Source organism: Platichthys flesus, chromosome 9, assembly GCF_949316205.1.
Source record: "Platichthys flesus chromosome 9, fPlaFle2.1, whole genome shotgun sequence".
Taxonomy (NCBI): domain Eukaryota; kingdom Metazoa; phylum Chordata; class Actinopteri; order Pleuronectiformes; family Pleuronectidae; genus Platichthys; species Platichthys flesus.
Window position 1 is genome coordinate 1,622,564 of NC_084953.1, and position 63,562 is coordinate 1,686,125.

General features: G+C 45.3%; 2 protein-coding genes across 2 annotated transcripts; one reads left to right on the plus strand and one right to left on the minus strand.

Annotated features, from left to right (window-relative positions):
* Positions 1 to 682: 682 nt before the first annotated feature.
* On the minus strand, positions 683 to 47,591 carry zc3h3 (zinc finger CCCH-type containing 3). Its single transcript, XM_062395946.1, has 12 exons — positions 47,516 to 47,591; positions 44,973 to 46,338; positions 44,552 to 44,724; positions 21,130 to 21,280; positions 13,919 to 14,082; positions 11,924 to 11,999; positions 10,815 to 10,970; positions 9,670 to 9,739; positions 7,173 to 7,304; positions 2,736 to 2,893; positions 2,470 to 2,627; positions 683 to 910 (listed from the first exon to the last, which is right to left on the minus strand). Exons 1-12 carry the CDS (start codon positions 47,559 to 47,561, stop codon positions 879 to 881), a joined length of 2,682 nt encoding a protein of 893 aa, XP_062251930.1. The 5' UTR covers positions 47,562 to 47,591; the 3' UTR covers positions 683 to 878.
* A 311-nt stretch (positions 47,592 to 47,902) lies between these two features.
* On the plus strand, positions 47,903 to 55,382 carry cyldl (cylindromatosis (turban tumor syndrome), like). Its single transcript, XM_062395603.1, has 15 exons — positions 47,903 to 48,187; positions 49,306 to 49,766; positions 49,898 to 50,170; positions 50,418 to 50,496; positions 50,576 to 50,754; positions 51,181 to 51,346; positions 51,653 to 51,800; positions 51,958 to 52,068; positions 52,683 to 52,774; positions 52,842 to 52,905; positions 52,995 to 53,127; positions 53,545 to 53,653; positions 53,745 to 53,863; positions 54,124 to 54,337; positions 54,412 to 55,382. The coding sequence occupies exons 2-15, from the start codon at positions 49,344 to 49,346 to the stop codon at positions 54,594 to 54,596; spliced, it is 2,295 nt and encodes a 764-aa protein (XP_062251587.1). The 5' UTR covers positions 47,903 to 48,187; positions 49,306 to 49,343; the 3' UTR covers positions 54,597 to 55,382.
* Positions 55,383 to 63,562: the final 8,180 nt, after the last annotated feature.

Consider the following 63,562-nt stretch of genomic DNA (forward strand, 5'->3'; position numbering starts at 1 on the left):
AGTGATTTTAATCCTCTACAGTGAGTCTCTGGGTAATTTACAGGAAATAAATCCAAATCTAGATTTAAACTCTTCTTCTTTTTCTTGCTTTACTTATACATATCATGTCTGTTAAATATGATTTTATGTGAAAATTCAGGAAGTTTTCTTTTACTTAAAATGACAGAAACCATCTGTCAGAAAAAATATTGTTTCAAGTAAATGTTTAGTTTTTTGTTTGTTCCATGTCGTCCATCTTTATTTACAGTCTACTTATTCAATATTTCCTCTGTGGCAGCAGATCATGTTACAGCTCAGACTCACTGTAGACGGACATGAGAACAATCACTAACCTGCCTACATATTAAAGATACACATTACCCATAATGCAACAGTGTTAAAGAACGTATTACACTGCTGCATCTTGTTGTAATGACTGTGGTAATAAAGTCATTGTTCAGTCCTGAAACATAAAACAAATGTATTTCTCATTCTCAGGATCAGAGCTGGTTGGTTTCTCTCAGAGTGTTTCACTGTGGTTTAATCTGTGCTCAGGGGAACTTGGTGAGGACGTCACTGTCCACTTGTGTGTCTCGTCTCCAGGACTCCGGACACATGACGACTCACACCCGACAGAAACACACACAACGAAAACACACAGCCCACAAACACTCACACGTGAAAAAGAGTCAGTGACACAACAAACGGTAAAATTCAAACTTTATTTGTCTTTTTCTTGGACTTACAAAACCTGATGTGAGATCCTGTTGTAAACATTCAACGTGATGTGTAAACCTGAAGTGATAAAAACTCTGCGGCCCTGAGGTAAAACGGTTCAGAGGGAAGGGACACAACCAGCAGGACAAACCTGGAGCTCAGACGTCTCGGTCGTCTTCGTGTCACAGCCGAGGTTTGATCTGCAGCTTTTTCTCTGACGGGGGGGACGAAGAGAAGAGAAGAGGAACAGAAAGGGTTAGAAGAAGACGAGGTGTGTGTGTGTGTGTGTGTTTTCTCCTGTGTGACTGACTCTGATCTGCTATGTGTTGAATTCTGCTGAAACGCTGACTGATGACATCTCAGCTGATGAGTAAATGAGGAAGAGAGCAGGGATGGATGAAGGTGTGTGTGTCTGTGTGTGTGTGTAAGTGTGTGTGGCAGTGATACATTACATAACAGCTAATTTATGCAAAGTGAGAGGAGCTTGTTTGGCTGAGTTCCACCTTTAATGAGGCTCTGGGCGGAGTCGAGTGTTAGCGAGGGACCAGAGCGTCATTAGTAAAACTTAAGAACACAAACCAACCTGTGCTCAGAAATCAAAAACTTCCATCCACACACAATTCACACACACACAGAAACTACTGACTATGGGCTGAAAAGGTCTCTGGTTCGACTCCACGGAGAGACAACAAAAGACAAACCTGGATTGATCTGTCCAAAAATCCAAGAGTCTCCCTACCCTGTCTAGTGCCCCTGAGCAAGGCACCTACCACCACGGGGGTGCTGCTCACAAAACCTAAATATTATTACCTCTGAACATTATCGCTCCTCCCCTGAGCATCATCACGCTCAGTCTGCAGTTCAGCTCCCATCATTAGGACCCCCGAGCCCCCCCTGAGATTCTACAGCACATCAAACAGAGACACCTTCTTTATCTTTGTACAGCCTGGGTCTAAGTTATGTAGTTTTGGCGTCAGCCTCGTCAGTAGATGAGAAATCAGGAGATTCCAGCTGTAACCATTACTGATGCTGCTTTGAGGGTCTCAGGGCAGCTGGAGCTGATCCCAGCTGACAGGAGAGGGCAGAGAGGTGGGATATATCTGGGTCTGGATCCTTTCTGGAGTTTGTGTTTCTCCTGTGAAGCAGCAGCAGCAGCAGATAGTTCCAGGTCCGACTCAGGAACAACAGGAACAGGAACATGTGGGGAACATTCAGGCGAGGGGCGGAGCCTAAGTAGAGCTTCTACGTGCACCGCTCCTCTTCTTCATCCTGAGATATTTATAATTATCATTATCACCTCCACTCACTCGCTGTGAATGTTCCACACATCTGCCTGCTGTGTTGTCACATGGACTCTTACATTCTCCAGACATTTAACTAGGAGGCTGTAAGAAAAGTTACAGAACATGTTCTGACTCGGATGTTTGGGTTCTGACATACAGAACCTCCAGAACGTCTCAGCACAACGTCCGGACCTCAGGGTTCATCTGAAAGCAGCTAGAGACAAACACTCTTTCACACTCACATCCGCACCTACAGACCATTAATGGTCTTCAAATCACTCAAACAGTGGGAAGAGGTCGGAGCACATGGAGAGAACCCAGACACCGGCCCTGGTCAGTCATCAGGTTCAGACCCAGAACCCTCTGGCTGTGCTCCACGGTGCCACCAGACCATCGCCTGGTGCCTGGCTGCAGATCTTTGATCTTCAGTTTCATGCCACACACAGAGGTGTTTAGCTGCTGGTCACTGAGGCGCTGTGGGTTTTGTTACCTTTAACCTGGGAGGTCTTGTCCGGCAGCGTGTCCGGGGTGTCCGGCTCCTCCGGGGAGCTGGACAGGGAGATGAAGGACGGCAGAGCCAGAGGACCTCTGGTGGGCGTCACTGGAGCTGTCTGCAGAGTGTGGGGCATGACCACAGACAGACGAGGCCTGGGGGAGACACACAGCACACGATTACCAAGGATCAAAGTTGAACTCCATTACAAAGATGATGGTCTGTGTCAGTGATGATTAAACTCAACAATCTGCTGCTCTCACCTCTTGCTGGGATCCTTGGTGCGCCCTCTCCTCGGCGGGATGCCGGTGCCGGTGCCTTGTTTGGCTCGTTGACGGTGCTGCAGCTTACAGCGTTTTCCTCGGGGGCAGGAGCCGGACTTTGAGAAGTCGGGACACACCAGAGTGTGTTTCTTCTTACACTGGTGGTGAGAGACAAGCAGAGCGTCAGGTTTCAAGTTCAAAAACAATTTAGACAGTTTGAATTCAGAGTGGTCGATAGCCCTGCGTGTCTTTGGCCTGTGGAGGGAAACCTGAGCAGCTGCAGGAAACCAGGCAGGTGTGAGGGGAACACAACGTCTCCAGTTAGTCAGCAGGAGGATCTGTGGAGAACTCCGAGGAAACCACTGCACCACTGAGAAGAGAGCTCCTCACATTCAAACATGATGTCTCGATAAAACTACACCTTGATGAATTCCAGTCTCTTCTTCAATCTTTAATCATAACAAAATCTGAGGATCTGTGGTTCAATGATCTCACTGCGCACGTCAGGAATTCTCCGACATGACTCCTGAGGGGAAAAGAGCCAAGGTCCTGATTCGCTGCATCCTCTTTTTTTAATTTCCCAAGAATAAGAGTCTCCAGTTTCTCCTTCAATGTGCAAGTTGAGCAAGTGGGTCACAGTGAGCGTCATTCTGAGGAGCATTGTGCATGAGAGCTCCAGCTTTCACATTCATGTTTGCAACTGAGTGTGTGTGACAGTGTAATATGGGTGTAAATTGGAAGCCTCATTCTCCACGAGATCCGATCCCTCCCACCTGTCAGAGAAGCTAATTATATGCACTCTGGGGTGCAGGCTGCAAGGAGTGTGTGTGTCTGTGTGTGGAGGGGTGACGAGTGTGGGACTTTGAAGCAGATTGGTCTAGGAATAGTGTATTGGTGTGTGTGTGTGTGTGTGTGTGTGTGTGTGTGTGTGTGTGTGGGTGCGGGTCTAGAGATCAATTTTCCAGGAACGCTCTGGACTCTTGGTCAACTCTCCCTGGAGCACACGGCCCTGACTCGCTGCCACCAGAGCCCGGCTCAGCGCCCTCACGCCCGTGTTCCTGAACCCCCGGTGCCAGGGCAGCCCGGGATCAGCTCGCTGTCAAATGTTTCTCTGGATCATCTTATAGGGCTGCGGTTTGACACACATTTCCCTCAACAAATCAGACCTGCCACTGCTGTGGATGACGCCCGAGGGTTTATATTGGGTGGTTGACATCACTTGCTGACCCCATCAGATCCGGTTATATCGTGAATCCTCAGATGTGATTTTACGGCGGCGACAGACTCATTAAACCTGAAAATGATTATGAATATGATCACTCCCGTTGCATCTGGTGAGGATTAAAGTGCTGACCACCAGACCTGAGTGGAACCTATGGACTGCTCTCTATCAGCAGGTAAACTGCCAATCACAGATTTGTTTTCAAGTACTCAAATGAACTGTTATTTGATTCCCACCGTGTGTCCGAGCCAGGAGCTTCTTTACTGCACAGCAACCTGCGAGTGGCCCTGCATCTTCAGCCTGAGGCCACGGTTCCTTAATGGAGCTGCCGAAGTGCTCTTTTATTTATCAAAGTTTTTCTCCATTTGAGTGGAAGAAAATCATTTGAACATTGGTGTCAAATATGAATGAAAATATTTATGTTTAGTGAGTCACAGTAACTTTGATCTTTGACTTTCAGCTTTAAGTTCTAGTAAATGTTTGTGTAATTGAGAGACCAGGTGTGTCTGAGAAACATATCAACTGATTTTTAAATACCATCATTTCAAATGTGATGTACAACAGTTACACAAAATCATAAGCAACTTGTCTACGTATTTGATTCAACATAAGATGTTTTTTTTTTTTGTGTCACTGCTGAAAAATTTAAACAACTTCTAGAAAAACAGGCTCCTCACGTGGGGACAGGGAGCGATGGGACAACAAGAGTTAAAGCCGAAGCACTTCAGCAGATTGAGGAACAAAAAAGTGTCGGAGAAATTGAGTGTAAAAGCTGCGTCCGCTCCCCACACCTCCATTCATCCTCATTTTCATAAGAAGGCAGAGAGACACACTGAGAAACAGAGAGAGAGAGAGAGAGAGAGATGGGAAATAGGAGGAAAAAGCTAAAGTGGACAGAACATCTTTATCCCGCCACCAAGTTAACAATTTTCCACTTGATTTAAGGAATGCTGGGACATCTCTGGGGCCCATTAGAAAGCTCTCTGCAGGGCCCGAACCACCGGGAGTCAGCACATTCACAGAGAGACAAGTGGCACGAGAAGTAAGAAAGATAGGGAGCGGAGGGGGGGGGGGGGGGGGGGGGCGAGATGGAAAAGACAGTCAAATAAAAAAAAGAGCTGAGGAGAGGGGGGGGCATTACATGAATTTACATCTTGGCTACAAAGCCGACACTCGTCTAGAGCAACTTTCAGAGAGGGGAATAGTAAACGAGGAGAGAAACGGGGGTTCACAGAGTCAAAGACTTCAGGCTGCGATCAGATCGATATCAGCACTGCATTCAAACTACAGCTTCTCCATTCATCCCCTGTGTTGATGCAGGGAGCTCCAGGGACAGAAGACACAGGGACACCCAGTCCAAAAGTGAAAACAGGTTCCACTCCTTTGCTGATCACTTTCCACGTGGAGCCGACGTCACGTTTGATGAACTGTTCATTTAGCATCAAACGTGACGTGGCCACTTTCCCCCTTGTGCACTCAGAGAGAGACAAGAAGCAGAAACAAGTCTCCGTCCATTCGCACGGTTTCTTCATACACTTTGAGTTCAAATTGATAACATGTCTTTGATAATTTAAATCAGCGCTGGAATATTTAAATTCCCACTGACTCTTATCTTTTCTTGCGGAAAAAAAAGAAAAGTCAGAGTTGAAGAATACGGAGAAACGGCAATAAAAAGGATTAGTTCACAGATTCATTACACTAAACAGCCAATCAGATATCTCCGTTACCCACTGGCACGGGCGTATAGCTCCAACATGCTGAATCGGCTGAAAGCCCATTAATAAGAGCCAATAAAAGTTAACTATAGCCAACCTTCCACAAACTACACAGAGGAAAGTTGGCAACAGACACTCAGCGCTGCCGGGTGAACAACCGACCGCTTAATGTGTCAGAAACCAGAGAGAAGACGACTGAATGATTATAAACTGATAGACAAGGAGGCTCTGGATGGAAAAGGAATCAAGAGGGACAATTAGGAAAAACACAAACAGATCCTGTGAGGTGGACGAGGAGACAAAGCCGGGTGAGGCAGAAGTCTGTGAAGGAGGAGGAGGATGGAGGGAGGATGGAAGAGGAGGAGGATAGAGGGAGGATGGAAGAGGAGGAGGATGGAGGGAGGATGGAAGAGGAGGAGGAGGAGGATAGAGGGAGGATGGAAGAGGAGGAGGAGGAGGACGAGGATGTGAGGATGGAGGCGAGGAGCAGACTTAACCCCTGAGCTGCTGAAGTGTCTGCCTGCCTGGCCCATAGTGCCGTCCTCAGCAGTTTTCCCATCTATAATTACTGCCTGCTATCCATCATAGAGCCACCAGAGCCTCACAGTGCAGCGCTCCATAAACACACACGCACAAACACACACAAACACACACAAACACACACACACACGGGGAAAATCACAGACCTAAGCACTTCAGCTAATAGAATAAATATTAATATCCCTTTTGTTTTCTATATCCTCATTTCCCCATGCACTATTTAAATGAGGTCTGACAGTGTGAAAAAGCATCTGTTTCACACCCGACGCCCAGAAACCAGCCGAGAGGGGGGGGGGCAAGACAGAGGAGGGGAGAGGAGGAGAGTGTGTGTGAGGTGGACATGTGGACAGTGTTTGTGTGTGTGTGAGTGTGTGTGTGTGTGAGTGTGTGTGTCTCCAGTCATCTGGAGGTGGCTCTCCGTTACCCATCAGGCCCTCAATGTGTCACTCAGACATTACAGTTATGCCATTATGGACCACCACCCCCTGCAGCTGTCCCTGCCTGTGTGTCACTGTGTACAAGTGCGTGTGCGTGTGTGTGTGTGTGTGTGTGTGTGTGTGTGTGTGTGTGTGTGTGTGTGTGGGGGGGGGGTTATTGGTTACCTAACTACTTGTTTACCTAGGCCTCAGTTGAACTTCAGTGGAACTTTATGTTATACAACATGATTTAACGTTCCCCAGCAGAAAGACAGTAACTCTGTGAAGGACGATCCGACGGAGGTGAAGGAACTGACGGAGGTGAGGGAACTGACGGAGGTGAGGGAACTGACGGAGGTGAGGGAACTGACGGAGGTGAGGGAACTGACGGAGGTGAGGGAACTGACGGAGGTGAGGGAACTGACGGTGTCTCAAGAGAAGCTTGACTAAGCTGAGCAGGTGTTTTTACTTCATGTTAAACAGGCCGATGTTTTAAGGATGGATATTAGACCGGTCATGCTGAGAGGTGAATGTGTGTCTGTACCTTCTCTCCCTCTGGACAGTAGCCTTTGACGAAGTCCTCACAGACCTCAGCCTTGCGGGACACGTAGACGTGGCTGTAGGGACAGTCGCTGTTGTTACAGGTTCCCTTCAGGAAGTAAGAGCACACCGGCATCTGGAGAGGAAAAGGTGTCCCATCAGAAACACTGATCACTTTGATTATCATCATCACAACAAACAGTTCTGTCCCTGGTCTGTCTCCACTTTGTCCGTCCTCCTGTCCTCTCTCACAGCGTGCAGCAGCAGGGGATCATGGGAGATGATGAAAACCTATTTGATGTGACTAAGGCACAAATGTTGTTCACTGATGAGGTTATGTATTTAAGTTTTATTCATCGTTCCTGTTACCTTGAATAAAAGTGGAGATTATTCACTTTCTCAGGTTGTTGGAAACAAGTTGAGAAAATACACAACATGCCAAATAATTTAAGAAAGGATTTTTTACATATTATATAGAGTTAAAGAGAAGGTGTTTCTATCAAATGTTAGGTTTGTTGAAATTTGATGCAAAACAAATAAAATGTAATTTAATTAAATTCTTGACATTAAGTTTCCTGGTTGAAACTCCTGGTTAAGACGAGTGTGAGACAAAGAGCCGACGTGATGAGACCACGAGATCAAACCAGATTCTACAGTTTGTTAACAAACTTGTGGTTTGAGCAAGACGCCGGCGCCGTGCACAGAAAGACGTGCGCTAAACGATCTGTCACACTGAGCAGCTAAATGACCTTAATTGCAGATGACAGCGGCAGAGTGAGAGTGAATGTGTGTCTTGACAGCCTGTGTGTGTGTGTGTGTGTGTGTGTGTTTTAGTGTGTGTGTGCAGGGAGATCTGCTGTTTGGCGTGCGGGGGCAAGCCTGGTGGAGGCCGCTCTAAATATACCTCAGTGAGGGGTCCAGCGAGGGAAAGGTTGGGGGTGGCGGCGTGGGGGGGGGGGGAGACTCCACCTCAATGGGGTGGGATCAGTTCTACCTAATTAACTGCTGCAGAAATATTTATCCAGGCTGCAGCTCGTCCAGCTCTCATGATGTGTTTATGTGCACTGTATGTGTGCACAGACTGGGCCAGGGAGGGGGGGGGCGGAGGGGTTCTCTGGTGTGTGGTGTCCGTTTTCGAGGTATTTGTGGTAGTAGGGGCACCAGAGGGTGGGGGGGGGCGAAGGAATCAGGATTCTGACTGGTCTTTACGTACGAAGTCCAGATCAGGTTTGGAGAGCTGCTGCTGGGTGTAACCCCCCCACTGTCCCGTTTAAGGGGTCCACATGAAATTAGAGCGGGCCAATGGTTGTGGGGGGGGGGGGGGGGGATGATGATGGGGGGGCTGGTGGCTGTTTGAGAGGTGGCATTACAAACAGACAGCTGGGCTCTCAGCACTTGGAGGGAGCAGTGTGACAACCCACACAGGTGCAGGGCATTGTGTGTCTGTGTCTGTGAGTGTGTGTCCGTGCGTAAAGACACATGTTGTTTGTCTCTGTAGAGATATTCTGTTTTCCCTTTTTGGCTTCACTTTCCCACAGAGACTCGCTCTCAGGGTTCAGCTGGATGCTCTGGAGGTGACACACTGATTTGACCAAATTATCCATTTAGCTTCGGTTTAATAAAAACAGGAACGATTCCAGAATCAGAGAAAGACTGAGGCTGAGAGGCCTCCTCTTCTTCTTCTATTGTTTAATGCTGTCTAAATATCCAACATCATAGAGAGAAACTCAACAGTTCCCTCAATGAACAAACACTTAGTGACAGTGAAGAGAAAAAACCTCCCTTCACTCTCAGTTTATACAAATTTACTGAAAACATTGATATCTTTGAGATTCATGTCAGTAATTCAATTCATTAATAGTTTCCTGGAGATTTCTCACAGTAAAGAGTTTCATCCCGACAGGAACCAGGTGAAGTGAATTGACCACCTGATGATTTACAAACACCTGGTTTGAATATCGATATAAAAACAAATCGTATTGTTCAATTGGACATTTCTCCTCCTCGATAGATTAATGGATTATTCAGTGGAGGAAAAAGTAAATACATTTTCCAGAACTCAAGTGGAGCTTAGCATTCAACGTTTAAAATCATTAAGACTTTCTGCTCATCTACGAATCCTTATGATATTAATTTCAGCCCTAACACACAGACTGTGGCTGCTGGTCATGAGCAGGATCAGAATCACAGATCCAAAGTGAAGATCTTGTTCCTTTTAGCTGTGCGTGCAGACCAGAATGAGACACCGGTCCTTAACTCACATTTAGAGAGAATCTACCAAGACAAATGTCATCATGATGTATGTTGACGTCAAACCGACAGGTGATCTTCAGGTCACGAGTTCGACTCCCCATCGGGTCAAGTGTTCCTCACCCTTTCCTGTATCATGGAGACAGGAGCCGAGCCAAGAGCACAAATACGATACACGATGGCCGTACCCCATACTGTCATCGTATATCTGCACCCAGCTCTGGCCTTTGCGGTGAACACGTGTCTCTTACCTTCTCCTTCGCAACCTTATGGGAGAAGGGACACGTCCCATCCGCCTGCTTGCACGTCCCTCGCAGAAACCTGCAAACAAACAAACAAGACCGAGCCTGAAATATCACAAGACAGAGATGTTCAAGGATCTTCCTGCTGACACCAGAGCTGCGGAGTCTTCTAAGGTCAAGACGCTGTGAGCATCTTCTTCAATAAACTGTCTGTATTCCCCAAGAAGCTCAGCTGGTGATCGTGGCCTGTGCAGAGATATTAGAAGTTCTTCAGCCATTTCCTTGGTTTTAGCTGCATTGATCAGCAGCAGGCTGGAGCAGCACCACGTCTCCAGGGCCTTGGTGTTACGTGCTGTGGGCCACGTCTTGATTCAGCAGGAGACCCATTAGTTCCACGTCATCAGCATATTTATCAAGTTTCAAATGTGCATCATTTGTCATAAAAGTGTTCTAAAAAGAGAAAGTAGAACAAGTGAGAGAACACCTGAGTTCACAGTGCACATGACCGAGATGTTTCCACCAACACTGACCCTCTGGATGCTGGAGGGTGGAGGCCTTTATTAACATCTAGATGATTTAGCCTTCTGAAAGAATATGCATCTTCATAGAAGTTGAGCTAAATCAACAAATAGAATTCTGGTGTTTCTTTTGGGATGCACAAGCTGTTTGGGGACAGCAGTGATCAGAGTCAGCTTCGTCTGCACCTCGGTGGACTTCAGGCGTTCGGCCAGAACTCTCTCCAATGTTTAGCAAATGAATGAGGTCATTGCAATAGGCCGGAAAATCATTTAGTAATTTTGCCCCCCGAAAATCTGCCTTTTTTAACGCAGGTCTGATTATTGAAACTTTCCAGGACTTTGGAACTGTGCACGTGTCACTGGAATCATTTTGCAGGAAGATTTGATGGTTTGTTTCATATTCTCTTTAGAAGCTGCAGCTGACTTCTCTCTTTCTATTTTTGTACCTGGGATTCAATTTATCAAAGAACCAGATTCTCTAGAGCAGTTGTTCATCTTCACACTTGATGTCCATCAAAGCTCGAATCGGGGACCTGAAATAATTCACTATCACATGTAGAAGTTTTCTAAATCAATAATTGCTCTCCGGTTGCTCATGCCCCGCCCCCTTCTTGTGACATGTTGTGTTACTGTTACCTTGTGCAGACGGCCACCTTGTCGGGGTCGTGTATGTAGGGACAGCTGTCTCCGCGGTTGCACTTGCCAAAGCGGTTGTAGTACATGCAGTACTGCTTCTGCTGCTTCTTCTGGCGAGCATGTCGGATTATGGCGAGGCTCCGCTGAACTGCGCGACTGGGATCAGAGGACACAGACAAACCACAAGTATCCACAGATCAATAAGCAGCCGGTTGCAACTAAAGAGGACAAACTATGCCAGGATTAGTTTCAACTCACAGCCCAATGAGGGGCTCACGGGAAGCAGGATCCTCCCTATGCTAATTTTAATTTTCAGATTACTTCTGGCTTTACAGCCTTTAGTTGACAGTGATGAAAGGCCGTTAATATTGGAGGGGAGGGAGAGGGAGAGGAGGGGGGAGGGGGGGGATCAGATGCTATAGCCTTGGCTGGATTTGATTTCAAGATGGCATCGCTGTATGAAGCCAGCCAACACGATGGCCCAGATATAAATGTCGTTAAAGTGCCCAAATTATGCTTTTGAGGTTTTTCTTTCCTTTAGTGCTTCACAGCTTTTTTTATACATTTCAAAATGTCTGTTAAGTAATTAGGGCTAAAGTTTAAAGGGACTCTCTGATACTGATGAGGCTCAAATGCTTGATTTACATTTTACATCCCTGGATTGTTTTCCACGAAGCTGTTTTCAGAACTGCACTAAAGACCCAACATGTCCGGCCTCGTGCTGCTCTACAGGCTCCGCCCCTCGCCTGGATGTTCCCCACATGTTCCTGTTGTTGTGAACGAGTCGGACGATCTCCTGCTCTGTGGGCGGCCGGCCAAGAGCTTCACCGGTGTGTTTAAGACAGAGAGTAAAAAGAGGCGCCGCAGCCGTGAGCGGCCCGAGACAAATAATGTGTATTTTGAAAATTACAGCTCGTAAACCTCTTCTCGTAGAGCCTCAAATTAAAATCATGAACCTGTAAATGTCCATTAATACGGGCACTTTAATTAAGAAGTTGAAAAGTTGAATATGTATGCAGAAATGTTCACACTACTTGTACTAGAGTGCTTCTGGTGAGAGGAGATGAAACGGGCAGAGTTAGAGCCGTAAATTACAAAAATAACCCTACCTGGCTAAGTGACGAGTGCTGGAGGTTCGGTTCCAAGCAGGACTCAAGGAGGAGCCGGGGGGGCTGGAGAACCGTCCTACATGTGGAGAACAGAGACCAACGGTTAATAAGCACGTCCAATCAGATTCAGTTCAGAACAGGAGGCAACATTTCTTCACCAGAACTAACGGCCCTGGAAGCTAGTAGATCTAAAAACCTCCCTGAGGATGACACCTTCCTCCAATTTACCTTTTTGTGATGAGTTATGAAAATCCACAATACTTGAAATGTCAGTTCCTACTCCAGACATGTTCTGGTGCACGGATGATGATAGAATAAACCTTGTAGGATGGTTTATTTGTTTGGTTTTGTTATTGATGCTGATGCACTATATCTACCTCCAACAGTAAAAGTAAAACAAACAACGCGAAGCACCTCCATTTTAAATTGTATAATCTTGCTTTAACTCAAGTTAAATCATCTCATCTTCTGTAAATGACATAAAGATAATAATATTTTAACTATTTTTATCAGGGCAGACAGAACCTGAGGTGTCTGAGTGTGTGGTTTGGTTTTGCAGCCAGAGGCAATAACAACCTAATATGTGAGTGGTTATTAATACTGTGCTGGTTTGACGCATAGGTGCCAAATCCAAACGTGACGTCCAGCCCCGTCTGAGAACATCATAAACACCATGTACCCGCTGCACTCCACAAACAGCGGAGGGAGAGGTGTGTGTCTGTGTGTGTGTGTGTGTGAAGGGTTGGTGGAGGCCATGAATAGGAGTGGAGAAGAGGACACGGAGGTGAGGAGGTTGGGGTTACACATGGCGGTCGATCTAATTCGGACCGGACGGCTAACGTCTTATCGAGTGTGAGCTGGGTGTGATTACGAGCTCTGCACCATGAACGAATGTGCGTCTCAACCCGGTGGACGATATGAAATCACAACTCCTGCTGAGAGGACACCTGAGGCAAGTTTCACCAGGAGGCAGGAGAGTACGTGTTGGGATGCCGGTCACGAGTTCAACAGAGTGGAGCTCTTCAATTTCCCCTGCAGGTGTAGCAGCTCCAGAATGTGTGTGAAGGAGAAGTGTGAAGGGGGTTAGAGGCAGATCCGGACTTTAATCTGCACCATCCAGTCCTCCGGACCCTCCCCCTCGCTGCTCTGACAGATGACAAGTTTATTATTTCAGATGGCAAATCCAGCCGGCTGCACTAAGTCCATTAGAGAGCATGTGGACAGAGCTGCCGCCACAAACATGAATAAACACCTTGTATCACCTCAGGGAGCAGATCTACTGCTCTGGGACACGGGCCTCGTCCTGAACACCGGCTCGAGGCTCAGGAGCTTTTTACCACTGACTGAAATTAGCTTGATCACTATTAAAAACTATTAAATATCAAAGGCGACTGTTACACATTTAAATGAAACCTATGTCTTCTTCTTGAATTTAAGCTCATATACTGGCCAATTCAAATTCAAACACAAACCACTGAGGATGATTGTCATTAATGATCAGGTCAGAATTACACAGTGAATCAGATTAAGTCAACTAACTAAACTTCTGAGGGTTAAAAATATAAACACAACCTCCTGTTTGGACTCCAATGATCTGGATAACAAGGAAGTTGTGTTTCCACCCCCGTCTGTCTGTTTGTTTGTCTGAAGGATTACACAAAACCTACAGATACACATGAAACTTGGTGGAAGGTTGGGACACGGGGGCCAAAAAGGAAATCACTACATTTTGGTGTGGACGAGGAAATTCTCACTGATTTCCCAGGAAATGATTCATGGGACTGGTGTGTTTCTGTTTGGTGCAGATAAAAAGGTATAATCTGAATAGTGCAGATTAAAAGTGCCTTCAGTGGTAGACTGTATAGGGGACAGAATATAATACGTTTTTAATGTTCTGCTTTAAATGGAACAATCACGACAAGTCACCTGTGGAACAACACACTTTGTTACCATGTTTGACGATGAGGACGACTGGTGGGACGAAGGTCAGTTTACCTGTTCGGCTGATGGACATGTTGGACGCCACCGTGCGGGACAGCTTATTGGCCGACACCCGGTACAGGGATCCACCAATCCAGCACATGCTGCTTCCTCTCCAGCTGGGGGCGTGTGACGGGTGTCTGTCGTGGGGGGAGCGAAGACGGTTCTGGAGGAAACTCCTGCCAGGAAGATGAAAGGAGGAGGAAGAGAGGAAGAATATTAAAGTCATATATTCAGACAGTTAATTAAGAGATAATTCCACTTTATTAAATGATTATAACTGTTAATTGAGCTCAGTTTACAAACTTCAGGGTAATGTTGTCACTGTGTCGTCTCATCTCTCCCTCACCTCCACCTAAATGTTCCCATCGTCCCTCCAGTTCTTCCACTACATCTCCCCTCCTCACTTCATGTTTCCCCTCCTCCCCTCCTCCCTCCTCTCTCTCTCTCCCTCTCCCTCTCTCATGTCACAGCACTCTGTTAAATTGCTCCTCTAATGGAAAGGACGGCAGTGTGGAAATGGAGAGAATTGAAAAGAGGAGAGGAGGAAATCAATGAGATAATAGGTAGGGCAGGGGGCCAGAGCAGCGAGGTTGGCCCCTACACTGGAGTGTTGAGACCACACACACACACACACACAGTATCACAACACACTTCTGCTATAGTACAGTACACACAATCACAGGCGTCTCACACACACCCCCACACACATAGTCTACTGAGTGACTCCTGGATGGTGAACATATGTGTGTGTGTGCGTGTGTGTGCAGTGGCTGTAGGTGCAAGTCTGAAGTGTGTGTAGGGAAGCGGGGTGGTGGTGGTGGTGGAGGGGGGGTGCAGGGGTTATGGCGATAAATTGCGCTGTCCTGTCACTTCTATTTGGGGTGTATTGGGCCGGTGTGCAGGGCGCCACTGGAGGTAATTTGCTGCCGTATTTCAGATGGGCTGGAAATGGGTTTGGAGCGAGAGTTCATGCCTCCCATTACAGAGAGAAGAGAGGGTTACCCCAAACACACGCCACGCACAAAACAACCGACACGGACGCTGAGCACGCTGCAGCGCACGTCCAGCTGCTGCACTGCTGCAAATAGGTACGGAAACGAGGAGAGCAAATGTCTGCCATCGGCTGCGTTCACGTCCGCCGTCTACCCGACTGCGTGCCATAACTCAGAGGCACAGACACTCAGCTCCACTGATCACCGGCTGCCCTGCACAGGGCAACTGCAGCCAGGGGAGCCGTAATGGAGGCTAATGTTGAGGCGCTGACTGCCACCCAGGGAGGTTTAAACAAGGACCGGGTGGCCTGGGGAGCCACAGTGGAGGTTAATGGGGATATGACATGAACAGTTAACAGAGATGGCAGTTAACCCTGACACAGGGCCGCAGTCAGGGGGGGTGAACAGGGGTACGAGGCCCAGTCTGCTTTCACACTGGGCTCATGATCGTCCTGGTTATTGCTCTCATTTCAATCAGACACGCGTTTCCATGTTTGAGGGCGAAAAGTGCAAATTCATTACTGTTCAATATTTTAATGTTTATAGATCAGAAAATACACAGAGAGAAAACATGAGGAGAGAGAGGGGTCACATGACACCGGTCACCAACAAGCAGGAAGTCTACTTCACATCTATGACCTGATTGAAATGTCCTTCAAAGACCCTTTGAAGTTGATATTTAAGTTTTTCATTTTGTAAATTATGGCTTTTTTTTGTCAAATAGACTGTAAAGCACCTTATGCTTTAGGGCGTGAATATTATATGATTGACAGCTAGTACCATCCAATGGGTGCAGGTGTATGTGGGTGTGTAGTGTCCTCGAGCTCTGAGTCAGGCTTCACCCGCCCCTCTCATTTAAAAATGGAGGCAAAGATGGCTCTGGACAAAATGCACAAAATCAAGGCTTCAAACCACAGCATCTTATTTCTCTTCATTCACTCAGCTGTTAGCATTCGGTGGATTTTTTAATTTGAAAACCTAATTTGTCCAGACACACACTAACCCATACAAAGTCTAAGAGGTGATGTGTGTTTCTTGCCTACATACACACACTCCAGACGTACAGCCATGTGAGTGTGTTTCAGCCTCGGGTCTGACACCATTAGTGCAAACTGCCTCTGTGGGAGCAGTTACCTACGCAGTAAGGTAATCTGCCTGTAATGAATGGAGGACAGGAGAGAAGTACAGACACAAACAATGGAGAACACACAAATTAAAACACTTGACAGAGGTGGCGTGTTCCTCTCTGCCTCCAGACTCTCCTTGGCCTGTCCCCCGTGATGCCCTTGACCTCCAGAGGGATATCTGTTATCAGAGCGTCTCCAGGCCCGTCTGACGCACAAATCCTCCCCTGCTGGACAGCTAAGTTGTTTCAGGGGCGAGCCCTTTCAAATGCCATCCACTGGGAATATGTAGGACTGCCCCCCCCTTCGTCTTCAAGGCCTGAGGGACACTTCAGCCCACTCGTTAGCCAAACCGTCAAACTGCTTAAAGCTCCACTAATCAATAGGTTCTGTTAATGATTAGTGATGAAGTCACATGGAATTATGACCCACATTTACTTACTGGTTCATTTCCAGTGAGACAAACGCTGTTTCCTCTTTAGAATCACAGCAGGAGACGTTGAACAAATCCAATGTTCACTGTCGACCGAGGCCCCATTTTCTGGACTTTTTCAAGATATTCCCACAGCAGGAGATTTCTCGATCACAGCCACAGGAACATGGGTTCAGTCCTTACATCCAGTGGTTCCATCAAGTTAAGTGGAAATAAGTTCAGTAGTTATATCATAACCTTGCTGATAAACAAACAAACAAACCAACGGAAAGTGGCATACAGTCTTTAAGCATATGAAAAAATAAATTGTACCTGAATCCCAGAAGTTCAGCTTTAAATGTCTAGATTTGAATGATGCGTCAGTCAAAATCCAATTTATATTGAAATACCAGTGATTTCCAAACTGACATCAGAAAACCCTCACATCTGATGATCTTTACATGCGTTAACTAATCAATTCATTGTTTCAGGTCCTAAAATACACTTTATGTACCGGAGGCGTGTTGCACAGACAGAACAACAAGGGCTGGAGGTCACAGGAGAAGAACAAGAACAAAAAGTCAACAAAAAAAAAAGAAAAATGTAAAAAACAGAGGACAAGGGCACAAAGAAACTCCCCTGAGATTTGTCTGCATGCATATGTGCTGTTTTTGTGTGTGTGTGTGTGTGTGTGTGTGTTTGTGTGTGGACCATGCGATGCACAGATAAAGGAGAGCGCGATTCAGCACTACGGGAGCCGTTGATGAATGATCCGACTTTTGTTTTAGTGACAGGGAAGAATTTGGAGGGTCGCGCGACTGCTCAGAATAATGCTGCCCTCGTCCATTTGTCTGCAACCCAAGCATTAGCGGCCTCATATTGGGAAACAGTTACCCTTGAAACAGAGCACAGCAGAAACAGTCATCTGGCTAATTCCAGCACTGCTGCTCTTCTTCGGGCACTTAAAGGAAAAACCAGAGCAGTGTGGTCACACATCACGATCCCATCAAATCCACCTGAAACAGACAGAATCCTCCCCTCACAGAGCAGGTGTGCAGGACACAGTGAGAACAGCAGCAGAAGACACACTCAGACACACAACTACAGGGGACAAGTAGACTAATGTGATGAGTAACGAGGAAGTGAATGAATCGGGATATAAAAAGGTGAATGAATGGGAGAGTGAATGCAGGAAGGAGGAGAGAAGCGAAGAAGAGGGAGCACTGCTTCACTTTATTGCCCAGTCTCTTACATCCTGTGCTGATCGATACTGAAGCACTAAAAGAGATGAGCGCTTGGAACCAGTGTGTGAGTGTGCACGAGTGTAGACGCATACACAAAGATTCTGTACTTATTTGGGGTTGGGGTATCTTGCCGTGTTGGTGTAAATTGGAGGACAAAACAGCAGCAAGTGGAAGAGAGGAAATAATGTGTGTCGCATGTAGGATGAGACAGAGAAGACTTGTTGGATTTGATATGAAAAGCAAGAGAGAGAGAGAGAGAGAGAGAGAGAGAGAGAGAGAGAGAGAGAGAGAGAGAGAGAGAGAGAGAGTTAGAAAAGGGACAGGGGGAGATAAATGGGGGAGGGGGGGGACAGGAGATGAAGGGGGGATTAGGCTGTAATTTATCCTGCAGTGTGCATGCTTTACGGCTTTCTTATTTCAACTCCTGCTACTATTAATGGAGTTAATGTTGAGATTATATGTGTTTCCTGGTGGCGGGCGGGGGGGGGGGGGGGGGCTAAAATACTGCAGCAGAATCCTGCTCCTCTTCAAACTGCTGCCCGGCGCTAAATCACCCACTGCGCTCGCCACGGCTGATACCGAGCGCAGAGCAGAGCATGCTGGGTAAGCAGAAGCTCACTTCCTGTGCGTCTGAGAGCAGGTAGTGCCAACAACTAACAGCTGAACTGGGTCTGGATTAGATGTGTAGAAATGATTGTGGTATTTTAGGGATAAACAAACTACTTTCAATATGATCGGTTTTGTTTCATCTTCTGTTTGGCAACACCAAAATATAGAAAAGTCAGTTACTGAATGAGAGTAGCAGCATCTTGCATATATTCCATATAGAACAATCTCAAGACCCAGTTTATGTTTTCTGCTATAATTACATTCCTCCTTCATATGAATCATGATTCTCTGTAAAATGCAAAACGCAGTTACTCTGCTTTTTATTGTCCCGAAAGAGAGAATGAAACAAGTGAAATGTCGTTGGGCTTAAGACTCTAAAGAGTCCCGTCCGTTTTAAATGGTAACAGGTTAAGATTGATTTCTATTTTTAACCTCTTAAAAGAAGGTTATGTTTCTATTGGCATCTTATTTCTGCTTTTGTTTATTTGAAGGATTTAAAAAAAAAAACTACTCAACGGATTATCATTAAATCTGAAGTGTCAGTTTGTGGATGGATCCAAAAAAGAACCCATTTTTATTCAGATTGTCTTTCGGTGCATTTTACACTTTTTATCATGGTGTCATTCATAATATTAATTCATTAATTTATCTTGACTCTCAGGTGCGATTCCAGATGATTGATCTTTACTGTGCAGCACCAGTTGTTCTGATCAGAGAGATATTGAGATTCGGCTGATTGGAGGACAGTTAACATGCGATTGGTTTAGTAAAATTTGGATTCTGCAGTTTCTCTGAGGAAACAACTTGGCTTCACTATTGGGAGAAATTGGGATTAACACTGTCGGTTCATGTACAAGTAGTTTGGATTGGCTGTTTAGTGTTGAAAGAAAAGAAAAAAGATTTAAACCTTCCTAAAGTAAAGATCTGAAAGATTTTAATAAAATAAAAAAATGGTATGGGAAGGTTTTGTCTGTTTCTCGTATGTATACAGATGATCCTCTGGGTTAGGGTGTGGAATCATTTTCTCAGTTTGGCTGCTTGGCACAGAGTCGGAGACAGAGCGGTGAACACGAGGACAGGGATCAGTGGGTGTGAGAGGCCGGAGATGAAGAGCAGCACTCAGTAGTAAAGAACAGAGAATATGAGCTCATGCTCCACTCAATAGCCTCAACCTGATAAAAGTGGAGGGTCGTTGGACTTAAACAGATAGATAAGCATGAGAAAGGACTGGGGGGGTGGGTGAGGAGGGGGGCTGGGGTGATCCACCATCCCCGGGGACCCGAACTGTCCCCCCCCCCCTCCCTATCTCTTTCCTCTCTTCTACACACTTGGTGATATTTCACAAGATGTCACGGGGCTCAAATTGAAAATCCCTTGATGAATCAATATTTACTGCAGCAGCTAAATGAATAGTAATAAGTCACCAGAGGCTGCGTCCAGCCAGAGTCCAGGGCCTGTGTCTCACCAAATCTGGATTACACAAATGAACCCCCATCCCCACCACCATCACTAACACACACACACACAAAACCACAGGACGCTTTAATTATTAACGACTACACAAACAATAACTTAGAAGGATCCGTTAATTCAAATTACGCGGATGACATATTTTACCACTTGTGTTCATGTCACCGTATGGATTGTTGGATCTACATCCAAACAAAAAACAAGAAGGGAGTCTCGGAATGAAATCTGTTTACAGTCTGGATGATGAACAATAACTTGGAGGGGCAAGTTTAAAATCTGGATATCTTGAAACCGTGGGACATTATAATGGAGCAAGAGAGAAAATGTGTGTTTTACCCTTTGAAAACAACTCAAACTGCAGGATATAATATATATTCATAACTTCACTTTCCTCACACTGTCTATTACTGCAGCTGTGGCTTCCTGTCCAGGTCAACCCCACCTCTTCCACAATGTGGGCTGGGACCGGCTCCAGGCCTCAAGCTGCAACCCTCAGTGAATCAGAGGTCCAGCTGATGGATGGATGAAGATTTAAACGTGTCACTTTGCAGTGTGAGAGCTTGTTTACAATAGTTTTCCCTGTTTTGTATTTTTTGCGTTAGCTGTAAGTCTTCCATTAATACAAAGCTACACTCATGCTGTTCAGTGTGTGTGTGTGTGTGTGTTTTTGTGTGTGTCTGTGTGTAGAGACAGTGTAGCAGCAGCCAGTTTCCGTGGAGAGCAAACCGCTAATTCTCTGCACATTAACAGATCATGAAGCAACATGACCTCATCACCTCCTCGTGACCAAAGTTTAAACCATCTCTGTTCGCTGCAGCAGCAGGAGAAGAAAAACTACACAGATTATTAAAAAACATTTGAGACGTTAAGCTTTAATAAATACATATTAACTACGGGCCTGTTAAAGATTATTAACTGTGAAACCAGCTCATCACTGGTTTATATCTTGAGTGTGAAAGAGGAGTGCAGAGACAGAGGGGATTAAAGTTAGATAAATGAAGGTAAAAGAAAGAGATGGGGGGGGGGGCTGTAATGACATTACAGAGCACCCCCACCCATCATTCCTTTAGTCTGTATCTGTCCCGGGTGAGACGCTCTCCCTGCCGCTGTGAATTAATGTGAGGGGCACGTTGGTGTAAATGGTTTATTCTCTGGGTTATCTACTGTGTAAAAATGAGCGCCATAAATTCCCGACCTCTTCCACTCATGCTCCACATGACGGTGACATAAAAGACAGGGCACGGCTCTGCACTGAGAAATATCCACCACGGAGACCCGTTAGACACAGAGCTGCAGGAGGGGTGTGTGTCTGTGTGTGTGTCTGTGTGTGTGTCTGTGTGTGTGTCTGTGTGTGTGTCTGTGTGCACTCTACCTGGCCGACTGGATCCTCTTGGTTCTCCAGGACAGGGCGGGGTTGTAATGGTGGCTGTGTGCAGAGCTGGGGCCCGGACGGGTCACCATCTTGTAGCGTGTCCTGAACACCCGCTGGGAGGCGGGGCCACAGTTGGAGGGGGAGGCGGGACCTGAGGACAGCAACGTTGACGGACCGTTATGAATAAAGAAAATCTAAATCATGTACAAAACACAAGCAACAGTTACACATCCAGTCAATGTGTGTGAGCATATGCAGGTATACACATCAGTTTGAATACACAAAACTGAGTACACACACACAGACACACACTTCTGTCCGACTCTGGCAGGTGTGCTCTTTAATAAGCTTCACATATAAAAATGAGAGGGAATAACAAAGGCAGAATTTTTATGAGCCTAATAAATCATTTCCTCTGTCTCTTTCCTCGCTGCCTTCATCGCTCCTGCTCGCCTCTCATTCGTTATATCATTTTACAGATCCATCAGAAGAAGTGTTTAGAGTACAGAGATCCGAATAGGGGAAAAAAGAGGAGTAAGTATTTTTATTTATTTATTTATTTGGCTGTGTATCCATCATGTTGTTTTATGATGGCCTGCGCTGGCTGACGGACTCAAACAAAGAATGGAATTTGCATTGTGGATCATCCAAGTCCCTGTTCACTAAGATTAAAGACTTCACGAGTCACCAGGCGTTCTGCTGGAGGCTGAACAAAGGGTTAGTGGGATCAGATGAGGAGGATTCTGTTCTATCACAGATCCAGTTCTATTTCCTTAGTTCTCTGCATCATTTCAGTTATATTAAAATATGATCTAAGTAAAATGATACGATATGAAAGTGGATCTGCAGATATCACGTTCAAGAAAAACAAACCACTGAGAAATTGACCAAAACCTTCAGCTGCCGAAATCAAATCAATTAGCCCTCGAGTACAAGTGAATGTTTGTGCTCAATGTGAAATGCTTTCCTCCAGACATTCTGGGGATATGAAGTTCCCAAGGAAAAATAAAACGTGCTTTGTGAGGCCAACAAGACCTTTGAACCAAAATGTTAATTGGAAGAAATTCTCTCAAGGTGAACTTGACATATAATGTTCACGAGAACGGGACAGACGTACGTACGTATGGACAGAAACTCAAAAACATAATGTCGCCAGAGTAGAAGCATTCAGATGAAGGGACCACAAAGTGAATGAAGCTTAAGACAATTAAGACCAACCTAAATGTATTTAAGACCAATTAGGGGAGAGCTCCACCTGAAAGCTTTGTGTAGAACTGTATTCGTAAAAAGCCTTGTATGAATTAATTCCCCACAAGCTGCATCATATTTCCTGAAAAGATTTTAAAAACCTCCTCGGCTACAGCATGAAAAAAAACAGTTGTTCAACATCTTCATTTAAATAAAAAATGTCATTATCTGCGGTACCTTTGTCCCCTTCTACCAATCATTCACCACAATGGTCATGTGACAGCACTCTGTCTCCCTAATGAGTAAGGAGACGACAGGGTGAGGAGACGTGTGAGGGGAGATAACAGATGAGTTTATACACCGGGTAAGGAGCTCATTTCCAATAGTCGCTCTCACAAGACTTTAATTGCCAATTATCAGGATTGTTGCCATTTTAATTAGCGTCCAATAACAAACCATGACCACGAGGGCTGCGGTGACAAATAATAAAATGATTCGATTTCCACTTCTACACATTACACCCTCTCTCTCTCTCTCTCTCCCCCTCCCACCCGCCCCTCCACTCCTCCCCTTCGTTCTCACTCCCCCTCAGGCGCTGGTTTCATTTGTCGGCCGGGATGCAGGGCCTGGATCAGCTGGAATTCATCTCAGACAAACATGAACAAATCCCAGCGAGCTGAGGGCGCTGATGCAACCCTGGCTGCATGTTTGGGACACACACAAGTGCACAAAAGCAGTGTGCCTTGCCCATGTGCACTCAGGAAGACACACAAGGCATGAACGATAGGTTCTAGGGTTAGAATTCTGTGTTACACTGCATCTCGAATCGTGACAGGACAGTTAAGAGTGCTGCATGTTAAATTAGCAGATGATGACTTTCTCAGAACCTGACTTAAGGCTAAGTTACTACAAACACACGTTAAAACTATGATTTGAATCATGGAGCAAAGCTTCTCTGTTTGTCAATAAGAATAAAAAGCTCAGGGAAATAATGAACCCACTGAATTTTATGAACGTTTGATCAGATTCAGTCGAGAGGTGCTGTGGAGTCCAGGGGCCACAGCTGAGCCCAATCACTAAAAGAGTTTTCTATTATCCCGAGGCCCTTAACAATGTGTTTAAAGACAACAATAATGATGATAATAATAATTATCACTCGCAACAATAGGTTCTGTATCAGCAGGAACCTTTTTGGGGAACATTCAGGTGAGCGGGGGCATCTGGGTTTAGAGAGAGCCTGTGTTTTTGTTTACAGCACATTGAAGCCAGAGAAGCTGCCGAGTCAGCAGTTCTGTGTATTTCCTTGTGTTGACATTACAATGTTGTGTCACCATCTGATCTGTTTGACTGACGTGTGTTCCAACGTCTCAGTAAATTCTATAGAATCACCATTATCCTTTCATAAGGTGAAGAAGCTCGGGAGGAAAAACTAACAAATCAAATCTGACGGTTGATAAAGTCTTTCTAAAGTGAAGTGTGTGTGTGTGTGTGTGTGTGTGCAGTTAGTTACACAGAGAGAGAGTGTGGGGGGGGGGGGGGGGTTCTGTACAGGATTAGTTGCCAGGCCTGAAGTCACTTTTTCCCCCACAGTCCATCTGTATTGCAGTCAGAGCTGCTTGGGCGTCCTGGCAGATGACAAATAGGTCTTGTCAAAGGTGCCGCCGTGATCCCCCCCCCCCTCCCCCAACAGCCTCCTGCACCCCCACCCCACCCCTGTATCTCTAACCTGCACCTCAATCTGACTCTAAACCCTTGTTCCAGACATCATGACACCTGCCGTCCCACTGCTTCTCCACCGAGACGATTGTTTAATGGCATCTACCGCTGCCCTCTCGGTGTGTGTGTGTGTGTGTGTGTGTGTGTGTGTGTGTGTGTGTGTGTGTGTGTGTGTGTGTGTGTCCTTCTATGCTTGTGTGGACACATTTTCATTTAAAAGCTACCAAGCATTTCATCAACGTGTGTGTCGACTGCAGGTCTGCAGTAAGAACCTCTTGTGTGCCACATGTTGACATCATGTGCAGGTTGAACACAAACCAGAATCACAAATAAGTGAAGGATACGTCAACGCATGTTGAGGAGACATTGATAATGTGACCTGACGTCAGGTCAACTTTCATTTTGCCAATTTATTTCAAAATTGAAAATGAGTGGTGGGTATTGTGAGGAGATTTTGAACAACCTTAAAATTAGTTTTAGGGTTTTTAAGATGGTCTGTGTAGGAATGACCTGAAACAAGTCTAGTTTTTACTATTGTTGTTTTAAAGTTATTTAATTAGCCTATTTTTTATTGATGATATTTTTGCTGTTTTTTGTATATAAAATGCATTACTTCTATTATTAATATTATTATGACTTAATGGGTTAGATATAGGGGAGGTTAAGGTTAGGGTAAGGGGCAAGCGAATGCATTATATCACCGGGTGTCCTCACAACCGATGTAAAACGTTTGTGTGTGTGTGTGTGTGTGTGTGTGTGTGTGTGTGTGTGTGTGTGTGTGTGTGTGTGTGTGTCAGCAGCGATGGATGGACGCTGCGGCTCTGATTGTAAACCACTGCAGGTTGTGTTGGTTGAGTGGCTCTGGGAGCAATGGGGTCTCAATCTTCCACTATAGGACCGTGACCAATGAGCATGTGAACACACGCACTCACACACAAACGCACACTTACTCACACGTACACACCTGGGGTCTCAATCTTCCCTTAATAGACCTTTGACAGTGGCCTGCCTTGCAGAGTGTGTGTGTGTGTGGGGGGGGGGGGGGGGAGCGTTTGCAGACGCACGCAGCTCACACATCGTTCATCCATCTCTCGCTGACTCGCTGCCGTGAATCCACAGATAATCTACTCCAGTCGCTCCGGCTGCGCTCATCGCTCCTCGTGCAAGCAGCCTGCCGTCTGGAGCCAGAGCCACAGCACAGGGCCGCTTCACCACATTGTCCTCACACCCATAGAATCTATTCAGGCCGAGAGTTTTCGTTTTATTCTTCCAAGGTTTTGAGGTCACATTTCATTGATTAATCTGCCGTACATTAAAATCTCAGAAAACCCCATCATTGCTTCTAAGGGATCAAGGTGGCCTCTTCAAATTGTTTGTATTTTTTTTTTTCAAAGTGTCAAACCATAAACGCACTAAACTTGGAGAAAGGATGTGATTTGGGTCGGGGGAAGAACACAAAACCTTTCAGTCTGGCTCCATTAATTATTTTCCTACTTTCTTTAACATTTTAACATTATAAGTGTTAATGGATCTTAATGACAGAAACCGGACATGTTAAGAGGACCAATATTCTTAAGCGTCTGCAATTTGGATACAAATCCTGATCTAGTGAATTTCAAAGTGGATTCATTAGAGGACTGTAGAGCCTTGGTGGACGTCTGCACTTCACTCAACTGCCCTCATGTCAACTTAATTGCTTCATAGCTGCGCATTCATTCATTAATTCAGCTCGCCCTGATTCTGCAGGCTCTCTTCCTCTGTTTGACACAACACAACAGTGTCATCATACACACGTGTAAACTCACACTGGGTCAGAACAACTGAAATTTGTGAACTTAGACAATGCAAAGCATGACTGTAAAAAAACAACCGTTATAAAATAATTCAAACATGTATGAAAAGACTCCAAATTAACACTGTAAGTGAACTTCTTCATCACTGGATTATTATTAAACAGCATTTGAAGAGGAGAACAATTCTTTCCCAAGCTTTGTGATCGTATAAACGTTTGCTCACTATGTGTGTGATTACTATATCCAGTATTCACTATATTTGAACTGTATTAAAACAGTAATTATGTTTCAAATGTCGTTTTCCAAACAAAATTCCACTCGTCTCCAATGTAAAGAAGTTGAGGCAGAAATCTGACACATGTCAAAATGTTGGCAAAGACCTCAGTAAAAGAAATGTGGCTGAACCAACCCCTATAAGCAAAATCAAAATTTTATCTCTTCCCTCGTTTATCCTCCTTCAAACCGGTCTGATCCTCTCCTGTTGGTCCAAAAGAGGAATCCACTCAACCCCGGTGACACATCAGGGATGTCGACGCGGCTCTGTCAACATTAAGCAGCAGATGCAGCATCACAGAGCGGATCTGGGAGAGTTGCACTCGACTCACGTCCCTAAGACGACTGAGCCTCGTCTCAGCGGCACGGACTCGACTTTGGGTAAAGTTGTCTTCCACCTCGGAGGTTTGATACCGCCGTGCTCTCTGTTCCCAGCCCTCTGACTGGGGCTAGTGACAGGCCACTGTACTGCACCCCCCCTCCACCATCCTCTTAGGGATCCCCCCCCCCAGGGCACTCTCCCCCTCAGTACCTGACGGCTAATTCCAGGGAACAGCGGTCTCAGTCTGCCCCCTCCCTGGGACGACCCAATGGATAATAAATCTTGTTATTGACAGCGCCTGTTCCCCCTGACATCCCATGCTCCTGTCCCCTGGGGCTCATCTTCTGACTCCCACTGCTCTGCCGCGCTCACAGCCGACAGCGCTGCCATGCTAACATCAGACTTAACAAGGGAGTTACCACAATTTAATAACCCGCTGTAAGCCAGAGCAGTTATGATAATACGATCTGTGCATGTTTGACAACCAGAGATACTTCCTGACAGACTATACCCAGAGATGTCATCAGAGTCTGATGCCCCACCCTGCCAACAGAGATCTGCATTCCAGGGTCTTAAAATGACTGCGTCCTGTAACTCATCGGAGGAGATCAAGTGCTCCTCGAGTACGACTAGAATGTGAACGTTGCGTGTGAATGAGTTTAACACCGTGTTTCATGAGAATTCAGGTCAGATGAACGTTCTTCTCCATCACACATCCTCCTGTTCCCGGCTCTCATGGACCCTGCATGTGGCATCTGATGCAAAGTAAAATTACTCTAGATGCTTTTCTGTCCTTTAATACTCATGTCTTCCACAAACCGCCCTCTAGGAAACATTTTGCCATTTTATACGATCAATAACCCATTATCACTGGTGTGTCTCATCTCCCTTATGTTGATTTCAATAAAATAAACTGTTGCTCAAAGCTAGAGCCAGCTCTGTCTGTAGATTCTCAGAGTTCACCTGATTCTCTCGGGACAACCCAGGATCAGTGGGTTCGCTGCTGCAGGACGTCGAGTGCGTCCAGTTGTTATCACGTTTTGATCCTGTTGACTACAAACTGGTGAATAAATATGTGTTTTGAATATTTGTCAATATGTTTACCTTCGAGCTCATCATTGTAAACTGATGCTGGTCCAAATAAAAGTGTCATCTGTGCATCCAACAGCCATTCAAAAAAAAAATTATATTTCCAGATCCTTAAATTATCAAATTTTTGATTTTTCTGTTGCTTCAACGCTACCAGTGACATCTAGAGTATAAATTCCTATTAATCATATATAATTTTAAGATTGAACTTAAGAACAGGTGGAGCTTTAGGGATCCATGTGTTTGTGTGCTCATTGCTTTAAGATCGACATATGACCTTAATTCAGTCCTGCAGACTAAAAACAGATCTGCCTTCAGAGAACCTGGTGATACTGGAAGTGTGATGACAGATGTCCCCACATTAATCAATCGCTCTTCAGTTATATATGTCGTTACCGAATCAACACCGGAGAATAAACAGTATTATGTTTGAGGAGGTATCTCTGCAGGATGGACCGGCCTTTTTACGGGAATACTCAGCGGCTCCATTGGAGTGAATGTGGATGAAGAGCTGGGCTGACACAAAGTGACAGGCTGATGGCTGCGTGGGGCCCCCCCTGACACGGGAGGCCCCTGGTGCATGCCATCAGCAGATGCTGTCAGCCAGCATGGTGGTGATGTCACCACAGAGAGGCGTGTTCAGGGGGGAGAGTGTGTTTTGGGTGGGAGGGTGGTGGTGGTGGTGGTGTTTAAGGGGGAAAGGGGGGGAGGTTACTGGCTTGTGGCCTCGTCCATCATCGCAGTGGGGCCATCAGCTGTAACATATACCAGCTGAGCGGGGGGGGGGGGGGGGATTCTTCCCCTATGGCAAATGCAAACACATATGTGTGCTGGGAAGTTGTAGCTGTAGACATGCTATTAGAAGTATAGGTTTGATTAAGTGTTTAAAATCACAAATAACACAAACATTTTTTTTTATTTTAACTCATTGTAATACCACAACTAACCCAAAAAGGTTGTTCGTTTTTTTTTGACCAAACTAAATACAATATACTTATGAATTGGTGTTTCATGGGCTCGTAGGGGTCGTGTTGTACTTCAGGACGTGGTCTAAATGTTGCCCTCTTCTTTCAGTCTTTACACTAAGATTAGCTGATCACCTCCTTGTTTCAGCTTCATACTGAAGACACACGCGAGGAGAGCTGACCTTCTCATCTTCCTCCCGGAAAGGAAGTGAAAATGTGTAAAATGTGTTTCCAAAAATACATAGATGAGCATAATTTGAAAGAAATAATAAATAAAGACGCATTTACAAAGGAAGTCAAATGTTGTATTGAAGAACACGTTGCAGATTTCAATCAGACTATGAATAGATCACATGATCGTTGCCAAGTCTCTTAAGCGTGACAATGAGCCGCGCTCTCTGCAACAAGCACATTTTAGTATCAAGGTTTGACTCAGTTCAAGGTGGGGGGGTGGGGGTGCTGGCTAACTTCAGTGAGCGATTTAGCCCAGGGCCACCCATGACCTTTGAACATGATTGATTTGTAATCAGAATTAAAGTTATCTCTCTACATTATGATCTTTACTTTCATAAGCTTAATCATCTTAAAAGTTGAAACATGCATGATGGCCACACTGTTGAGAACACAATGCAAGTCTAAGTAATTTTCCAGTGTTGAACGATACGTGAGGAGACCTGACAACATCCTTGATGAATAATTGAATGTTAATAGCCTCTATATGTGCTTTTGCAGCGTAGACATTTGCTCCCATAGACATGAAGAACATCGATAACTTGAATAAGACATGACGAAAACACGCATTTCCAACAAACTTAACCTTGACCCTGACCCCGACCCCGGGAGCTGACAAAACCTTTAGCTGTGATTGGGGACCTGGCGAGATTGTTATCCACCACAAACATTTCATGTGTCCAGTGACATGTGTGTCAGACACGAACCGCGTCATGTTGGATTGAATGGATGACTGTAGCTGTCAATCAGAAGATCCCATTAGACACCTCAAGAGGAAGAGCCCGGGGCTTTGTCCACTAAAGGTCTGCGATCATTACATATACGTGTGTGCGTCTGTTTGTGAGCACGGAGAGGGGAGGAAGGGGTTTGTGTGCTTGTGGGAGAGAGTGAAAAGCTTGGGGGTAAGTGTGTGTGTCATAAAAACCTTTTCCAAGTGTGACTGGGGCACTTGAAGGTTAAGTGAGTGCATCACTAAAGGGCAACACTGGATTCCACATGGGATGGGAGACTCTGCCCTGAACGATTCACATCAAAACCCAGAGGGAGAAGCAGCTCTGAGTCGTAGGGACGTGCAGGAAGAGGGCGTGAGGCCCGTTTCTCTTGTCTTTGTTGTTTTGATGCTGTGTTGACAACAAGATCTCATAGAAGATGGAGGCTACATCTCCATCTGCTCCCACTAACCAGGAATGAAGCCAAACAAAACGATTGGCGAAGGCTCCATTTGGACCAAAAGTTTGTGATCATAGAGTGGGGCAGAGTTTTTTAAAGCCCATCATTAAATAACTAATTAAATGCAAACTTATCAGAAACCATCTTCGGGTAAAATGTATTTTGATATTTTCTGTTAATGATCTATACTGCAGCCAGCCACCAGGGGGCGTACCTGATGCTTTGTCTTCACTGGTTCGAGAATCGTCAGTGACGCTGACCTCAAAACTCTTTTGCTGATTTATTACCAGTTTAAAGTTTTCCATCTGTTCACATCTACTTAACATTCTTTCTCCACAGTATTCCTATTTATACATTTGATCCCGTCTTTCACTTAACTTAATTTATCACACATCAATTCAGCATGTATGACAGATGCCAAACAACAAACTGATTTAAAATCAGCATATCCATTAAATGATATGTCAAAGAGACACTGACAACTTCATTTTTCAAATATACAATGTCCTCCTCAGTACACACGTAGTCACAGGTTTTATGTGACTGTAATGACAACGTGAAATTAACATAATATAAAGTATGGAAAGGACGAGCTCTTACTGATGAACCTAAAGTGAATTCTCACCTTAAAATGAAAATCCCGTAAACTTTAAAGAGTTTGAAAGTGAGATTCAAAGTTAATTTAAGCTTGTTGTTTATCAGTCTGGCTGCTTCTTTACTGTTCTGCTTCATTCTCACATTCGTCTTTGTCTACCAACAGGCAACTGGTTTTGTTACCAGTTCATGCACCAGATTTTGACATTAGTAGGCTGCCAGATCATTCAGTGGGAAAAGGTGAACAGTGCAGACTGTGTATTAAGAAGAAAATCATGGCAGCTTCCAAAAGTGAGACCTAAGCATCTTGATCGAAAATGCACATGGAATTTTTTTAGTTTACTCCATGTCCCATCTGCAAACATGGAGGAGATGGGGTTTATGACTTATACTGCTGCCAGCCACCAGGGGTCGATCAAGACACTTTGGCCCTGATCTGATCTATTATGGTTTTTTAATACTCAGAGTATAAATATAATGTGTCGTGGATGTGTTGCCTGACAACACTCACCCTGGAATAAAGTCATGTTGAGAAAGAAGAGCTGCTGTGTGGACCCACACCATGTTGCTTTGACTTTGTTTGCTGCCACTGAGTGACGGGATGCAGACACATGCAGGGCCCTGTGGTCCTGTACGTCAGTCAACCCGCACACGCACATTAACACACACAGAGGTGGCTCACTAGTGTAGATTTAGACCAGGACCGAGGTTCTGGTTGCAGATGCCATCGTGGTGTACATCCATCATGCTGCTTATTCTTTTGGTCCAATGAGTGATGGGCCCTGGGCAGCCGGCCCTCCAACTTCTGTTTCAGCCACTGACTGAGAGACAAGGAGGTGATGTACACGCCCGTTGGGAGACACACAAGCATCATGAATGTGTCAAAGTGTAAAGAGAGAAGGGGGAGTGTCGGAGGGAGAGCGCCACACAGGCGAGAGGATGAGGCTGCTCGTCCGGAGTATTTAAGCCCTCTTTACACTGGAGTGTAAGCAGAGAAGCATCCTTCAGAGGTCAGAGCTCAGATACAGCTGCACTGCCTCAAGGTCAGCCAATCACAACACCGGAAACCGGTGGTCACTCACTGTAGCTGTTACGACATCATGTCCCTTTCATCACGACTTTCTCTTTTTATCTAGAGTTCAAACAATTCATTCATTTTTAGGTGAATGATCACGTTGACAAATCTGTGTAATTTCTTGATGTCTAGTAGCCTCTACACAAAGTGTTTTTGTTGTGATTCAAGAGATGAATCTTAATGGACTAATTTACTGCTAGAGAGTCGATTGTTAATTTAAAAGTAAAGCACCGAATTTGTTTTAACCTGCAATGTTTGCTGCCTCCTTTTTGAATCATGCTTTTTTCTCTTGTGCCTCGCTATCCTTTGGTCATTGCCTCCGGAGAGGAGGTTAGGTTTTCGTCTGCATTTGTATACGTCTGTTATTTTGCAGGATAATGCAAAAACTATTGGACTGACACCACAACACCAACACATCCAGGGATGAATAAATGTTGGTGCAGATCTGCATCAGGGGGGGATCCAGAATTAATAACTTTCTTTAACATTTCACAGTTTTCCCAAGAATAATTGATGGATCTAGTTTCAGTCACTGATATGTAATCTGCAGTTTAAGGGAAGAGGCTGGTTCTCTACTGAGGGATGTTCCAGTTCGTGTCTTTAATGCCGTTTGATTGATTTAGTTTTTTGTCAGCTGGTTGTTCTGCTGTCAGTGTTAATGTTAAGAATAATTTCCCCCACTGCGTGTCCAATAATACGGAGTGTAGATTTTCACCTGACCCTTGTCAGTGACAGTGACATTTGACCTTTGTGTCCTGATGTAAGTAAGAGGGCCGGCTGAAATAACTACACAACTCCTGGTTCGCTCTGGCCCCAGGCCATGGTCAGCTCAGTAACAGCTCTGGACATGGCAGTGAGGGTTCAGGACTGAAAAGTGAGGGTTCAGGAGCTAAAGGTCAGCCAAGAAAAAGAGGGACAACGGTGTGATGAGGGCCGCTCAAGTCTCCTGTCGACTCGGGTGCTAATTTGGTGAAGGAAGGGGGCCAAGGAGCTTCCACTCATTCGATCTTCCCGACGACCAGCAGGTGCTTTGAAGAAGTCAGGATCCAAGTAAACGCTGTGACTTCCTTCCACCTCTTTCTTCTTCATTAGCTCTTTCTGGTAATTGGTCACTTTCTGCTGGCATCAAACTTTCTGCTGTCTAGTCTATACTGTGGACCTGATGGTAATAACTCAGTGTTGTGACTCTCCACGTCTATATGTGCGTCCTGAGCTCTATCTGCCCTTCTCTCGTGCAGCATCCTCACCCACCCACAGCCCCCTCATTCCGTGGTGGCACTCATGGTGCAGCTGGCAGGGCCTAATTGGTCCCTTTGGGCCGAGGAAGAGCGGGCAGCAGCCCCTAAAATGCTGATCGCAACCAGGAGGAGCGGGCATCTGCTTGGAGCAGTCACCGCTGCTGAACCACTGGCATAGTCGGCTCACAAGCTCATACACAGAGGTACTAATGAAGGTTCTTCAAAGTCACAGCAGACCTTCACATAACAGCTGAAGGGCCTCGGCTAAACAAAGTTAAGATTAGATTGTGGGTCGTCCACTAATCCAAAGGTCAGTGGTTCGATCTCCAGCTCCAGTCCATTCGTTTAGGATGTGACTGAAGCCTGATCCGCCAAGATGTCCCATCTCCGTATGGGTTATGTGAATGTGACCTAAAGTGTGAAGTGCTTTGAGTGGACATTAGGACGAGACAAGCATAATAATAAATGGTTTATTAATTTACTGTGTTGTCACTCGACGGCTGTAGATCATGTAACCAACAATGATATCAAAGATTAGTGAAGAAGAGATATTAGGATATATAAAAACATAACCTGAACTAGACGCAGCCCATGAAGGAGCTGACAGCAGGACGTGCGTGTGTCAAACTAAATTCTCTGGTGCGCTCCCTAAATTACAACGTGAAACCAGAACCAGATCAACCGTTAACAACTGGAACAACATGGAAAAATATAAACTTGGTTAGGACGATCAGGTTTTAATATGGGCTTAAAAAAACTAATGACAAAAATAGAAGCAACCAAAACTGTAACATCAGAAGAATCTCTTTTAGTCGGAGTCCGTGCATCATTCACACGAGCCCCATCAGAGAAGTAATTAAACACACAACTCCAAACTGGTTGTTAATATGTACAAACTCATTAAAGCAAGAATGCAGTGAAAGACAAGCCTTGCTCTGAACCAGATAAGTGAGGAAATAGAAGCATGGTAATCCTCTCCAAAATAAACCAGAGGTCATGAACCTCCAGTACACAAGCTAAACTGTAAGACAGCAGATATGCTATAGAGTATCACATGTGTGCATGAGACGTATACGGCTGCAGTAAACAGGAGCGGTTAGCATACTGATGTATGCTTCTTTAGAGTAAAGGTAACCAGATGACCTGGCCTTTCAACTTGATAATAGTAGAATTCAATGGTACTAGTGTAGTGCTGATACAAAATACTTTTACCTTAGTCAAACTAATCGTGTGTGATTCTAAGGGATATAATATGTTGCTGTAATTTACATGTATGTGTTTCTTTTTGTTTGTCTTTGTGCCTAATGTCTCAGATTCTGCTATTTAGAGCTCAGGAATGTTCAGAACCTGGATATCATGTGTTAAATGCATCTGCACATGGGGGAACAACACAACACATCAACCATGATTACTAGAAAATATTGACTTGTTCCCTTTTTCTCTCTAACTATCTTTAACCACTTTTCATGTAAGAGTTTGAAATGTTAATGATGGTTATTTGCCAATCAGTCCGGCATTACTGTCATCGAACAAGACGATCAATGATATCAGTGTGTGTGTCTCCACAGAGAGAGTGAGGTATTTAACAGATAAGCCCCCCAAAGACAGGACACAAATTAACCACACACACACACACACACAGACACACACAGCGAGAGGGAAGACCCCTGGACAGGAGACAAATTAACCACTTCCAACAGAGCAATTCACAAGGGAGCAGGGGACAGTAAACGGCAAGTGATCAATACCGCCTTCCTCAGGGAAGCCCACACAATATTAGTCGCACATGTACATACAACACAGGAGCATGTTCACACACACGTTTCCAGGGGACGGCACATCAATCCTGTTCATACACAGTGTTTTAGACTCGACTGATCCGGACGCTTCTCTATGAACCTCTTGTCAGACAACAGGCTTTCTTCTTCTTCCCCCACCTCTTTTTTTTTTACTCCTCTTTAACTGTGAAGCTACAATGACAGGAGACAAACTAGCTATTTCCCCCAGAGCAACTCACCAGGGACAGCAGAAAATGAACTGCCCCGGATCAATACTGTACTCTCTCTCCCAGTCACTCTGCCCTCCTCCACACTGGGGTCTGCCGGGAGGGAGAGGAGGACACTTACAGTTTGTGTTTGATTTCACACGTGGAGATAAGAATTTAAAGTGAGTTTGATGGTTTAGTAAGTTTAAATTATAGGAACACAAAAATTCCAACTGCAAAAATTCAGCATTTACATAGTTTGTTCCTTGTTTATAGTCTTCGTGAAAATGTGCCACTGGATCCTAAAGCCCCCTGACGAGGTTCACAGTGGATTGAGACTCCGACACAAGAAACTTCAGTTTAAATGTTGTGTTAAAGTGACAGGTTGTTGCCACGTAGTGAGCAGACGCTGGAGCGCCACCTGTTGCTCAGGTTGCTGAGCCAGCAGCGAACATGTGCAGAGCCCCCTCTGCAGTTCACTGGCAGCAATGCAGCGAGATCTGCGGTTCATATGCAAGGCCGCGCACGTGTTTGTATGTGTGCGTGTGTGTGTGTGTACATGTGCCTATCCTGGCTGTACACCCTGACCAGCCCTCAGGTGAGTATTAATAGTAATGAATCTCGATTCTGGGTTTTCCTGCCAAGTCTCTGCTGGTCCAAGGAGACATGAAGGAATCCAGACCCCGATCAGTTCTGTCTCTGGTCTGCCAACGTGGGATCAGAGTCAAACCTGCAACGCTGTCAACAGGCTCTCAGACCACTGCTGCCAACCCACCAGCAGCCAGGCTTTAAATTAACAACAGACCACCCAAATAATCAAGACCTCACACAGCTGAACCATTAAATTCACTGATTGTCTCATTTTCTTCAGTGATGCAGAGACTTTTATAATCACCGGCTGACGGCCAAACAGCCGACAACCCAGCTACTTGATTACTGTATTTCTGTACTGTATATATTTCTAACTCCATGTGTTAGATAAGATAAGATGAGGCCTTGTCCCAGTGTATGGAACGGCTAAAAGAAGAACTTCTTGAATAATATAACGTTTTATGTCTCCAGTTCCTAAATTGTGAGGTTATGCTGCTTTTTCGATTTTATATCATTGAATATTTAATATCTTTTTGGATGTTGGAGGAACAAAAAACAGTAATTTGAAGATGTCAACATTGATATCCGATAATTTTAAGGTAAAGTATTTACTTTGAATAATTTTCCCTTGTTGCTGTGCTGAACTGAAAACATCAGGGTCTCAAAGTCCCAATGCCGCCTGGTGAAACATTTGGTTTCAGGTCATGCCAGCAGGATGCAGAGTCAAAGCGTTGAGCCTCAATTACAGCACCAAAGACGACCAACAAATCCTCCCTTATTGTTTTGGCCTGCGTAGTGATGGTTATTAATATCACAACCGCAGCTCATAGTACGAGCGCTCCCTCCATCTAGGCTAACGGCCCTTTGCCCTCCACCACAACCCCGCTGGCACCGACCACAGCCACAGCTTCCAGCGCCGGAGGTGCCATACCGAAAAGGTTACGCTTCATTACCGCCGATGCCAAGTCAAGGGCCGTCACATCGTGCAGCTGTAAATCACACAAGCTGATTTCACTGAGAGCAGAGGAGGAAGGAGGAAGTGAGCCACCTGATGCTGCAATCTCAGTGTGTGAGCCTGATGCACCAAGTCACAGAGAAGAGCAACACACTTCCCCCAACCACACACCGGGTTGAGGACTCAATTACTCTGCTTCTGTTCAGAGCAAATCTCACTAATTAAATAGGTTAAGCATTAATTATTCAACCAGAGAGAGAGGGAGGGAGAGAGAGAGAGACCACTGACAGAGAGAGAGGGTACAGAAGGAGCAAGGGAAGAGAATGATGGAAGAGGATGCAGCGTTCGTCTCTGGCTATAAAACAATCCGCACCCAGCGCAGCTAATCAATACAGCCCTGCTGGAATTAGCAGTTATCTTAAAACCCTTTAACAACAGCGTGCTGACTGACAAACAGTCATCCATTATTAAACACCGAAACACAACAAGGCCGAGCGGAGCAGGAGGTGAGCAGGGAGGGATCCATGAAAACACAGAGGAGTATGGGAGGCGTGATAATGGGAGGAGGGTGAGGAGGTGGGAGGATGAATTGAGGGTGAGTTAAGTGAGATTGAGATAGAGGGAGAAACTGATGAATGATACGGAGAGAGGACAAATAGAAGCCTCATTAAAGGGTGGGTTGTATTTTTTACAGATTTTTACGTAGTTTCAATAAAGGTTTATTGTAATTCAAGTAAAATACACAAGCTCACAGATGATCCAACAGATTATAAACAAGATAGAAGTTCATCCTTCTTATCATCCACTCTGTTTGGAGGCAAAACTTAAAGAATGGAGGTTATAATCCTTCATTGCTCAGGAAGTGGGAAGACACAACTTTGGTTAATGCGCAGGACGTAATAATTGTTCAAATTAAAAACTGTGAATAAAGATGAACAATGTCTCCAACTCATTTCACAGCCCCTCTGGAAATGAAGCCAAAATATCCCAGATACAAACACAGCCATCTTAAAACTATTCGGAGCCAGAGTCTGTGCAGTGATGATCAGGGAGGGTCAGTCTATGAGTGTAGGTTATTTATGAATTTATCTTTAAAAAGAAAAGTTATATATTCCTGCAAACAAAAATAAGACTAATATTGTAACAAGAGGAAGAAGAGGAGGATATAGTTGACGGGGCAGCTCTATAATTCACTTTACACCTGTCCATCATGTCTCCGCTGAAGAATCTCTCCCACATTTGTTCCCAACCCAGACAACATTACTCCTAATGACTGAATTTGGGAAACACCTGTAGGGAGGTCATGGTGGGCTTAAGAAGCCTACCCTCTGACCACAAGCTGGGAGGTCAGGGGTGTCAGGGGAAAGTCGAGCCATTGGGCTTAGAAGTTCAGATGCCGATTGTGGCTGGAGACGCTCAGTCAAATACCTGGGGGGCCCGAGGGGATTGGAAAAAACTTAACTTTCCCCAAGGGAGGAACAAAGAGGTCAAGTGGTGACCGAGAGAGGGAAGGAGGTACTTAGATGGATGGCGAAGGGGTAATAGGGACCAGGGGGGGAGATAGTAGGGGGTCATTGAATAACTCAACAAGACCAAAATAGACTAAGGGGTAGGGGGGTGGGGGGGGGGTTCGGGTGTCCAGGCCGGTATGTCTGAAATGGAAAGTTGGAAAGGCTGAGAAAAAATAAATAAAAAAACACACAGAAGATAAGAGTTCGGGTTTCAGCTCAACGTGAGCAGGCGGGAGGGCGAAGGTAGAAGATCGAAAAACTGAGACTGAACCCAAGTGAGAGATATAAAAAAAATATATACTACATAAACAAGAGCTCATGGTCATAAATCCTGCTGAAGAAGTGATGATCAGATCACATGACCACACAAAATGCACTGATATCACAGGATTATGGGTCCTGGCCTCCACTTGGCTCCACTAACCAACCGGGACCTGCAGCCAAGCCATCAATTAGGAGAACGGGGCTAATTCCTCTGGACAGGGAGGAGGAGGTTGAGAAATAGTGTGAGGGTGTGGGTGAGCAATTACAGAATGTGACTGCAGATATAAAGAGAGAGAGAGAGAGAGAGAGAGAGAGAGAGAGAGAGAGAGAGAGAGAGAGAGAGAGAGAGAGAGAGAGAGAATGATGGAAAGTACTGAGTTTCAGGAGAGCATTCACTTACACACAGCAAATAAAGACAATTTATAGGTACCTTATAAAATATCATGTGATTAAGAATGAAGCTGAGATATTGTGCATCTAGAGAGTAACAGTGGTCAAATTAAGGATTAGTGCAGTTAGGATGAATACAAATCTGCCTGAATGGTTAAATGAATAGTTATATAAACTCCCAACATGTGAGTGGTCATGTGACTTCTGCAGCAAGAACAACTGAAATTCAAGCATAATATTGTGTGTAGTGATAATATGCTATTTATTGATGTTTACTGTGGGATCTAAGCTTTGAAACTATGAGAAACATTTGCCAAAAATGTTATCATCCAAAATCTGCTTTCATCTTCCATGACAAGATAATTTATATCTGTGACTGTATGATCCAAAACTGTGATGATGTCACCTGTGCCCTAATTACACAGCTAGAATGAGACCTGGAATTTGCCTGTTTTCATATCACTCCTCATTTGGTTCCTTCTGGTCATTAAAGATTAAAAACATGATTACACTATGTGATTTAAATGTTGAGTACGATTAATAAACAACCAGACCCTGAAGGCCTGAGGTCATAAACCATTCCCCACGTCCACGGCCATGTCCAGTGCCCAGATAAACCTGCACTGTCCATAATGACCTACAAGTGACCAGCCCCGGTCCCCCCCAACATCAGTCATACAATCCCTGCTCCACCATTTGTCCATGCCCATGTTGTGTGTGTGTGTGTATGTGTGTGTGTGCGTGCATGGGACATAATTAACATGCCGAGCACTCCTCAGACTCTTTGCTCGTCTTCCCACGTAAACGGCAAAACCCCCAATGATTATTATGGTAACACATGAGTGTGTGCAGACATGTGGAGCGGGGCTAGAGGGGGATAGTGTTACTGTCATAGGGTCGGGGGTACACAGCAGGTCGAGGGGCAGGGCAGATATACCAGCCTGTGCTCCAGCTGACAAAAGGTGAAGATTTATTGAGGACCTACCGACAGCCCCTGACTTTCCCCTCGCTGTAACAGGAACAGACAGCTTTATGTAACACAATAAGAACACACAAACACACACAGAAGAAACTGCGTAGATTGTGTTGCATTACTGTTGAACTTTGTAGATTTATAACTTTGGAAACATATTTAAACGGTGCAGTCTTTAGGTTTTTGCCTATTTTACAATAATTTGGGTTTTATAAAAATCGAAATGGCATATTGTTGAATTGTGGGTTTACATTATAAACACGATCTTTAAAATAAAAAAAAAGTAACTTTTAAAATGTGAAACAGCAAATCATTACGTACATGTAGCTCCAGCCAACTGCTGCATAATCCTCAGCACCACTGTAATGTCACAAAGTCTAACTCACACGACTCTGCTTCGGATTTGAAACAGATTCAGAAAGAACAGTCAAAAGAAACTGTCTCACTCCTATAACAACACTGGTGTTATTAGTTAAAGATGGCACCACCACCCCCGACCTCAGCCAAGCCATTTACCAATAGGTGACTCCTGGCCTGCCTGCCATGTGTTCTTAAATAATTACAAGAGCCTCTGCCTGGGCCCTGTTAGGTTTCTGATTTATTCAGACAGCCTGGCACATGGGCCACTCCTCTGGATACCAAGAAAACATTTACCTCCTTAACTGGGAAAAGAGTCACAGTCATCTCAGGCTAACATTTCAGGACTCAATAGTATTGATTACACATTTCAACACATGCCGCTCATTCCCCCTGAGTAGCCCCCCCCCCCCCCCCCAATGACAGCACACTGAGCTCATCTGAGGAGTTCAGTAAAACTCACACTGATCAAGTGGTTTGAAGAGTGGAAGCTGCAGAGCATGGCATAAAGATGATATCTCTTTAAGATAATATGTTAAACCTGTTGAGCGAGTTGAAACGTGTTGAACCAAACTTATTGGTCATCTGACCCTGTTCAGTGAAACAGAGAAGTGTTGACTTCTCTCTGTGTCCTCAGGAAGCCCAGAGATGTCCGTGTGCATGTTCCTCTCAAATGAGTTGGAACTGTAATTATGGCCAGTTGACAGTTTGACGAGAGGCCGAGGGAAGGGGAGGACGACGACACAGGTGGGGAGGAGTTACGCTCTGAGGTTAATCAAAATGCCAAATGTTACAGTGCACCATGGCAGAGAGCTATAACGAGCACGCCCTGCACAAGACACCATCTTACACCAGAAACGGAATCATTCGTGCAACCGAATACACGTCCTGTTTATATATAGTCACATAGATTAATGCACGATGCAGGCCCAAGCTGATTCTAACCACACATAAAAAACAAAGTAATTCTGCACATCTCCTTCTGTTGTTACCTAAATCATTACAGCAACTGTAGGGGAGGGATTTGTTTGAATGTGTGTGGGCACAGCACACGTTTGTGTGTATGTGTGTGTGTGTGTGTGTCAGCTGGTGACAGATGTAAAGAGGAAGGAAGAGAGAGAAAGCCACAGACAGACAGACAGACAAGAGGTCCACCTGTTTGACACAGAGAGCCTGAGAAAGTGCAGAGGAATGAGCAGAATGTGTGTGTGTGTGTGTGCATGTGCGTTTGTTTTGTATTAGGTTAAGGTCCTCACAGTGCAAATGTGTGTGTCGCCCAACTGATAATACTACGGGAACACTGGGGAATGGCATTTAAGGAACGGTATGTGGAAAAGCAGCTGATGGTAGAATCAAACACACACACACACACACAGACAACTATAAAAATCATTTGGCCAATAAAAACTTCTGAGAAAAATGTTTATATAAACATATGATACAGAGCGAGGACTCAAGTGGGCACATAGCAACAATCACTGTGCTCCGAGCTGAACAAACAGTGTGTGTGTGTGTGTGTGTGTGTGTGTGTGTGTCTGTGTGTGTAAATGTGGGAGCGTGAGTCAGTGAGAGCAGCAGAGCTCAGGACAAGTGGCCACAAGTGTGAAGGAAAAGTGGGAGAAACTGGAGCAAGTGTGAACCAGAGAGTGATGCAAATAAACAAACAAAAATAAACAGACGTGTGTGGACGCAGGAGAGGACAGACGGTGCTCAGCAGCATGTATGGAGGACACAGGATTTACTCATTAGGTCACCACATCCTGAAGCCCCGACAGACAAAGTACTTCATGGACGAGTAAGACTCACACAAACTATTTCCACAGCTAATGACATCAAATTAAAGGATTGAGCCAAAGAAACCTTGGGTGAGGTTCCGGAAATCCAAGCTCATAAGAACTCGACCAATCAGACATCATGACGTTTCAGCACCGTTCAAACATAATGATGATGATGATGATGATGATGATGATGATGATGATGATGACGATGATGAGGTTTCTAGCACGGGACGGACGTGAAACTGGAAGAACACACATATCTCAGGTTTTTTCATTTCGTGGAATTTTAAAGAAGCTGCGATAAACTTACTTAAGATTAAAGTCAGTTTTAAAAAGGGGCAAATTAGCATTTAGGAAAACTGCAACCAAGGTACTGATGAAGATGTTTTACATGGATCATAGAAAGAGAGAATCACAGAATCCTAAAAGAAAGGGACGAGTCAACAGGTGCTTCTGCTGCTGTGTGGTAGTGATGTGACAAAACCTAAATCCACTCAGTTCAGTCATTTGATCGGGAAAGACAACGCTCCATAAGGAATCAGGTTCACCTCTTTGAAAACGTATCTGCAGTGAACCCAGTGTTTGTCTGTACAGCAGAGTGCACAGGCAGATCACTGGAGAAAGTGGAACATGTCAGCGGGAGCTGGACCTCGATGCAGAGCAGCACATGATTTATGGCTGAAATAAATGGGATCACTGCAGGAGCAGTAACAGGATCCCTGAACGAGGGGGGGGGGGGGTTCTTTTGTGGTAGTAATGGGCTCTGAGGTGTCAGAGGGTGGATGAGGGCAGGGTGTTGGTAAGATGATGCTGAGAGAGCAAAGGTGCCACCATCAGAGCCTCTCCTACTGTAACACAAACAAGTCAACAATCTGACCCACAGTGTGTTTGTGTGTGTGTTTACGTGTGAAACTGTGTTTTATGATTTACATAAACAGGAATAGAGACTAGAGCTGCTTTAGGGAAACTGTACGGGAGAAGGTTAAAGTCCGAGTCAGTTGCTCGAACATTTTCTCAGACCCCCCCCAACGAGCAAGTGGGTGTAAAAGTGGAAGAACACAAATATCTCAGGGAGCCGTACACGCAGAAGACGTCAGGTTGGAGAGTTTCTGTGCTGACCAGGACCGATTCTGGTGTTGATGTGATTTTAACCCGAAATACGTCACCTCCTTAAAGTTATTGTATTTTCAGCAAATTAATTCTCCTGACTTTACAAAGACAACCTCGACCTAATCTGAGATGATGCACAAAATGTTGTGACGTACGGTTGTGGGCTTAAAAAAAAAAAAGACAGCTACAGGGGGAAGAAGGACTGAGTGGGGTGGAGGAGAGGGGGTGAGGGAGGAAAGCAAGCAGAGCGAGATAGAGACCTAAAACGCTCCGGAAGCCTGTCACATGGGGCCCGAAGCCGCTCGGCTCAGCAATCCTCCCCTCTGTTCTGTCCGCTCCTGACATTTATCTGTTTTATTAGATTATCTGGGCTACATGGCACGCACTCACACACACACAGATATGTACATGCACACACTCCTCTTGATTCATTACAGCTTTAACTGCTTACTTAGGTTTATGCGCTCTTTAAATTAAACCACATATAACCAAGCACCTCGGGAAAACGCCCCCCCCGACGTGAGGAGGGGAGGCTGGAGCCGGTCGTTGAGGAGGAAATTAAGAAACATTGTTTGCGAGTGTATTATCATGCATGTGTTAGTGGTCATAAGGTTGGTTTTAACGGGCTCATCTATAGGGACTCTGCTTCCCATCATTAGTAATTCAATTTGCTCTTTATTAGCAGCTCTTATCAGGGGCACAGACGGCTACGAGCAGCTCTCCACACTCCATCTTCCTCTGCGCTCACCTCTGCTCCACCTCTCCCGACGCTCAGATTCTGAATCCACATCTTTAATTAGAGGTGCATGTGTTCCACGGCAGGTTTGTTCACATGACATTAACAAAACGGGGGAGCAATGATGAAGAGGAAGTTAAAGCACCAGAAAAAGAGAAGCAGACTGATAGACACAGAGCCACAGGAAGAAATAAAGCCTAATGTTAATAGTGATGGCTTTTCTAATGTCTTCTGACTCCATTGAGTATGGGAGATTACACCAAGATGGGCATGAGGCGTGTAGGGTACACGCAGAATGACCAGAGAGTTGGAGGAGCAAGTGGAGTGAGGGAGGGGTGGAGGGAGGAAGAGAGCGAGGGGGGGGGCTGTAAAAACAATGATTGCTTCCCATCAGGTTCGGCCTATATTCTACAGTTCGTTAAAACAATCCAATTTGCAACAGGATAATTATGCATTAGCTCCTTTTTATCTACTGGAGGGAGAGCGGTGCCGGGGCTTGATAGCGGTGTCGCTGCCTGCCTCCACCTCTGCAAATTACCCGCTATCGGCACTTGTTCGCCATCACGGCTGAATTGGGCAATCAATTAACCCCCCCTCCTCCTCTTATAGCCGGTGTGTACGCATCTCCCGTGACAGCCACTAACACAAGGCCCCTACAAGGAAGACATGGGTGTGAGCTGCTGCCCTCCACTGGACACAGCTGGAATAGCTACAGCAGAGGAGCCAATTACTGAGACTCTTCGTCCAAATAGGTAAATTACACCCAAAGATGTCAGTGAAATAAATACTGTTTCACTGTTGTGTTACAATGTGATGCACCAAGTTAAAATGACGGCAACATGTTGGAACTGATTTTTTTAAATGTAACATTAATTTACCACCAATAGCATCAATGTGAATAAGTGAAAAAACATGTTTGCACTATTACACAGATGAATACAGACTTTCTGCTGTTGAACCAGAGGAATCATTGAACAATAGCCAACCAGGTTAGACACAGACCTTCTTAACTATGTGATGTTGTGAACTATTGGTTGGCAGCTTGTGAAGGAAATTAGTCTGCACAGGCAAACTGTGTACAACGAGTGTTTTGTTTTTGTTTGTGTCTGTGCTCCTTACTTGTCCTTGATGAGCTGGGAGAGAGTCGCCTCAACTTGTGTCTACCAAAAGACACCAGCTCCCTGGAGGGCGTCCTCTTAACTCCTGTGGGAGTCCGGGTCCAGGTGTGTGATCGGCCCCGTGGGGAGAACTTTGCTGCTGACGGGCTGCTTCCTCTCTCCGAGCCACCGGCACTGTGGCCACAACACAGAGGGCAAGTGGGATCAGTGAGAGTTTACTAACGAGCTAATTATGTGAGGAAAAATCTAGGAAAGCAACAAATAAACAAAGTCTCACATGAACAAGGTCAGTGAAATATCTAAGCCGATACTTTGCTGCCACCTTCTGGTGACAGACAGTTGCAAAACAAATAATGATGATCATAATTTAGAGGTATCAAAGCAGATCTAAAGGAGAATGTAAATTAGTTTGAGTTATTTACCTGTTTGCGGACTTCCTTATGATTTTCATCCTGCTGCGGAGTTTGAAACCACCAGGGGAGGAGGAGGGGGGTGAGGCTCGTTGAGGTGGAGATGGAGAAAGAACCAGCCCTCCTTTCATTCCCCTGCTGCTTCTCTCTGCCGTCCAGTGGAAGGCAGATCTACGACGAGCTGTTCCTGCAGGCCCTGCAGTTGCAGCCCCGGGGAAACTCTGGCTCCCGGCCTTCCAGCGGTACTGGCTGCTGAGCGTGGAGCTGGTGCTCCTTTTCACTTTGGCACAGGGAGCGGCGGCTGATCTGAGTCTCTTGGTGGCCTCTCCCTTCTCTGAAGCTCTCTGAGGAAGAGTCAGGACTTTCGGTGACAGAGGTTTTCGAGTTGTCTTGGCTTGGGCTCCAGCGGACGAGGAGACCCATTTGTACTTGGAGGTCCTTTGGGCGATGGTGATGGGGCTCAGCTTTCGCGGTAACTTCCTGACAGGGGTTCTCTTGCTGGATGAGGGGGAACTTCCACTGGAAGCTTTAGAGGCTGAGGCTGTTGAGACAGACACAACCTTTCCTAGGGATGAAGAAACAGAACCAGCTTGTCTGGACTCCACACCTCCCGTGTTCTGGGTCTTCACCCATGTGAACTTGGACTTTTTTAGAAAAGACTTGGAAGATGGTTTCGCTACCTCAGACACAGCAGGGGGCAGTAATGTGACATCACCAGTTGTAGGAACTACTGGAGTCGGTTTACTGCTGGGCTTGCTGATCAGGGAAGGTTTGATTTGGACTTGGGTTCTGATCTTTACAGAAGAGGAAGCCTCTGAAGAAACACCTCCTGCCATCTCTTCTGGAACAACATGCCTGGTTTCAGTCTTCTGCTCAAATCCTTGAGTCTGTCTTTGTTGAGTTTCATGTTGCGAGCTCGTGCCTGTCGAACTTTTAAGAAGATCATCTGTGGATGGTTTCCTTGAAGCATCGTCTCTAATCCCTGTGGTGCTGCTAACATGTGCCTCTTTCTTCTGTTGGGCAATGCCTGATAATAAAGGTGCAGTCTTGGTTTCATCTCCTTCCTCTCCTCTGCGCTGGCTGGGCAGTAGGATGCTGCCGGCTTCAGGTTGGGAACCAGACTGATGCCCAGTGGAGGAGGAGGTAACAGCCACTTGATGTCCGAGAGAGGATTCAGGGTTCTTGTTTCTCAGCGAGTGTCTTTCTCTCCAACTTCCTCGAGTCTGAGGAGCAAAAGTTCTCCCTCTGGAGCTGTAAGGATGTCCGTCAGATGTGCTGTGGCCTCTGACTCTGGTGAATGTTGGAGCTGCTACATGCGTCTGCTCAGCTTCTGGGAACGGTGCATCACCATGGACACTCTTGTGTTTATTGATGAGATCTGGGGATTTACAAATGGGAGTTAATTAGTTGTTAAACACTTTTTAAAGGATAAAATGTTGGTTAAAAAGAATAGGAATAATTGTTTGGCTTTTTTAGACTGGTTTTAAAAACAGAGCTTCTTATAAACAGATATTGAGTTTATTAAACCAACGAATACATAATCACTTTTATGGATTTGTTGCCATTGAATCCTGACACAGTCGATACTTTAACTCTTAAACTGCCACTCAAATGCAGATCCCACAAAACGATTCACACATTATTGATAACCAGGAATTAGGAACATAGATTGTTGACTCAGGTAAAACCAGAGTTACACACATCTCAGCTTGGGTGGTGTTTGAAAACCAGAGTGGTCTGACCCGGACGTGTCGAACATTACACTCATATATAAATATGCTGACATTTAATATAATATACTGTTAACCCTTTAGTCAGGCTCCTGTAGATGGTTGACTCTGGTTTTCCACAGTGACCTGATTGGTCAGTAGTTGGGCCATGGTTCCACAAGTGAACCAGTTTCACAATAAAACCTGAAGTTACTGCGATAAGCACGGATCCTGCTTAGGAGTAGAAACCACAGAGGACGGTTGAAGATCATTTACCATGATAACTCATACCAGTAAGATAAGTAGCATTAGATGGATCCTAAAATGGGTCAAAAATAAGCATCAGTGACTTATAATACTTAGGTGTAAGGAAATATAGGACAATATGAATGCAATACTTATATATAAAGTGTAAAAACAAGAGCAATATGTACAGTGAGATAATAAGTACAGTGAATAGCGTTTTTGTACCTGGTTAACACTACATCCTGTTTAACCACTGGTGAGTTTAGTGGAGCCTGTTAACCACACGTAGATCCGGCTAATGTTAAACTAGCTTAAAACGGTTGGTGTCATGGGGGGGGGGGGGCTGGTTAACCGGCTACTAGCAGCTAACGGTTCGCAGCCTAACTAACCAGTTAACCAGTTACTCACACAGACTGGTCACAGAGAAAGTAACCAGGTGACTTTGAACGTGAGTAACGAGGAGCCGGTGGGTTCCGGTCGAGTTAGTTAGTGTGACGCTGGAGGAGACGAGTGACGTAGAGTGTGTAAGTTAGACAGACAGTTATTATGTTTTATGTTTTATTATTTCTTGGTGGCGGACACGAGCGGAAGCGAACTCACCCTGAAGAAGCTCGATCTGTCTCTTCAGCGCTTCTCGCTCCTCCATGTTTACTTCGGAACTGAAACGTCATCACTCCGCGGCTGTTGCTATAATGACGCAGTTGGTACTGTCCAATCAGAGAGCAGAAATAGACTGTGAGGTAGTGTGCCCCAAGTTTTGTCTCGCAGGAAGAAAGCTCAGTCGCACAGATTAAGACATATTGTACACACGCTTTGATCAGGAGCTGATGTATTTACATGATTTGTGACTTTTCTCAGCGCCTTTTTCATTTAATTGACGAAGTTATTTTTTGTGTTTGCAGTTGTGTTCTCACTTCGCAGTGCGTTGAGCTCTGTCGGCCACCGTAAGACCCAGTGTTAACCTGTCAGACTGACCTGAGGGTGGCACCCCTCCATGGTGAACCAGGACGTGCAGCAGAAATCAGCTGTTCTGACAAACTGCTGCTTCCGAGCAAGATGGCAACACATCTGTGTTAGGGGAACATCTGGCTGCTCTGCACCCACCCACACACCCACACACACAAACAAACACAGACACACACAGACACACACACTGACACTTCACTGATCCCAGACATGAGGAGCGAACTGAGCTGAACAGAGATGATGAGGAAGTGAAAGTGAAACTGATCCAGGACCCGAAGAAACTTACGACAAACTGAACCAGTGAAGGTAAAGTTCACTTCGTTTCTCACTGATCTCTGTTTGCTCCATTTACTTAAGATTCAACGTGTCGCTGCGGTCGCACTCTGACGTGGTTGTGGAACGTATGTGTGTGGAGGTGTGTGTGTGTGTGCGTGTGTTAGTGTGCGTGTGTGTGTCTGTGTGTGTGTGTGTGCATGCGTGCGTGGTGCAGGTTTACACAGTCACATAATGGAAACGAAATCAAGTTCCCATTATGTGACTGTGTAAACCTGAGAGATATAAACTACACTTAACCTAAACTTAAACCTAATCCAAACTTAACCCAACCTCGGCCTCAAACCTGAAACTTGTCTTCACCTTAAAACGAAATTCTGGTTTAGGTTAAGTCTTGTTAAGTTTAGGTTAAGGTTAGGTTAAGACTCTCAGGTTTACACAGTCACATAATAGGGACAAACTCAAACCCCCATTATTTCATTTTAAGGTGAAGACAAGTTTTAAGGTTAAGGTCAAGGTTCAGTTATGACTCTCTTCTGTTGAAGCTTTATTGAATCTGTTTTAACCGTCGGTACTGTTTCTGGCGTTGGACCCTCAATCTGGTGATAAAACCAGACTATGAGCCCTGGATTCAAATCTGCAGTAAGAACACATGGATTTATCACATGTCATTTATAGCAGATCCTTCAGAGGGTTCATGTTCTGACTGGGGCTGCTTCATTATTCTTTTATATCCCAAGTGCTATCGATACACCCACCAGTGATTTGGCACAAAACAGTTGTTTTTACATTGCATTTGTCTTAAGTTTTTAAATGTTACATTTCCCTGTTCTTGCTGAAATGTGTTTTTTTATTGTGGATGTTTTTTATTTTCTATTTTCTGGTTCTTTGCTGCACAACACATTTCCCCCATGAAAATAAAGATAACCTAACCTAACCTTTGGGTAAGATTTAGGTTAAGGATAGGTTGAGGTTTAGGTCAAGGTTAGGTTTAGTTTAGATTAAGTTAAGGTTAGGTCAGGTCAGGTCAGGTCAGGGCAGTGGTGTTAATGAGCCAGTAAGATAAGGTCATTTGTTGTAATGGTCAAGGTTGTGGGGGGGGGATGTGTTGACGTCCTCATTAAAGAAGAAATGTGTGTTTGTCGTTACAGGATCCTGACACCCTGTTTTACCTCCGGGCCTCAGCAGCATGACATCATCAGCCAACCATTACTTTATCATAACAGAAAAAACTGAATATTACTCACTAATCAAACCTGGCCACATATGTTACATCCCTGAACAAAGGTTAAAAAAACAAAGCTCTTTTTCTAAGTTGACGGTCTTTACTTTCAATACAACTTCGTGCTTAGATTATGACATAGAGAGGAAATGCTTGTCGGATCTGCCGGTGAAGAGTGCCGAGCTGCTGCTGGCGCTGCCGGATGAAGCCGAGCGGCTGACGTGGTTCAGGGAGGGAGCTGCTCTCCAAACAGCACTCGGACTCACGTCGGGCACTGTGGTGATGGTGCAGGTAGGAGAGGAGGAGCTGAGGGGCACCATCCGCTACATCGGAAGACTCACCAAATCTCAAAATCCTTTATCAGCGACTTTCTTTGGGATTGAACTACAGGTGAGGCGGCAAATGTTCTTGCTTTCCCTCACTCACATTTGTCTGAGCATCTCTGCAGCTGCTTTCCGACATGAACTGAAATCTGCACATGTAACCGACACTGCTTCTGCTTTGCTCCTCTCCACCACCAGGGGGCCGACCGAGGGAAAGGCAACAGCGATGGGTGCCACCGTCATGAAACCTTGTTCTCGTGTGCAAGAGATTGTGGCGTTTTTGTCCCGTTCTCCAGAGTCAGACCTGTGGTCCCCAGCTCCCTGTCCCCCTCCGTCCCTGAGCCACAGCCCCGAGGAGAGGAGCTGTCCTCAGGGGACAGAGTCACGTACTTCACCAGCAGTATATCTGGTCATGGGATGGTGGTGGACGTGCTGCAAACGGAGGGAAAACAATTTGTTCGGATCTCCACGGTTTGTAATGTTTCAGTTTATTCTTTTACTTTATTGGCAATAGTAATAAAATATAAAAATAAAAAAGGTTCCCTGTTGTTATGCTCCTCTGGGGAATAACCAGCCATGCAGACTACTTCCTAATAATGTGGGACATTTGTGTTTTACTGGTTTTTACCTCTGCAGTCGCTGTTTGAGATGGTCTCTTTTGCTCCATGTTCCTGTCTGGAGACACGTTGTTGTCATTTGTCTGTGTTCATGTTTCCAGGACATGGATGAAAATGGGAAGACGGGAGGAGAAGTGAAAGTTCCACTGGAGTCTGTGATGAAGGGAGAGGTCCCTGCAGGTCTGAACAAACATCCACAGGATGAGTAATGAGGCTGTTTCTCATGTGTGTGTGAATCTGATCCATATCTTCACTGCAGAGGCAGAAGGGATGGACCTGGACGGGCCGCCGGTGGAACAGAACCAGGATGATCTGTACACGGGTCTGAGTGTGAACTCTGTGGTGGAGGTGACGCTGGCTAAAGGAAATGCGTATGGAATCATCCGCTGGATCGGCAATCTGGCTGAAAAAGAGCAGATCATGGCCGGACTGGAGCTGGTAACATTCACACTGACAGATCCAGAAATAAAGAAGGACCACAGTTTTTAATTCAAATAATATTCAAAGTGTCAGGAGCAGGGTGTGAACTCGTGCTTTGTGAAGCCGCAGCATTGAAACATGAAATCCTGGAACTTGTTTGAAATCTTTACGGATATTTATTAGGTTTAGATTTAGGATGATCATGATTGGACCATGAAATAATGTTTAATAATATACAAATCATACAGCTTACCCTTTTAATCAGATTAGCCATTTCTTAAATAACATGTGTTAGAGTGTAAATTGTGAAATGGAAACTGAGTGATTGCTCCACAGGCTCCATGTGCAGCCGTTACAGCAGCTTAGATGTTAGAATCAAGGTTTTGTGAGTTGTGTGTGTTTGACTCTTGTCAGTCACACCAGTGTGTGTGTGTGTGTCTGCAGGAGGAAGACATAGGAGTGAGTGATGGCACCTTTAAGAACAGGCGGATCTTCACGTGTCCTCCCAAGAGGGCGCTCTTCGTGAAGCTCATCTCCTGCCGTCCCGACTCGCGCTTCCAGAGCGTCTCAGCCAATCACAGCGAGAAGATGCTCAAACTGGATGACACAGGTTAGAAGAGGATTTGATCAACTAACTTCAAATTCTGTTTTCAGTCATGGACTCTGGACATATTTGGTGCGGACATTTCACACATGAAGAAGCATAGGCAGGAGATTCTTTCAGAGTCTTTGTCTTCTACGTGTACTGCTCCTATTCCTCATCCTGAGATACAAGTTTTCTTCTAGTTGGAGAAATTGACCGTAGCAACTTATTCTAACATTGCATGTCGGAAAGAGAATCAGTAATCAGTAATTAATAACTAACGTTTGTGCATGTTTGCGTGTGTGTGTGTTTGTGTGTTTGTGTGTGTGTCAGAGAGCGTTGACGAGATGGAGCTCAGTTCAGTGAAGCTGGAGACGGTTCCTCCAATCAGCACTGAGCAGGTGAACGAGATTCTGATTGGACAAATGAAAGGGATCCAGGGCCACTGCAACTCCTGCTACATGGACGCTGCCCTCTTCAGGTCAGAGACATTATGACCAGGTTTCATCTCGTTAACTCGACAGGTCACAGAGTGATGCAGTTCCAATCAGGATGCATGGAGGTGAACATTCTGAATCAAACATGGCGTCTGGTTTTCCTGTGGTGACAAACCTCCGTCTTCTCTTCTGTGTTCTCAGTTTGTTCTCCTGCTCCTCGGTGCTGGACTCAATGTTGTTTAAATCGACTGCACCTCAGGACGCCCCCATTCAGAAAACTCTGCTCCGGGACATCGTCAACCCGCTGCGCAGGTGAGACCATCTTCACTCAACTACCAGGGGCAGTTTTCAAACTACAAGTGGAGCAGCTGGGGACACACTCTCTACGCACTTACACCTAGGGCTGCAAAATTCCTGGAATATTGAAAACTGGAAATATTCTATGGTAATTTATACTAACTGTATTTATCTTGTCATATACAGACATAAATATAAACATTTTGTTTTGTCATAGGCTGATTTGAGCCCTGAGGAAACTTTGGGCACTTGACATTATGCTTCTGCATTTTAGTGTCTTATTTCTTAACATAGGCCTTTCACAGTATTTGCAAATGTACACAGCTTTTCCTTCTACATCGGCTGGAGTGAAATGTCTCCACACACAGGCAATGTTCTGTAGAATAAGATGAGAAAGAAAGCTTGTAAAAAAAACACTACAGCAATACCAGAGATATAAATAGTTGGCCAATTGGAATTGAATTTCAAAGTTCCCAAAATTCCAGAGCTGAATATTCCTATTATAAGTTTCCGGAGATTTACCGGAAATTGTCCGCCCCTTTGCAACCCTACTTACACCACCCACTGAAGAGGAAGCCTTTATATGTCATGATGAGGACGCTGCAGTTCTGTCGTCTGTGTTTCTGCAGTAAGGGCTTCGTGGAAGGAAAGCACATCATGAAGCTCCGGCAGCAGCTGCAGAAACAAGGCTACAGTCGCTCCTTCACCACGGATGAGAAGGGTGGGTGGAGCCTGCAGAGCATGACTCGTGGTTTTGGTTTAAAGTGACGGTTGATGCTGTGTTTCAGATCCAGAGGAGTTCCTCATGGTCATCATGCACCATATCCTGTCCCTGGAGCCTCTCCTCAAACTGTACGCTCACAACACCTCCGTCACACACCTGGTGTAGCTTCACTGTGTTGACTTGTCCTGACTGTGATTCCTCGTCCTCTGTCCCTCAGCGCGGCGGGGGGTGAAGTGCAGGAGAGTTACTGTTATCAGATCTTTCTGGACCAGAACCACAGCCTGGTGCTGCCCACAGTTCAGCAGCTGCTGGAGCATTCCTTCCACGGAGCAGGACTCAAACTGGCCGAGGTGAAACACAGAAGATCCACTGATGTCTAGAATTCATATCATGAGTCGCAGTGATGCTGTTTGATTATTGTCCTCCATGACAGCTACACAGGCATTCTTTTTCAGGTTGACTTATTCTATTCAATTATGTATTTACAGATTTGTAAATTAATTTGTATATAAATATGAATGAATGGTTTTATAGCAGCTGATTGATTGAATCAGCTGCTCAGAGTCTAATGAATCATCAGTCGTGTTGTGGTTCTGTAGGAAACTCAGCTGATGTAAATCTTAGTGGGACGGATCTGGTGACGCTTCTCCTGTAAAGTTGTATTTGTCCAGCAGGCGTCTCTGTTGCACCGTCTCCTGGAGTGTCTGTTCATGATTGTGTGTTTGTGTTTGTGTGTCACCCTCTCCTCTCTGGTTGTGTGACTGCAGGTTCCGTCCTGCCTCATCCTCCAGATGCCTCGATTTGGAAAGAAATTCAAGATGTTTGAAAAAATCATTCCCTCTCTGGAGTTGGACATCACTGACCTGCTCTCTGAAGGTGAACACACACACACACACACACACACACACACATGCTCAGCACACACAGACGTACAGCGACACATGGTGTGTGTGTGTGTGTGTTTCAGGTTCTCTGCAGTGCATGCTATGTGGAACCGTGGCTGAGGTCCAGTGCACCGACTGTTTCAAAGATCCTGTTTTCAGTCAGACTGGATTTAAAGTTTTCTGCAGGACGTGCTCGTCTCAGGTTTGTGTCATCGCATCACACAATCAGTGTGACTTCCTCTTGTGTTTGTCATGATAAAGCTCTTGTTGTGTAGAGAAGGTTTAAACTGACGTCAGGTAAGACAACACTTCACCTGTCCTGGTTGCAGCCCAGAGGAAACGTCTGATGATCGAGCTGCAGGTTGAGCTGGAGCATGATGCTCCTCAACCTCCATGCACCTCAGCCTGTAAATGGAAGGATGGCTGACAGCTGGTTCCCTCACAGTTTGTGCTTCTCCTCAGGTGCACTGTCATCCTCAGAGGCAGTCCCATCAGCCGTCGGCTCTGGAAGTCCCCAAAGGTTTCCTGGGTCGCCTGCCCCCTAAGGCCCTGACCAGGGACAAGCTGGAGCTGTTCGCCGTGCTCTGCATCGAGACCAGCCACTACGTGTCCTTCATCAAACACGGGCCGAGCTCCGAGGACTGGATCTTCTTCGACAGCATGGCGGACAGAGAAGGTGAGCGCGCTGCTTTGTGGTCAGGTGCGTCCCTCACGCGAGTCCTCTGTGGCTGAGGTGTCTCTTGTGTCCAGGAGAGACAGACGGCTTCAACATCCCCGAGGTGCGCAGCTGCCCCGAGGTCGGCACGTACCTGGAGATGTCTCCGACCGAGCTCGCCAGGCAGGTGCCTCGGGACATGAAGGGCGTGGCCAAGCGTCTGTTCTGCGACGCCTACATGTACCTGTACCAGAGCACGAGCATGTGCATCTACCGCTGAGCCGCTGGGACAACCTCCTCACCACAAAGAGAAACACACCTCTCTGCTCTTTCTGTTCGTGTCCTGATGATTGGTTTGTTTTTCTCCTGTGAGATTAAACATGTCAACATTTTCTGCTTTTGTTTATCAGATGTATACTTTCTTTTTTTATTATTATCCTGGAGACGAAAACTGACATAAGAATTTGTACTAAATGATTTAGAGGTGATGGAATCCACAGTTTGTATTGAAGTGAACGACCTGTTACTCTGTAACATGAGGCTTCTGTCAATCAGTTTATTCTGGATACTTAATGATTCACTTTAAAAGTTATATTTACAATTGTCATAGACAAAGTGAATCCACCAAAGATCCCGAATGTAAATAATATCAAATTGTGAGTTTGCTGGACTGTTGTATTTTTCTGTCTTATGAGGGTTTTTGGTGGGTTAGGGTTATGGACCTTTTCATATTGTATCTCAGTGAAGAATCATTCCTCTTCCCTCGGATCCTGAAGAGTTAGAATTTGACCTCAGGAAACAAAGGTGGATTTTTCAAGGATAAATAATAAAGATGCAGTTTTGCCTCCATCAGGTTCCTGAGCTGTTTATTACTGTGGGTGTGCAGCTGGTTCTCATACACGAGCACAAACGATCAATCATATTCAATATCCAACATGATTGTATTGACTTTAGAATTAGCTGTTGTCTTGCTACGTGTGAATATTTGTTTTGACTAATTAAATGAAGGGAAAATCAAAAAGGCACAGACAAAGGAATATATTTAAAATAAAACATTGTCAGTTGACGACTGAGAACTCATTTCATTTTGAAGTTGTGAGATTGGACATTTTCTTAACCAATAATTGATGGATCTTGTTGAAAATAAATCTAGAGGATATTTACCGAACTGATATTTATGAGTGTGTGTAACTTGGTGCAGTTTCATTTAATGTAATACTGCTGCTTCTCGGTGGAGACGAGTTCTACTGACCCACATTCAGTTCAGTCTGTTACGTCTCTTATGAAATGGATGGAAACTGGTTTTAATTTTGCTGTTTCTGATTTTCTGGAACTTTGTGCAACATTCTTACGGAGACTTGAGACTAAACTCAAGAAGAACTCCAGTTTATCTATTGTCCTTCAGTCTTTTTCCATTTTCCTCAGAAGTCTGCACATGAAACAGCCATGAGAGATAGAATCAGCTGATCTGTTTACAGACGTTTCAGTTTCTAGGTTTATATCTGCTGATAGAAAAACTGTTTAGTTTACAGCATAAATCATTGACTTCTTTCTATTTATAGATATTTATAATAAACCTGTTGAGCTGTGAAATATCAAACCTTATAGTTTATAGATTTCTTTATCAAAAGAGTTGGAAACGACATCTTAGGAATCTTAGTTAAATATGTCGGTCAATATTTGAAATGTCTTGTCCCTGGTAATTTGTCACTGTGTTCGTTAATCCTAAATAAGAGATGAGCCGGAATGGTCCATTCAAGTATTTATTAAGATGTAATGAAAGTTAAACAACATAGCTTTGGGCAATCATGCTCAGCCTCGTCTAAATCTGTTAGCATGGGGTAGTTTGTAGTATTTATAACAGTAGGTATAATATGAAAGGTTAAAATAATGGAGGGTAGTTTTCCTCTATGGTGCGCAGGCGTAGTCCATCCCCTTGGCACTGGAATAAGGAAGTGACCAGTCTCACTCCTCTGATAGCTGCTAAGAATAAAGAATATTGTGTTCCTGCTTTATCGAAACTATGTCAACGATGTCACTCTGTCTTCTCAGCTGCTTGAACCCTGTGGGATGGTGAAGCTAAGGGAGTTCTGTTATAATGTTAAAGTGAAGTATGAGAACATGTTAAAGTCCAGTGTTTAGTATGTCACAGATTTCACAGTCTCACAACCGGCAGCAGCTAATTTCCAGATTAAACACTAGGAAGGAAAAGGTTATTTATAGATCATTTGTGTGAAGGCCATTTATCTGGCCCAAACTGTTCATGCCCCCCCCACCTCCTATCTTTAGAGTTCAGTCAGACACAGACTAAAGTCTAAAGCTAACATTTGAAACCCTAACAGTATCAGTACCGGCCTCAGTCGTGTCCTCGTCTTCACCTCAGTTTGTCCCTTCAGGTCAACTCCTCGTCTCCACCAGGTTTAATTTCATGAGTTGATTAAAACACCGACCATGTTCTTAATAAATCCTCTGACACAGTGACCTTGTCATCGCTCGTCTCGTCCTCGCTCGTTAAACTTTACCGACACAATGATTTCCTTTGACTTTGTTTCTCCTCGTCTGCCACGACCACGCGTCCCCCCCCCCCCGACCTTCGTCCTGCTCCGGAGGAACACGTGGGAGCAGCGGACAAACAGGGAATTAGCTGTTTAACGCACTTCACAGGCTCCCGCTGACACTCGGAGCCTCGCTGGGGTGTGAAACGTCTGTTCCACTCAGGAAACCACCAAACGCTGCTGTGTCAGCTTTGAAGCGAGCTCTGGTGTGGTGCCAGCCTCTGAGCTCCAGCTCCACGTGATCTGAATACACAAGAAGGTTTCCTCAGAGTCGAGAGTCTCCTCAGGTCTCACGTCTCCTGCGTCTCATCTCCGCTCCGAACGCTGCCTCGCCGGATCCTTGTCTTGGTCCTGGAGGCGTTTGATCCTGCTGTCCGCCGCGCGTCCTCCTCGGCTCCGTGGACGACCTCTGCGCTCGTTAGGCGCTGCTCTGTGATGGGTCGGGTGCTTTTATATACATCAGGGGTGGGGAGCTGGGGGGTGGGGGGCTCATCCTGTGAGAGCTGATGCACGGCCCTGCAACTCGACCAACCCTTTAATCCGACACACTCAGCACTTTGAGTCTTATTCACGTCCTGCAGGTGAGAGTCAGAGACGCTTCCTGTCCATCGTGGGTTTGATGGACGAGGATCACGTCCCTGTAGCTGATGAGTCTTTGAACCTTTTCACTCACGTCACAGACAGTGGACTGAACCTTTTCTTATTGGACCTAGTCACCTTGTTTCTGAGGATCTATTCAGAAGTCGTTCAAAGGAAGGAAGTCTTCCCTCAGAAGTAAACACACATAGATCTCCTTCCTCCTGATCTCAGGAAACATCAATTAGGTCTCAGGGAATCACTTTGTTTTCTTCTTATCTGTTTCTCATCTGAACACGTTAATTCTCAGGAAGCTTCAAACAGGAAGGAGAGAACAAACCGGATCAGCGGTGATGGACGGGGAGTCACCGGGACGAGGTTCTGATAAAACAGACATGGAGCCGAGGAGATGTTTAATGTTTTATTCGGTTTATTGTGAATTGATTTATTTCCGACCTGATTCCAGACTGTTGTTCTGAGTGGTTCTTTATTCCTTCTTAATAAAACATATTGTGCATTAAAGGTCATAGGTGTCTTAAAGCTTTATAGACGTCTACTTTCCGAGTTCACCTTCAATCAATGATTAATGAAAGAACCTTATTTTTCCTCCCTTGAGAATTGTCCCCCCCCCACCGGGTTTCTGTGCAGCTCACATGTCCAGAGTGTGAAAGTAATTTGCACCTGCCTGGATGTGGTGATATTTAGATGTTATTAGAGATTTGTATGTTATCCGAACCTGTGGGAGCCTGATGCAGATCCATCCATCACGAGCACATCAACCTCAGTCTGCTGGGATGCTTCCACAAAGAGGGGGGGGGGGGGGGGGGGGGGGGCAGCTGACCGGGGTTACATCTGCATAATTTACCATGGTAAAGGTTATCGTCGTCTCGTCTGCAGATTCAAACCGTCTCCCAGAGGTTTTAGTTTCCATGTTGTGCTTTCATCCGTCAGCCAGCAGCCAGGACAGCTGAGGCGTGTGTGACGGCAGCAGAGGAACTGGAATCTGGAGGAAGCCGGCTGCACGAGGCCTGGTGACAATACCGGCTGCCAGTCATGTGTCCGCCTGTTGTCGAGCCCGGTGAGGAGCTGCCCGAGGGACGGCAGCCTGTTTCTCCATCACATAAGCAGAGAGATGAGTTTAACCATAATGGGAACATGAGACGTGGCTTTTTAGTGAGAGACCAGCGATCGATCCCCCGCAGGCTGCAGCTCCTCCTCCCTCCTGTGGATCTCACGCTGATTTACTGCTTTAATATCGTTGCTTTAAGGTGAAATCACCTCCGTAAAGAAACTGTAACGTCTCCAGACACGGCTGAGGAGAACAAATCAGACGGACACGCTCTCCTTGTTTGAATATCCACTTACACGAGAAGAAAGAAACATTTAAATCTTTAATTTCTATACAAGAAAGTAATTTGAGGTTTTTATCAAGAGGCGTGAACGAACTTAAGACCATGAGACCACTTACATTTACAATAACAAAGCTCTGATGGTTTCTGGCTTCGGTTCTGGACAGGGAGAGGAAGTGGAGACCCGTCGTCCATGTTTATTCTTCAGTCCATATTTCAGACATTTTAGACTCAACTGTGCACAAGCCACTGTTTTAATGTTCTCTTCCTTTTCTCATGCACGTTTCAGTCTGGTTGACTCTGCAGCATCTTTGCCAGCTCCTAACATTTGTCTTGTGACGTCTCTGGAGCGTCTGTCGGGTTGGGACTGATGCTGCCACGACACAGAGAAGCAGCAGAGGTGTTTGCAGACCTGAGCTCACGTCAACATACTGTGACGAGCATTTCAATGTGCTGCTGCATCTTAAACAACAAAAGCCTCCATAATGAAAGGCAGCCGTCCTAATGGACAGAATGTGCACAGTGTTTACGTGCTTCGGGGATAATGGTGATTAATGCAAGGCTTGGAGCTTTCAATTAGGGGACTCCATCAGGGCGAGAGGAAGCTGATTAACCAGAGCCGTCTGAAAAGCAGCCGTCACCGTAAAGAAAGCTGGATGCTTCAGAGAAATGTGTGAGCACAGGAGACAAATGAAGCCTCGGTAAAAGGCACAGGAGTCAGGGCTGAGGATGGAGATATAATTAGAAGCCGGTTCTCTGTCTCCAACCTGATCTCCTCATTAAAACCTGTTTACAAGTCAGAACAAAGCTCCCCTGAAGGATCGCCGCTCTGCCGCTCAGGAGAGACTCAAGCAGCCGTGGAGCCGGGTGGGACCTGACAATGCTGTCAACAGATTCTAAGGAGTCAAAGCCTGTTTTTCTTTGTATATATTATACACATTCTGTACATGATTCTCAAGATGACAATAAATAAACCCTTAAATCCAAGAACCCATGAATACCTGTAGAATATAACAAAGGAAAGAACCCTGTGTGGATGTCCATCACTTCCCCTGCCTCTGCATCTTGAAAATGAAAGGTCATGTTAAATCCTCCAAGCTGGAATCTGCTCCGGGTCGTTTCTGCCCTGAAAGCTTTTTGTTTTTGTTCTGTGTATTAGTCTAATCACAGAACTCTGCAGTATCACAGGTATCTGTCTTCAAAGCTCCGAGCCTGACCACAGTGGAGCTGCTCACACTCAACAGCAGCATCATTAAAGCAGCAGCATGATCGGCGTCCTCTTCACAAGGAGCCACAGCAGCAGGTCCGTCCCCGCTGACCGGGGCCGGGCCCTCAGAATGAGAAGTCTGTTTCCTCTTCTCCCGTTGGTCCTGAACCAGGTCGGAGGTCAGAGGTCAGAGGTCAGCAGAATAAACACAGAGCGCTGACGAGTTTATTCAAATTGTAGATGTTGTTTTTCACTTTTAACCCCCGGTGGCTGAGCACAGGTCATAAACCCATCCAGATGAAGACCAAACTAAAAAATAAGATTCAAATAAATGTTAAATGCACAATAACGAAGAGCAAAGAAAATCAGGTGCGACAGATGATTTATACTATTAGCATTACTAGCTATGATGATGTTTATTGATTTCTAGGTGTTGACGTCTGAGACTCGTGAACCAACATCTTCCGAGTTGAGATGATGTTGCTCTGACTTCACACCTCAGATAACCTGTAATATCTTCTCCTACCGTCATCCACACAACAATATTAAAGTAAGTGCATTTCCTCTCCGGCTCAGTTATCCTTAACGTCCACATTAGTTTGAAGTTGGACACTTTCTGTGGTTGCTGTCTTTCTGTATCGTCCACAGGACCAGAGTCACATTGAGCTCCTCTTCATCTCCTTTCACCAAGCTCTTCTCTGAGGGTCAGTTAATAACACGTTCAATCAGTAAGGGTTTAAATGTATAAATGTTAATATTTTATTTCTTTTTTTTAATACTGTTGCATAACAATAACACTTATGGAGACTCATTAGTGAAACAAAACACTGAATCCTCACCAGAACCAAACATGAAGTTAATAAGAGACAAAGCAACAAATGAGACGATGGCAAAGATTAAGATTAGTTCAAAGTGTCCTCCAGTGAAATCATTACACACTGTGAGGCTATTTGAAAGTCAGTCTGGCTTAACGGAAGCAGAAAGTATTAAATGTTACATAAGCATGACTTTCAGTTTATTATAATTCAAATCCTCTTCATAAATTGTCTCCTGGTGAATTCCAGAGGGGAGACTGAAGGTTATCGCCTCCCGAGTGTCAGTGGCTCGTCAGTCGCAGGCGTCATCAGCAGCAGAGATCTCTCTCTGCAGTCAGGAGGGGGGGGGGGGCGAGCCTTCCCTGCATAGAGACAACAGAGACAAGTGGACATGCAGGTGATGGACGTGTGTGGTGCACACGTCTGTGGGTAAAGGTCACGTTGTGCAAACTGATTAACAAGCAGGAGGCTTTTATTGTGAAGGAAAAGAAAGAGGCTCCTCTGCTGGGTCTCCTCCAGGTTGTAGGTCAGAGCTGCTCAGCAACTCGCTGCAGCTCCATCACATGTCAGCGTCATGTTTCCCTGGGCTGAACATCTGGACACAGCTGGTTCCACGCGTATAGACTCTCTGCAAAACACAGGACCTCAGCTGCAAGTGAAAATAATCCTCAAACTCCTCGTCAGGCACAAGCTTCGATCAGCAGAGTGTGAAGGATGCGTTCAGGGTCCCTGCATGATGATCCCCTGAAGGTTCATCACCAGCAGGTTGATGTTTCTAAAATCCTGAGTGATCACCATGAGATTTGGTGCATCTGTCTTTACAGTCACAGAGCAGATCCCTGATCTGTGAAGGAGCAGGTGGACAGTGAACATTCAAAGTTTCTCTCTCTGTTTCTAAATCCCTAACATGGAGGAGGCTGGGTTTGATCTTATACTGCAGCCAACCACCAGGGGGCGTTCCAGATCATTTGGCTCTGTTACGGTTTGATGGAGGAGATGGACCCAGGATGCAGAGGTTATAACAAAAAGGGATTTAATATACAAAAAAGGTCTTTAACAAGACAAAAACAAACTAACACTAACAGGAAAACTTCTGGCGACAGGGCGCACAGAGAACAAGGAAGCAGGAGAAGCTGGTCGAGACAGCAGTACAAAACAAACCTATAGACGACTACGTGTAGAAACGAGTAACACAACAACGAGTACAAACCGACAAAGGGCCTGGGGAGGCTTAAATAGACACAAGAGGGAAGGCAGGAGCAATTAACCACAGGTGAAACACATGAGGACTGGGAAGACAATCACAGAAAGGAAGTTAAGATAGAAACCACACACAAGGGACAGATACTACAAAATAAAACAGGAAACAGAAAATACACTGATGAGACTGAAATTAACAAACTAAAATGACAGGACACCACAGGCTCCTCTTCTATATTCCTTATGTCCAGACTTTATAGATTTCTGCTCCGATTCAGGTTCAAGCTTCATTTGGAGAATATCATGAAATGGAAAAGCCATAAAAAAAGAAACGTGCTTTCTCCGTGGACATTAACTGATTGGTTGTGACTTTTCTTTTGACTTTGTCTCGTTCTCAGATGTGAGACATGCTGAAGTCCTGAGGTGACGAGTTGATACGTGACACACGTGGACGAGTCTGTCCCGTCGGTTTCCTCTGTCCTCTGTCCTCGCTGCGTCCCTGTGAGCCGTCGGGGACATGCAGCTGCACACAGCAGGCGTCCGGCCGAGACAACACACACTCACACAAACACACTGTGCAGAGGAATGCTGCTCCCAGGCCAGAGCCAATCCACGAAGGAACAGAGGAGGACAAACATGGAGGAGGTCGACTGCGGCTCCAGTTGAGAGGCAGAGGTCCAGGTCAGAGGTCAGAGGTCGTCTGATTTCGACCTGCTTTACTGTACAACTCAGTTTCCAGAGGAACTTCCTCCATTTGGTCCACGAACCTTCAGGAGACACAGACATTGAGCTCTGATTCATTCTGTTCATGAAGAAATCAAACACCAGCTCCGCAGGTTCGTGGTGATAATCAAATGAAGTGTGGATTTAATGAGAGTTGACCCGGGACAGGGACAGAGACATAGAGGACAGTTTGATCCTGAGACAAAGTCAAACACATCCAAAGTCACACAAACTGTTCTGCTGCACCTGTGAGGACTTCACTTTCACATTGATTCTCCTGCAGCTGGATCCAACATGTCCCTGAAGTGTCTCACACCTCCTGCAGCTGGATCCACAGTGTCCCTGAAGTGTCTCACACCTCCTGGACGTCCAACATGTCCCTGAAGTGTCTCACACCTCCTGGATGTCCAACATGTCCCTGAAGTGTCTCACACCTCCAGGGGGTCATTAGTTACTTGGAGGATATCAGAGGATATCATTTAAACACACCATGAGAATGATGTTGTTTCCAGTTGAATTTGGTTTTTCGTGGTTTTACGTTTTCCATTTGAGTCTTGAGATATTTCATCTTGTCTCTCTTGCTCTTCACAAACAAGCCAAACACGATCTTGTGGTCAAACTACAGAACGGAAACCAGAAGCTTCCGGCTCCTCGGCCTCGTCCCTCGCTGACAGATCCTGAATCTTCACATGTCGAATGTTTACAAAGATCACCACAGGGAGATTGACTGTTGTCCACTCATGTAAACACACGTCATCTTTACATACACACACACACTGACGATAACTTCCTGTCCATTTACTCAGCAGGGGTTTGCATGA

What these genes read in the sequence shown, in the direction of transcription:
- zc3h3 (XM_062395946.1), bottom strand. Translation starts at nt 47,561, where the DNA reads ATGGAGGAGCGAGAAGCGCTGAAGAGACAGATCGAGCTTCTTCAGG. An exon ending in AAGAGGATCCAGTCGGCCAG is followed by an intron (nt 14,083 to 21,129) that starts GTAGAGTGCACA and finishes TCTTCCTGGCAG; the next exon opens with GAGTTTCCTCCAGAACCGTC. An exon ending in ACTGTCCAGAGGGAGAGAAG is followed by an intron (nt 2,894 to 7,172) that starts GTACAGACACAC and finishes TCTCACCACCAG; the next exon opens with TGTAAGAAGAAACACACTCT.
- cyldl (XM_062395603.1), top strand. Translation starts at nt 49,344, where the DNA reads ATGACATCATCAGCCAACCATTACTTTATCATAACAGAAAAAACTGAA. An exon ending in TCTTTGGGATTGAACTACAG is followed by an intron (nt 49,767 to 49,897) that starts GTGAGGCGGCAA and finishes CTCCACCACCAG; the next exon opens with GGGGCCGACCGAGGGAAAGG. An exon ending in CTGGAGCCTCTCCTCAAACT is followed by an intron (nt 52,906 to 52,994) that starts GTACGCTCACAA and finishes TCTGTCCCTCAG; the next exon opens with CGCGGCGGGGGGTGAAGTGC.